This window comes from Anarhichas minor, unplaced genomic scaffold, assembly GCF_050575085.1.
Source record: "Anarhichas minor isolate MPS153535 unplaced genomic scaffold, ASM5057508v1 ptg000096l, whole genome shotgun sequence".
NCBI lineage: Eukaryota > Metazoa > Chordata > Actinopteri > Perciformes > Anarhichadidae > Anarhichas > Anarhichas minor.
Window position 1 is genome coordinate 840,725 of NW_027466542.1, and position 66,776 is coordinate 907,500.

Sequence of the window (66,776 nt, forward strand, 5' to 3'; positions counted from 1 at the left end):
AGAACCAGAGGAAAACTAAGCCTCTCATCTTCTCAGTTCAAAAGCCAGCAGACATTATTTAGCTGTGTGGCTTTTCATACAGAATGCTTGATTCCAACTTCTAAGAATATGTCTGCATGGGATATATGGGTTTCAAATATTAATATATCATTCATCTCCTTTAATGATTCTGTCTTTGTGAGAGGCATTACCTATGATCAGGGATACTTGCATCAAGTCATATACACGGCAATATGGAAACTTTTGAAACAGCTGTAAACTCTGCAATTTCAGACTAGTTCCATTGAAGTTTGTGTCCACACTAAGCCAACCTCAGAACTACAGAAAAATGCCTAAATGTCCTCTTTTTTGTAGAATTTTAAGGTCAAAGCTGTTAGGAAACAACTTAATGGTCCAATCACTGCCGTAATGTAGAACAGTCTGATGGACAGCAGAGTAAATCTGTCCAATAACACAACACAGATGTAGTCACTGACATCTATTTATGTTTCTGCCGATGACTGTAACCTGATCGTAGGTCTTAAATGCCATCCAGTAACGAAAGGAAACACTAATCCTGGGCCTTCAAAAAAAAAAAAAAAAAAGTCACAATGTAACAGAAACAGAAAAATATGTCAGCAACAGCTCCTTGAATGCGTGTGTCAGCCATGTTCCTGAAAGGTTGACACATAAATGAAATGAGTGTTTCAGACTGTCTAATTAGGGCTATTAGGGCTAAGTGTGAGTAAGAGGGCCAACAAATCAAAGGGGGAACACAGTTTGTCATAACACCGATGTGGGAGGAGGGACAACATGAGGACAAAACGATGTTTGGACATTTGGTAGTGAGTTCATCCACAGGACTGATGTTGGGACCAATGAAAGCATGTTTTAACATGACAACAGCTACATAAAGGCTGATCCTTATACAATCCTCTACAACAGGGGTCTCAAACTCATTTCCACTCTGGGCCACATCAGCATCATAGTTTCCCTCAAAGGGCCGGTTGTAACTGTAAGACTGTGTAAATGTATCTACTCCTAACTTATTGGTAAATAACTGTCTCTGCATTTGATTATTGTTTATTCAAGTGTAAAAATATTGTACATGCAGTTATATAAATGTAAAAATATATTTCAGCACATTTCTGTTATTATAACTTAAATCCTTTTAATTTAGGGTTAAGAAACCCACATTACTCTATCAAAGATCAAACTATTAAAGAAAATATCAAACACAAGTTATTACAATAACTTTGTTCAATGCTTAAAATCCTTTCAAGGGTGTGTTTGCACAATCCCACGTGAAGTATTTCATGTGTTTTAAAGCCACGTTTAAAGTAGTCTTCAATGTACTCACAATACATTTCCATGTCACATGTAGGGTAACCAGCCAAAGAGCTGCTTCTATGACTGTGTGTTTAAGTATCTCATAATTATGACTTTCTATCTCAGAATTATGACTTTCTATCATATTTATGAGTTTCTATCTCATAATTTCGACTATGGGGATATTTTTATTATCAAGTCTAACTTAAAAAAAAAATTTTTAAGTTAGACTTAAGAGTTTGAGACCCCTGCTCTACAGTAACACATTGCTCCCTGGATGAAAAAACACTGCATCTCGCTCCATTAAAAACACTGAAATCCATTCCTGACATCCAACAATACCAGCAGCACGAACACATAACCTACAATCAGCAGTTCCAGTTGATCAATCCGCTGAAAACAAGTACTGGTTTTAGTACTCTGTGATCAGAGACGAGTAAGATTAATGCAGAGCTCCTCAGCTGAAAAACACATCTCACCATTTAAATATGGATTTCAGATATGGATTTGGTATTGGCAGATACTTGAATTTTAATGACCAGGATCAGGACCACGGGCTAAAGTAGAAAAACAACATCCTTAGTCTCCATATGCAGAGTTTCAGTTGCCACATCATCTTCCCGAACACACCTACATATGACCACAGAGCAGACACAAGCCTGGGCACCTCTGGCACACAGCGCTACGCCAACATTACTCATCACAGTTGATCGCAGTAAACTCTTAAACTTCATCACAGAGCATGTGATTCTCGAGGTGAGAGAAGAGCTTGAATCACAGCACATGTTCTTACCTGTTCGAACTCTCTGAGGCTGTGCATCTGTACCGGTGGGCCTTTATCCGTCTCCTCACACGAGAAATCTGCACAGGTAGAAAAACAAGGCCGTGAATAGATCAAATCAAACAGATATTCAGAGGAACTGGGTTACTTTGGGCTTCCCATGGTCTGGATGTTTAAGAACCTTGTAAGGTTTTGGTTCTTTCTTGTGTCACTGTATTTTCCAAACTAGGACAATTCAGATATACGTCATTACAACGGCAACAGCAAAACTGTCATTTTACGTACCGTTTGGTAGGAAAGTGAAGTAAGTGATTGGACACACCTTGTAATTAAATTAGTTTTAACTCTCCATAAACAAATGTGTAAACACCAACAGAAAGTCCAGGTCCTCCTGTAAGCCAGCGCACAATCAGCACAACTGTGTTTTGCTTCACTGTGTTCATAATGATCCTCAACTTCCTCCATCATTTTTTAATCCCGTTTCATCTTTCGTCTGTGTGTTTTATCACCATTTCTGTTTGAGAACTCTAGTGTTGTATCATTTGTTTTTTTAACTGCCGACTCCTCCTGAATGGTTTCCTGTCGATAAATACTACTGAGGGCCTGGACATCTTGGATGTCCAACGAGTGATCTCCATTGTTCTTTTTTTTTAATTGGTTATCCTCGTCGATGAAGACATGCATGTAGGTTGATTTTCAGAATTTCGGCGGGGCACAGTATAGTCGCATGTTCTTATTAATAACGATAAGTGCTACAAATTAACTAAACTATTTTAGGGACTGTATCTGACCTCTGAGAACAGAAAAGCCTAATGCAACAGACTCAATATAATTATATTGAGCTTGACATTTAATTCAGCAACTGACGAACCAATCTCCCCTCAGCTTTTGATCGTATCACATGGTCTTCATTAGTGGCTTAGTTGTCCTGGAACTGTAGATATAAACTTTCCATTTTTCTGAGCACTTTTAAAACGTAGGATTGGAGCTTTACGGGTCAATCTAAACGTCTGATGAAGACCGCGTAATACGATTGAAAGTGATAGAAAAAAGCTAAAATGTGAATCCTGAGTAAAGATTGTTTTGTCAACATATTTTTCTTTAATGGAAGATGAGCATCATTTGCAGAAAAGCGCACATGTTTTGAGTTTGTCTAGTAGACATGTGTGTCATGCAAGTAAATGCATTTCATCTTTAAACTGCACCATAAATCCTGAACTATTTTAAATGAAGGTAATTCAATCCAAATAGTTCCACTGCTGCTGAGAATCATCAGTCAAACAGAGCTGACATGTAAACACCTCTGGGCACACTGAGCAGCATCTCTGAGACGTCCTGATCAACCCTCGCCTCATTATAACCCTATTAAACCTGGATATAGGGGCCGTGTCCCCCCCCCGAAACACTCACACACACACACACACACACAAACGCACGCACACACACACACACACAACCGACATGGTATAATACCGTCCAGCTGAAACACTTCCAGAGGTCTTAAGACGTCTCAAAGCCAAACTTATCATCTCTAAAAGGCCAGGAGCGTTCCCAGAAAGCCCCACACCGGAGGGATTTGTACAATAGTTTGTGTTTTATTCTTTTCAAAGCAGGGCTAATTGGTTCACAGTGGAATAGGGGCTGGGGTGGTGGAGTGCCAGACCCCGAGCGGTGTAATCAAGACGGCTTTGGCAGAGTAAAGATTTCTGACGGTTCCTTAAAATTGCAGCGAATTAAATGTTATTAAAAAGCTGCTCTGTAACATAAAAGTATAGAAGGTATGCGGGATCAAGGCCTGGAGCACAACATATTACACAACACTGATATGAATGACGCACTGGTACAACCATGCAAACGCACATAAATATGTTGTGTTACTGTACTTGTGAGGACCCTCAAACACATGATGTGTTCGCTTTGTCCAAACCCTTATTCCAAAAAAACCACACCTGCACGTCTCACCTTAAATCAAGAGTTTAACATTTTTGCAAACATGCTCATTTTGCTTTCCTTCAGAGAGTGAGAGGTTCAGATGGATATCAATCCCATGTCTGTGTGTTAAAGGGAAACTTTTTTACAACAGGCTTTTTTATCTTTGCAATGTGGGTAGGGTATGCAAATGAACGATGTACCACCTTCCTCCGTGTTAGCAGCGCCTAGAGCCCCCCCCACTCACGAGCAGGTAACAGCCCGCCAGATGACACACAATGATACGTTTCGTTCCGCGTCATCAGGCGGACCCTCGCCGTTTATGAAGCTCCGGGCGCCGGTAACACGGATGGAAGCCAAACATTGTTCACACAAACCACCCACACTCCAAGGATGCAAAGGCAGTTAAACAACAACGTTTCCATTGATGTACAAAGCTGGAGTCAGGATGTGATTAGCTTAGCTTAGCATAAAGACTGGAAGCAGGGGGAAACAGCTAGCCTGGCTCTGTCTAAAGTTTATTTTTAAATCCCTTAGGCAAACCTCCCGCATTGTATCTCGCTAGTTTCACCTGTATTCAAGGAAAATCCATCTTTTCACCACGGAAACAAAGCAAATGAGCATATTTCCTAAGATGATGAACAACTGTAATTCAAAACAAAGGCAGCACAAATCAGATATCAGCAATGTATCTGATGGAAATGACCCATATCACAATTGAAATGTCTGATCTGATCACTATCATATATATTTAAAGAAAACACACACACACACACACACACACACACACACACGTCGCACAAACTGACAAGTGTGTTTACCCCCAAGTCAAGTTAAACTGAGGAAAAAAGGTTCCTAGAAACACAATGTAGTTTCATTCATTAAAAAAATCAATCATTAAAACTTTCCAGTTTTTGTTTTTTAAGGAAAGTAATATAAACTCCAAATGACTATGAAACTGCTTTATCATATATTGGTTCTGTCTTTAGCCCACAAACAGATGTGGCCAGATGTAGCCAAAAGTAACACAACACACACTGTATTAAAAGGGCTGGTGGCTGTTACCAACACTCTGTCAGTCATAGACTCATAGTGGCAGCAGACTGTTGCTGCTACAAACAGCTGATTAGTCAACACAGGAGCTCGTATCAGGCCGAGGGTGGTTAACTGTAATGAGGTGTTTCTACTGGAAAAATAAAACAGTAAAGTCTAATAGGTGCGACGAATGAGGCCAAGAACACATTGATTAGAGGTGAGAGAATAAAAAAAAAAAAAAAACATCATCATCAAAGAGCAAAGCTATCAGAGTATTAATATATTTGGGATATGTACTTACCCATCATAGGTCCGATGCTCTTCGGCCTGGCCCGTTTCTCTGCACCACAGTGCCTGAAACAAGACACAACCATCAGCACCGTGGCATGCGATTCACCAGCAGCCACACACACACACAAAGCTCCTTATCCCTGCACTGAAACCTGTGTTTACCAAGAGTACACCCTACCTGCTGGTGTCCTGTCTGCTTCACATGCCACTAAAAATGTGGTGAATTCTCAAAAAGCACAGAGGGTCAAAAATAGTCCAGGATGAGCTGTGCTTCCCACTGACATGTCAAGAGACAGCAGGCACACTCACGCACTGGTGGTGGAAAGTGAGTCAGCGCATGCTTGAAGTCACACAGCCATCACTCAGCAGCTGAGAAACAGTAAACAAGAGACGGAGAGTGGAAGAAAACCATGAAATCCTTCCACCGACTGGTCACCACTCTATTAACAGATGAAACCATCAGGGGCTTTCAGAGAGTTTTATTACTCATGAAGTCACATTAATTGTTCAGCTAATAAAATGACTTCATTGGCTGCTAAAGTGAAGGTTTGTGTTTTTCCTTTACCTAAAAATAACGCTGTTCTTAACGTGGCTTAATGATTAAGGAGGATTTTTTTAGGATCAGAGGAACGTGGGCAGGATTTTCTCCCCATTAACACGTCCTCTGAGCCTCTAATGAATAATCTATGAGCAAGATTAAGTCAAAGCAGCGGTTAAAAAGCTTCTTTTATCAACTGAATTGAAGATCAGGCAACTGAGGAGCTTCACGTCAGGGTGGGAATGTAATGAGCCCTTACTCATAGTCTCTGAATAACACAGGAATCAAAGGCTTCTGTGAGCAGATTCACTCATTTAACAACATCTTGACCACCTGTGTGTGTGTGTGTGTGTGTGTGTGTGTGTGTGTGTGTGTGTGTGTCGATTACTACTAGACCTCCATGCTGGCCGGAACACTTGGTGATGACAGCTGGAGGAACTGTGAGTAAATGTGTGACAATAGAGGCTGAGTAGACAGTGAGTGTTGAGTGAGAACAACATTTGTGCTCTTATGTGTGGTCACTCGTCATCTGACCTCCGCAAATCAGCTCCCGGTAAACTTCTGATACAAACAACAATGTAGGCCGAGGTTTCTGATGTTTCACAACTTCTGTAGAAAGACTGCAAACTTTTGGACCCTGATTTTCCCCTTAAATGTCTCATTAAAGCCAGTTTATTACTGGTCATTCTGTAGAATGACGCATATATTCTGTCTAATCGTTCCACTACTTAATTGAAACTGTATGAAGCACATACGTGTAATACATCTACATAATGATATTGGTGGTGTGAATAGATTTTCTGGTGTCAACCATCTTCAGAAAGCACTAAAGTTCATCTCTAATTATTGTGACATATCTATTTAGGTGATTAGGAATGTAATTAGTGACGAGCTATTAAACATGTAAAAATACTGAGTGATTGTTGGTCATAGCTTCTGAAACATCAAGAGTGCCTTGATTCTATCAACTGCCTTCAGGTTCTTCCAACTGTTTGCCATAAAATAAGGAAGCAGTGTTTAGGGCCTCGATACTCTGCTTCAACAAGCCAACTTCAAAACAATAGTGCCAACAAAGAAACGATGCCGTAGAAGATGCACTTGAACGCACCACAAAGAACAAGTCTGTTGTCTGTGCTCCTCTGTGCTCCTCTGTGCTCCTCTGTGCTCCTCACCCAGAAAGAATGGTGGAACGACAAACAAGGAAACTGGCCAAACGTTTTCACACCAGCAACAATAGAATGAAACAAGTTTCAGCATTGTGCTTAAAATACAAATTGAACGTGTGCCTAATAACTTTCCACCGACGTTGTGGTGTTTTGATCGTGGAAGAAGAAAAGGCGAAGACTAAATAAAAATAAAGCATACTGAGTGGGTTAAATCAGACTGCGCTCTCTCACCGACTGCTCCGTCCTGGTGCACTAGAGACAAAGACCCTGACCTGCAGTATCCCTTTAGGTTCTAGTGGTGATCCTTTGTTTCATGCTGCTATCCTTGTTTCCTGTCATCTCTCTACTGTTGACTCTTAATTAAGGTATAAAAAGCTCAAAAGAAAGACTGAGGGCCAACTGAAGCCAAAGTGTGAGACATCAGTTTGAGCTCTGGACACTTTTTAGCTATAAGTGTAAGAAGTGTTGACATTTAGAGACTAATTGTTCAATCTTACTACAACAAAGTTGTATCAATAATGCAGACAATCAGAAGTTGAACTCCCGATTATATCCACATGTATATATTGTAATATTCATCAAATTTTATATTGTCACTATTTTTCTGCACTAGCTATTTAATACTGTACAATGACATCAAACGTAAGAAGCCATGTTTAAATGGCTGCAACTTTACATCCAAAGGAAATACACTAGATATATTTGGATATACATCGTTTTAACTTGCTGACCAGTCGCATGGATCAGTAATTACAACTTCATGCTGTTTTGACAAACTTTGCTCAAACCCACATCAGTTTAGTTTTTACTGTAGTGGAGATCCTAAAGTTTCCAAAGATAACAAAAATGTCCAAACAAATGACAAGACATCTAGAATATCTGATGGAAAGGTACAGGAGGCCAGACTTTGAATATTTCACTCAGTGTAAACATCATATAGCTTCAATGAAGAGCTCTAGCTGGATGATACACATACTGAATATCATACAGAGAGACAGTGTGTAATAAGATGCACTCTAAATGTCCTTCAGGGGGAATCGGTACAGTAAGTTAAGGAGTTAAACACATATCTCTCATATCAAACCTAATTAAAAGTTCTGACAACATTATAACTGACCAACTGTGTCTGAAAATACAGGAGTGAACGAATATAATTCAGGCGTTTGCTTTGAAGCGACTAAAACGGGCTCAGCCAATGGCTGCCCATCATCCAGGATCACCACATGTGGGAGTCCAGACCTCATTATGTAACAGTGGCACAAAGGTCCTCTTTTCATTGCAAGGTAAAGAAGACTTTTTCACTTTTTTTCTCATCTGCATGCACGGCAGATGAGAGGCTTTACTATTCACATAGAAAAACACAAACCGCACAATCACCCACACCAAACCGACCCCTATGACTCATCACAAAAGCTGTTATCATGCAAAAGCCTTACCTTCCTCTATAAAGATATCCACTCATTTGTCAACTGTGTGAAATAAAAAAAATCCAGCTGCTCCAACAGCCGCTCTCCCAGTATGTCCTCAACAGTCAGGTGAGTCAGTCCGACTGCCAGTTTATCTTCCAACCGGCGAGCAGAGCTCCAGGCTCCAGGCGGAGACGCACAGCCGTGAGCTGGTGCTGGAGAAATCTTCCAGGCCAGTAGTTTGTGACTCCTCAGACCCAGACCAGAGTGACCACAGTCAGGCTTGTTTGGCGGCGAGGCTCCCAGAGGAGCGAGCCAAGCACCCAGGCAGACATTTGACGTGGCAGAGAGCAGCAGCAGCAGCAGAGAGAGGAGGTAAACACCAGTGGGGAGCAAAGGTACACTCACTGCCTGGTTCAGCATGAAAGCCTGATCTGTTTCAGCATGCTCCAAAACAGACGCTTCACTAGGTGTGTGTGTGTGTGTGTCAGCATGTGTACAAACCACACCAACGTCTTTTCGCCATAGCTGGTCAAACAGTCAGTAAGCTGTCAATTGACTACTTGCCTCTGGTAGTTTTTGAAGGCAGGGTGGAGCACAAGGAGGGCACCCGTGTGTGTGTTTATGCGTCTCCTCCTCCCCCCGCAGGTGTGCGTGTGTGACATGTTGGAGCATGCTTCCAGCAGGTAAAACAGGGTATGAATCCAAACACCAACCTGCCCTTACATTTCTGCCTGCAGGTCACAGACACACACACACACGAGAGATCTTTCTTATAAAACCACATCAACCGAGTCTATTATCACTCTCTTAGAAATGCAGTTCAGAAGACAAACAGTGCAGCTGTATTGACTTGATTCAAACCGACAGGAAGCACATTGAGGCTGGTGGAGGGAGCTCAGGATCAAAGACAGACAGTGGCGGGCCCAGAGTCTGGATCAACGTCCATGGAAATTCCTCCTTAGTGCTTTTCCAAACAGGAGGGTGTGGCCTGCTGTGTGTACACACAGTTCTGCACAAAAAAACTTTTTGGTACGATTATTATCATAAATAATCAAATGGTGCCCTTATGGACTTTAACTGAACAGAGAAACTGTTGATCAACCTGAAGTCTCACCTGCTCCCACACACGGGTCCCAGTCGAATCTACCGCTACATTTTGTTGTTACTGCAAATTCGGTTTCAGAATGAGTTTCAAATTGAAAACAACAAGCCCTTCTAATCTCTGGAGGCCTTTTATTGTGAAATATCTACAGGAAGTGTTGAGTCTCATTAACAGACGCTTAACACTGTGACACAAAGCACAGTTGAATGGAAATTGCATGCCGTTATCTTTAATGTGGTGTCTTTCACCTAAAGGAGCTCTAAATAAATAGAAGGAAAATGATGATAGAGATCAACGGCTTCCCAGCTCACAACGGGACTGTAATGAGCCATCAGGACTTTAAATGAAGCTCATTGTGTGCCAGATAACAACTGCCCAATAGAATAGACCTGAATAGAATCTGCATGTGTGAATGAGGTGCATAACATGAGGTCTGGCACTTTAAATAACTGAAACTAGATGTTCCTGAACACCTGCAGCACATTCCGGATTCAGGGCTTTGTGGAACCTGTATAAACAGACACATGCACTGTTGGCTTGTATTCAAATTCAAGGAATCCCTCCCTTTCTTTCCTCTCTCAACCAGCAGAAGTATCCTCACATACCTGCCTCACATTCCACGCATGCAGCCGGTTCAGTCCGGAGTGCCGAGGGGCGGCGGGCCTGCGGCCCTGCTGGTCGGTCTGAGCAGGGGAGGACACAGAACATCTGAGGTTGGACTGAGAGGCTTCCCTCTGAGCCAAACATTATGCAATCAGCCAAAATAACAACCCTTCTCTCCTTGTGATTTACTGCTCAGTACACTCAGAGTCTTGGGATGTTTATCATTGCGTTTTCAACTGTCTGCCCGCGGAGCTCACAGTCTAAGACACTGGTTCAAAACCTGAGAGATAGAATCCCCCAAAAGGGGTCGCTGGTAGCCGACTATGAGATGTTTCACAAATTAGGACGGAGAACTTTGATTTTACATTCATGAAAAACTTGCTAGTTTATCTCTTCAGGAGTTTAAAAAGTAACTAAGAAAGGAACGTCACATCATAGACTTCTGTGACAATAGCTCACGAGTAGACTTTTTAAAAAGGGTCACAAGCCCAAAACACTGAACTATATAGTGCTCTAATCAAGAGTGGTCGCTTACTTACAAGAATGTGTCACACTCAGAGGAAAAAAAAGTCCCGCTCGGCTCTTCATCTTAACTTCTTTTGACTTAATGTGGACATTATTCATTTAAGAATATGCATCCTTGATATAGATTGTATCTGCATACGACACATCATTTCTACAATGTTTCTGTGCCGTTTGCTCTTGCCTGGTTCAGGTTACACTTTCAAAGTGCATGAGACAAGGCGACTCGTCTTCCTTGCTTGAGCCTTTCATAGATTAATTGTCCCTACTTCTATTTTATTACATTTGCTAAATTTTGAGCTTTTTATTACCACTATATCACGTTAATGCTTACTTTACTATAATTACTCCTCACCGATGTCAATCACGACTTCCACCTGTTGCAGAAGAATAAGATTTAGCTGTTTAGCCAGTTTTTGTCAGTGCCAAGTCACATTGTTTGACTATGTTGTATGTGAGTGTTTGCTGATGAATGTGGGGCCATGAGGTCAGAGGGCTAGATTCTCGATGAGAAAACTTGTGATCAGATTATCTTGGATGAGTTTCCGTGTTTATTTTTCAGGAGCGCTGTTGTCATCAGATCGCCTGAGAACCGGGTCAGAGTGAAACATCGAGACCGGCTCAGTTTGTTCTGGATTTAGAATCAGTCAAGCTTACTGACTGCATAACAAAGTTGACCAAGATGAGCGAGCTTGTTATTTTGGTTTGAGGTGAGGCCGTCCTCTCAGCTCCCTGACTGGGTGAAGGAGGGGGAAAGTTACAGTAAGAGAAGAAGAAAACAGACGAGACATGAGGGAGAAGAAGGGAAGTGTGTAATTATCCTGATCACACCTTTCCTCCGCTCTTCCCATGTCAACCTCCCTTACTGCAAGTTCCTCCCTCTCTAACTTGCTCTCTTTTCCTTCTCTGTTTAGGCAGCTGTCACCACAACAGCTGTGACACTCACAAAAGATCCATCACCTAAACCTCCTTTCAGACTACATCCGTTAAAGCTGCACTTAAAGTAATTCCACACACAGATACTTATTAATAACGTCACAATTATCTGGAGATGGAAAACAGTTAAACTGCAAGTGAGTGTCACCAAACAAAATACTCGTGATTTGTGGAAAGTGCCTTTGCGCTCACTGCGTCCGTAAAAATCTGCCTTCCAACTTCCACAGACCCAGAAGTCCTGAGATGAGTCTCGTGATTACCAACCCAGCTGTGGAAGCAGCAGCATGTCTTTAGACCACATCTCCATAACACACGACTGATAGGAAAACTGTATTATCTATTTCTGCTAAACATTGGTGAGCTGGTTCTGTTCCTGTACAACAGTGGTTCTCAAACTGTGGGGCGCACCCCTCTAGTGGGGCGCGGCGGTATTGCAGGTGGGGCGCAGGGGGAAATGCAGAATTTTTTTTATCTCAAGAACTTTATTCATACCTGCAAACTTGTCACTTTTCGGCGAAATTCGCCGTTTTGAATCAAAATATATCATCCACGTGAATCGTGTAGGTCCGTAGAGGGTTTTTTTTTTTTGGGGGGGGGGGGGGGGGGGTCAACTGGCCAGCCAGCGTTTCTCAGATTGGAGTGACACGAGGAGAAAAGGTGACGTCGTGATCTTCACAATAAAACATCTCTGATGTGACGTGTCGAGTCTTGGCCAATCAGCGTTCAGATGTCTACACCGTCTTTCCCTCCGTTAAAGTTTACGTTAAGTTATGTTCCGTTACCGTTCAGACTTGCTGGGTTAAGTTAACGTCCACTACATGCGGAACTTTGTCGACTGTTAACGTTCGTCATTATCACGATTTAGGAGGAAAAAACGTAACGTGATGAAACATGCCCCGTGTTCCGGTTCAGTTCACGCGGTCACTCGTTAACGTTAAACCAGAACACCGGCGCATCTGGTTGCAGGTTGTTGTTTTTTTTAACTCAAAGTAGAATGAGGATGATACTGATGAGATGATGAGGTCAAAGAGCTTCAGGGAGAGGAGGCTGTCTGTAGCGCAGCTTGACGCAGGGCTGAGATGTGAAGGAGCTGGGCCTGGATAAAGGTGGAGGTGGGCCTGGATAAAGGTGGAGCTGGGCCTGGATAAAGGTGGAGGTGGGCCTGGATAAAGGTGGAGCTGGGCCTGGATAAAGGTGGAGGTGGGCCTGGATAAAGGTGGAGCTGGGCCTGGATAAAGGTGGAGCTGGGCCTGGATAAAGGTGGAGGTCTAAACAGACGTGAGTACAGCTTCCTGCTGTCACAGTATTTTAAATACATTGATCAGGCAGGGTATGCTAAATGCAGCCTCTGCTCCAAGGAGATAAAGTACAGCAACAAGGGCTCACATGTCCTCTCATCACACTGTTCACTGTAATGACCACAGGCAGTGTACTAACAGTCCCACGTGCAGCTATTATTATCACACCTAATATTTTACTTTTAGAATGCTACATTTTAAAGCTCATATTTAAAATAAAATGCTCCTGGTATGTGTGAGCATATGGCTCACACATACCAGGAGCATTTTGTTTAGTTTTTCACAGGTTGCAGTTTATTGTTATTATCTTAGAAATATATTCAGTGCAAAACAGGTGAATTGCAGCCACAATAAGCTATTTTTTGCCAAATATTAGTTATTTTTTGCACAGATTGAACTTTATTTGCATTGTTCTAACAAAGTGATTGCACATTGTATTTGTTTTTGTCTGATGGAGCAATCTGGTTTACATGAAAGTAATTGCAATTTTCTTTATTCTATTATTTGAAAAAGCACAGATGGAGGAGTCACAATGTTGTTATTTCAATAAAAGTTCAACATGGACCATTTTGTTACAATTTTGTTGGGGTGGTGGGGCATGAACATTTTTCTTCCTCCAAAGTGGGGCGTGACAGAAAAAGTTTGAGAACCACTGGTGTACAAGAAGAACAAGAAACTCTTTGAGTGCATCTACAACAACTGACATGTAATGTAGGAAAAACCACCTGTGTTGCAGCTACATTCTGTGGTTCAGGCCGATGCCTTTTTTTTTTACATAATCTTGCCGGGACTTGTTATTCGGCATCCAACGTGAGATGTAGAGGTGTTTTCTGAATCTTCCTCCTCCAGCATCTCTAGTGAATGAGGCACAGACCTCCTCACTCCCTCCGATTCCATCCAGCGTCTGTTGGGAGGGATGTAACCGTCTAATTAACCCGGTCGTTTCTGTACAAGCCGTCGATGAGAGTCCCTCAGAATGTGCAGTGCAGGTTTAGGAAGCAAAGGGGCCCGTCAGAGAGAGCTGGAATAATCACGATACTTTGAAAAGCATCCAGGAAACATCACGCTGGTGTAGTATACTGTGGCAGAAACATGATGGTTTCAATGTGAAACATCGACATTCAAAACGCATGATGTGATTTGCAAAGCTGTGTTTGGTTCACTGAGAGCATGTGGCCATTATTATTGTACTGCAGATGTTTTTACTAAAACCTAGTCAACGGTAAACTGCATTTATTATTAATAAGCGTCAGACCAGATCCAAGGCTCATGTTACTAAACACCCCTCTTAAGAAATAATCAATAAGTCAGCGTGATGGTTTGCCTCAAATAATAACCTCTTACCAGTGGTCCTGTATTCAAACGCTTTACTGCAGTAAAAGAAGAAATAACACTGTAAAAGTAAATAAAGTATAAGACTCATTCCACACTGCAGTCCAGTGAAAACCACGAGTCTCCATCATTTTTGGTGGTATTTTTTTTTCTGTTTTTCTACATCTTAAAAACAACAACTCATTGCCGCAAAACCAGACGTTCTAAGGTCAAAAATATGTAATGGCATCAAAATATATGATACATTTATTCAAATATGTAAAGTATCAATAAAGTAAAGTTTACTTTCAGTGCCAATTGAAAAGCATGCGTCTCCAGTTTTTTTTTTTTTCGATCAGTTGAGAAAGGAAGACAAGAATGAATAGAGACGCAAGTAACAGAACCTTAATGTACTGAAGTTAATACACTTGTGATACAAAAGAGTTCTGCCTCGAACAGTAACAGGGTTAAGGTATACAAGCTGTGTTTGGTCATGCCTCAGTGCTCAAGTCAGATTCATTGCTCACATCCGATTCCTTTGCTTTGGCTGTTCACAGTATTTTTCAAAAATGTGGCCAACATCAGACTCCAGAGTGAACTGCTCTCGGCCCTGAACCGACCCGCATGCGCAAAAGAACAATCACAAAGACGTCATGTGCTGATGTAGGACCACATATGAAAGTGGTCCAAAACGGATCCCATGTGATTTGTGATGTTCACACAAAAGAGTCCAAATGTCTCTGTGTACAGCACAGAGATGATTGGGCTCCACATAATAAACTGGACTGACGAGGTTTATATTAAATAAACATCCTGCACAGGCTTTTTCTACAGTCCATTTCAAGGGATGTATTAATCAGTGGCCGACGATCACCTCAGGGGAAATACGTAATTATCATGTGAAAATAAGAAGAAAAATTAAGCCAGTTTAGCCAAAAAGCTTACGGGTCGTCTGGTAAAAAAGTGAAACCTGTCTAAACTTTTGCTGGAACACAATGTAATCCGGCAAAACGCTTCAGTGGCCAGTCAAAGAAGTGCAAGCGCACACTCCTTTTAGATTATACTCCGCGTTTTACTGTAACAAACCCCCTGCAGTGTTTTGCATCTGATCAGCCCTCAAATTGACAGATATGTTACTCAAACTGGACTCCCTGAAATGCAAAAACAATAGGAAACAGCTTCTTCTTCTTCTTCATGCAACACAACCCCAACAGGGCTAAAACAAGTCAAAATCCGCAATGGAGAGCATTTTTGAACAGCTTAGTTTTTGTGTGTGAAAAACACCGGCCCAGTGGACGACGGGCTAAATCAAGAGAAGAAAAAGCTCATGGACAAAGTCTGAGACCCCATTGTGTCATCATCCATCTCCTGCATCTGATGATCTGTGAATGCTTTGTGATTCACAGCTGTGCCTCTTAAGAATAACCAACATGCCTTATTCTAACACTTTAAATATATATCAATGTATCGACCAGCAGTGGTTTTCTTCCCTTATTGCCTTTTTACCGCCAATATGTCTCAAAGCAAATCTGTGAATGAGTTTTGCTGTGCCTAGCTGCTGGCCTCCATTCATTCACTACAGTCTGAAAATCAGCTTTAAGAGACTTGAAACGTGCTGTGATAGCGAATCAATCCAAACATATGTCACACACACACACACACACACACACACACACACACACACACACGATCCTGGTTTAAAATCAAACTACAACACAATACAGTGAGCCTGCAGGGCGAGTAAATGCTGGGACTATAACCGGTGTAAATCTGCAGCAATTAATGCAACACATCGCTCACATATAAATATAAAAAGCAATGCTGTTGTCACACTCGTGTGATACCAGTAAAACCAGTTATATCACGCTATTGCAGCACTCCGTGCATTACCTCTCAGTCCCTGACTAGTGGTGTGTGTGTGGCGGTGACAGCAGCAGCAGTCCCCTCTCCATCTTCTCCTAATCACGTCGACGGGATCCTCCGCGCACATCCCCGGATCACCGGTGTCCTTAGATTAACCATCCGTCACCCGGCTATACCCCCTCCGAACAGAAGCCGGATCCATCCGCCAGCATCCCCCCCGATTATCACCTCAATCTGGAGTCAGAGAGATGCTGTGCTGCTCAGACGCCACCGCCGGTGCTCCCGTTTCAGCTCATTGGTCGGTAGCCTCCACGCGTCAGATGCACCCCCCCCCCCCCCCCCCCCCACAGCGGTGCGGCGTACCCAAACATCAAAAGAAAAAGCCTCGTGACGCGGTTGGGGAGGCCCGTGCACTCGTTTCGGGCGCACAATCATGTGAGCGATCAATCGGTGGAATAAAAGGTGTTTACAGGAGGGACAGGAGGTGATGCCCGGAAGGTGTGTGTGTGTGGGGGGGGGGGGACACTCTGTCCAAATGTAAACAGATGGAGAGCCGTCATGATCAGGTAACTCACACAGTAACGAGCAATAAAGTTATCTCGGAGGACATGTCCTCCGTGTGTTTGTGGGAACGTGGTGAGTTTAACGATTACGCAAAGATGAACATGTCGGTGGGTGTCTTTAAAAAAAAAAGGTGAATAAGGGGATACAAGGTAGCAAAATGTTGCCGAAGTTGTCATTGTGACAAGACAAAGAAATATATGAAATATCGCGGAATTAAATAAATGTGATATGCAAACATGAATCCTGACCTTAGTCAGTTCACATTCTGTATGTGGCCCCTGAGATACCTCTCAGGAAGAAACAAAACTGGAAAACTTGCAACATGTGATAAAGGAAAAAAATGAAGAGGAAGCACGGTACTAAAGTGTAGTGCTTACAGAGGTTATTGTAGGCTTCTTGACTATTCTACACCACGTTTTATAGAAAACCTCCAGTGGCTTTGTTTTAGGTCTGCTGGCCCTGTTCCCTCCTACAGACATAATGATGTGCTCATAATGATCCATCACTGTAAGTTCCTCTTGTTTTTGTCCCACATCAACTCATCATTTCTGCCTTCATTTATTTCTTTCATATATTTTTAGGTTTCGTTTCATGCTCTGCTAAATTCTCCCACACAGCAGATCTACTTCCTCCAAGGAAGCCTGTGCCAACAATTGCTTTTATGTCACCTGGTGGACAAATGCTGAACTACGCCATTTTTGTTGCGTCTGCTCCGCCGTCACTTCTGTCGTGCAAAGTGACGTGTGCGTATGCAGACTTGAATTACTCAAATAGTTGTGGATATGCGAGATGACCAGTCCGGATACATGTGGACTCTGTGCGAGTCGCTCTGCAGATTGCAGATTTTACACACACACACACACACACACACAAAATAAGGGAAAAAAAATGTAAACCTACTTTAAATTAACTAGCCTACATTAATTATGAACACAAAGGGCTATTTGTAGCATATTCAACCTTATTATTTTCTACTTAAAACAGACTGAGAGCAGACCAGCACACACCTGCCCATATTCATATGATTTCTGAAAGATCAAGCCACCTATAAACTGTGGTCAGTTTAGCTTAGCATAACAGCTGGAAGCAGGGGCAAACAGCTAGCCTTGTTTTGTCCAAATGTAAAATTACACCAACACCTCTGAAGCTCACCAGTTAACGCAAGCATATATTTGTCATTAAACGGAAAAGGTAAAAGTACAATTTGTGAATTTAGGGGGAGCCATGTGTTGGAACTATTTCTTGGGGAATGATCATCACTGAGCTGCAATTAAGTGAACAGGCAGCTACAGGCACCATAAACAGGAGTTTCATAATGTTGAATCTATTAACTTAAGCTCTATAAGAGGCAGTCGAAGGGTATATGAGAGTAGCCTACTGTCCCCCATGAATCAAATGCTGTGTGTGCCGACTGTGGGTGTGTAGACGTGTCGGTGAGTGACGTTGCGTTTATGAATATCTGCGCTGCTTACATTGTTGTAGAAATACTGAGCCGCCCTCTCTTCAGTTTACTGCTGTGTTTGTTTGAATTTGTCATAATCGTGCGTGACGTGCAGGCCGAAGTGAGGACATTTCAGCTGACTGTTAATATTAGCCCCTTCCTGCAGCCAGAGCTGATGTGGAGATCAAAAACCCTCATCACTGAAGGATACGCAACGCCCGGCTGCGGCCTGGCACCGAGGGCCATGGCGATGGAGGTTCAGTGATGGCGAATCAGAAAGTACACAAAGTTACCCTCAAAATAAAAGGCCTCTCAAAACGAACGTGTGACTCAAACTATTTCCAAAGTAACAAAGCCTCTACGTTCAGTTCACAGATGAAAACTATTACTCTCTTCCACCTGGAACAATTGGTTGATCCTTTTCTCCTGAAGGCAAACAGGAATTGCTGGAATGCCGTGGCAGAGTTGCGACACTGACTATCTCACAGAGGACACGAGGAAAGTGCCAGGTGAAAATAGTTTGGGGCTTAATGAGGGATTAAGGAACAGGTGTGGCTCAATCAGGGAGCGACGGGCCTGGAGGACCTCAGGAGCCAGGAGGCTCAGAAGGCATCTGGCGGAGAGATGTTGTAACACAGCGTCTCCAAAGAACTCAGGGATTAGAGGGAGGAAGACATGGAGGTCAGGTGTCACATGACAAAGCCATCAGTGCAAGTTGGAAGAAAATATCAGGATCAGCAGTAATTCCTGAACATTCAAACAAGTTGGAGAAAAAACTACAGAAGTAGGAAGTGGAAAAAGAGGTGCAAAAACAGCAGCAACGTTACTATCATGAGCAGTTTGTTGGATATAAAACCTTAAAGGGGACATATGCTCATTTTCAGGTCATACTTGTTTAGTGTACAAATATGTTTACATGCTTTAATGTTCATAAAACCCATTATTTTTCTCATACTGTCTGTCTAAATATATACCTGTATTTGCCCTCTGTTGGAAACGCTCCGTTTTAGCGCCCGTCTCTTTAAGCCCCCCTCCCGGAAAAAGCCCGGCTCTGATTGCCTTGTGAGAGAAAACGTGGTGCCTCTTTGCAAAGGCGGTATTCACTTTCGTTAATATTGGGAGATAGTGCATTTGGCCATGGCGGAGGTCTGTGCTCCCCGAGTGTCCTTCTGATTTTGTATTTACTGTGTTAACAAACCACGACAAGTGTGCACCATGACGAAAGAATGTTACTTAAACCGACAAATTATAACTTGATTTCCTGTTCATATGGTGCGACTACAAGGCTTCCCATTCGTCCAACATGAATGCAGCATCGGCTCTACATTCTCAACAATGGTCCGTAAATGCTCAGTGTTACATTCAAAGTGTGTTGCCAAACTTTAACTCAATGTCACTATGCTAAAAGCTAGCACACAGTATGAGCATCGAGTAGTTGTTAATATGCTAACAGTAGGGGTGTTACCAAGTTTTTTTTTTTTTTACTTGTGATGAAGTCTAGTAGCCAATGTGCTTCCAGTTTTTGTCCAAATTCACGCTCCATCCATAACCACTTCTTTGTGACTGGATGATAGAGATCTCATCATCCGACTCTGGGCTGGACAGGAATTACACTCATACCCTAAAAAGCTTGTGAGCAGTATTCGTGGGTAGTAGTCTAAATATTGTTGTTTGCTGGAAATTTGTAGCTCGGTGGCAGAAATAGCGTCGTCACCTTTTGCAGGTCATAATGTAAGAAACTGGTTTCTGCAGGATGAATATGAACTTGAGTTAACTGCCATGAGCTAAGACACATTTCTAAAATAGACTGAAGGCCTATGTAGTAGGCCAGAGTTGGGTTTAGAAGAAACACTCTGTTTTTCTCTGATCTTTGCTCTGCCTTTCGTCTCCACCTCATTTTCTCCCACTCCCATCATTCCTGCTGTCTCTGTAGATGTGACATGTGTGCAGGGCAGGCTGCCTGTCTGGCCTGGAAGAAAAAGATCCTCCACCGCACAATAGTCCAACAACACGCATAATGAGCAGAGAGGGGAAATAAAGATGAAGAAGAGTTGCTGCTCAGGGGAAGTGAGGCGTCAGCGATATTTCATGAGGCCCATTGAGGCTGATGATGAGTCAGAAGAAAAACAGAATTCCTCAAATATAATTAAAAAAAAAAACAGCAGAGCTGAAGAGTCCGACTAAAAACACTTGGACGACGTTTAACGATAAGCCGCTGGACGTAGCGTGTTATCGTTTCAATTCAGATTCGTCTCCCCGCTCCACCGAGTTGGTCTCCGTCATGGAAACTTGTAGTTACAGCCGATCAGAACAGACACATTCTGGAAAGTGCAGACTCAGGGCTTTTTATGGCTGCTTGGCTGAACTCGAGGCTCGGTTCGGTTCATCATGCTGTATGTGTGCTGGAATCGTCTGTGCTTTCCTGTGCTCGTGCAGCAGAGCGTGAACAGAGTCTGGATCACACGAAGGACCCGCTCTCAAAGTCCAGATTGTCGGTTCAGGAACTACAGGGTTTAAGTGAGGTTTGTTTTTTGTGAAACTTAACATAACAACTGATGTTGTTCGTCCTATAGGAGGACAGTCTCAAGAGAACAATAGTCTAGTTCATTCAGGTCAACAAGTCAGACAATGGATCAGAGTGATGGAGTGAAGACAATTGGCCAAATTTAAAATTCGGTAATATTATTAAAGATTGAATTTGAAAGTTGTTCCTACAGTACCTTTGAATGCTAGTTTTTATTTTGGATAAGAAGTGACAGCCTTAGTGAGGAGAGGTCTGTGAAGCAGCTTTCACACTTTCATGTTGGGATATAAAAGTTGAAGGAAAAATAATCAATTGTTATGAAAACAAATAAACATCAACCTGATCTCACAGGAAGGGGTATAAGTAGCACATTTCCGACATTCTTTTGTGTCTTTAAAATACATTTTAGTTTTTTTTCGAGTCATAAAACGCCGCGTCATCACCTTAAAACGGTCGCTGTTATGTTTAGGCAACAAAACCCATGGTGACCGCCACAGTTAGCTTCAGGCAACAAAACCTCTTTGTTAGGTTTAGGAAAAGTGTCATCGGCTTTAACTAAGTATGTAAACTAAGTAAAATGTGTTCAGAAACAAAGTAACATGAAAACACGTCACAAATATCACTAACACAACAGGTCCTGTGTTTGACTCCTCCACATCCCCAACAGGTTACCATGCTGCCCTGCATGGTAACATAATTACCAAACAACAATAAATAAAACATCTGAGATCAGTTTTGTTTTGTACGTTACTCACACTCCATTGATTCTACCACACTGACCATGTCCACACACACATGACTCAACATTCCAACTTCGATCTCAATCTATAGTGCGTACGGACCAATCCAGCCACGGCTCACAGCTCAGAAGTTATGAATACAGATGCTAAAGTTGTGTTTGGGGAACAAAAAAACCCCTCTGCTAGCTAATTAAAGTAAAAAAGCAAAAAAAGCAGTCTCGGTGGGTCTGGAGAGGTTGTGATGGTTGGAGGCGATTACTGGAACTAGAAAAACAAAGCAACAGAGCAGCGTCGCAGCCAGCTGTCTCACAAATTCTATTTCTCAGCAGTGACTCGCTCTCGCTAACCAGGTATTAGTTTAAACGCCATTGTTAAATGAGGACAATACAAACATTTCCTCTCGGCGTGGAGCCCATCAGGCGCCTGCCACTTACACTAAATGGATAATTGAGAAAAAAATAAACTGTGGGGTCCACTTGCTGCGGGCCAACTGGATCTGCAAGTTAATGTGTGTGTGGGGGGGGGGGAGCAAGGGCTCGGCGTTTGGTTTGTTCAGTGTGTGTGTGAAAAACAGTTGGAGGGGCGAGCGCGTGCACAGCCACCAGTGGAGGAAAATTGAAGGCAGATTTTCCAGCGGCAGGCGTTGGCTCCAAATTGCTCGTTTTGGACGGGGGATTTGCTCTGGCACGAGATGTGACAATGATATTCATTTCAGAGCTCACCCCCATTTATACTGAGCTGAACACACACACACACACACACACACACACACACACACACACACACACACACACACACAAACACAGGCCCCAGCTGAACCAAAACTATTACAGAAAACTCAAACTGCCTTCAAAGGAGAAAAAGAAACATTCCTCATAGCCTCAAGTTTAAGGCACTGATCAAAAGGCACATAAACTGTATCCCTCTCTCATGCTCTCATACATACACACACACACACACACACACACATTTATGTAAACTGTGTTCGGACGTCCACATGCCCAGGCCTGTAACATGTGCCCACATTGGGCTGATTTGATCCAAGCCCAGTGTTGTGTTTCTCCAAATAATCATGTCCAACTGGTCGGCATGGAGCCCATTACAGAAAACTCCACAGATGGAGTTTGTAGTTTCCTCCTCTCGGCCTCAGTCAGCAGCTCAGAGGAACATGGGAGGAAAATAAAGAGAGTGAGACACTCATGCATCATTTCATCACAGAATAGCAACAGTTTCTCGCTCAGACTCCAAATTAGTATGCAATATAATATTTGACCTTTTTATTGTTCTTTTTTTTGTTTAGTGTCCTTGGCAACCGCCATTTATCTTTCAATTGAAACTCGCCTGTTGTCTGTAAAACAACAAATAGATACATTTTAGACTGTAAGTTTGAGAAGTTTAGCTTTTTCCCTTGAAGTAAAAAGGACTTTTGTCGAAAAGAATCATGTTCATATTCCTCAAAGTCAGGCAGGGAAAGGTAAAAGTATTGTTTTGATGTTAGTTTAGAAACTGGAGGATTGAATCAGCACTAATATTGAACAGATCGTCTTCTTACCAAGCCCATTTTTGTCTGTAATCCAGTAATGTACTGCAGTGAGAGGTATTCAATTAGTTTCACTTTAATCAACTTGTCTATTCAACTGGGAGGCTCCATCAGCTGAGGAAGGCTGCGTGTTCTGATCTTCTGCTACTGAATTTTTGTCAACTTGTTCAACATATCTTCTAAGATCTAGTTCCTGATCGCAGTGCGGCTCTACCTTCCTTATATTTTCATCTTTCAAGATGCATCTGTAGACGGTATTTTAGGTTGATTTCTATTTAAATATTGAAATTGACAGAAACTACTTGACAAGATTAGTTTGTCAGCTAAAGAACACTTGATCAGTTTAATGACTCTTTCCTCGTCCTCGTGGTCAGCAGCTTCTCCTGACCTGCAGCTGCGTGGACCGTCAGTGTCCAGCAGAGGGAGTAAGACATCTGATAATCTGAGGAAATGTCGCTGTAAAGGTTACACATGGACAGACGCTGCCATCACCTTCACCGTCCCAGGTGAGCAAAAGTCACAGTTGTCTCTCAGCAACAAAAATCTGATGTTGGTCGAATTGTTTTTTTTTTTAAATTTAACAAAACTGTTTCCTGTTGTTATTTTTAGCCTGCCAGTTGGAGTTGGAGCTGTTGGAGGTGGATGGATCTGCAGCTCTGACCCTCACGTCATGACTTCAGAGTGAGCCGAAGGAGCCAGAGGTTTGGACTGTGTATCGCACGCATAGCACCAGCTGACAGGTGCACACGATTGTGGGCACTCAACAGGCTCTGTTTATAATCTGATAACGTTACCCGTCTTTTGAAGAGACGGTTTTAAAAGCAACAAAACCCAAGCGGACTGTAAGGCCCGTGGAAGGAATAATGTAATATTCCCCGTGTGCAGTACACATTCTTACATATTTCATACACGTGGTGTTCTGCTGCGAGAGGCTGGACTTCCTGTAAGAGATGGAGAAAAGTCCTCCAAACACTGAAAATAGTTCATGTGCCATGAGGGAATATGAACTCTGGCGATGATTATATATATAGTGACGATTTCTCGGAGCTCACGTCATGTCACTCACCATAATTGTTGTTTTGGTTGTTGCCCTGCCGGACCTCAGCAGGGCCGAGAGAATTAAAATGCTAATTCACCCAGGACCAAGAACGCTCACAGCAGCCATTTGAGTCGAGCCAGAAGCTTTTTGTCACACCATAATTAAGTTACTAAAAACTATCTTTGTCACTGTGTTACATGAAGCATGGGAAAGACGCAGCATGTGACATTTAGGTTTGTACCGACATCCTGTGCTTTTGAATCTGAAAAGTTCTGTCATGTGGAGAGTAATTCAGAAACAGGCGCCCTCACTTTTGGTTTTTACCTCCACATGGAGTGATGTGTCTAATCTCTGTAAACTGTGGGCTTGTTTAGAACCTGTCTGATCATCTGACTGCTCGCCTCTTGACCCGTCCGACTTCCTTACATTTATTTCATCGTGTTCCCAGATCTCAGAAGTTAACGCGGTGACAAAAATGTTCCCATTTTTCATAAATGATGGCCTAAACTACCAAAACAAGACCCAAGTTGTAATAAACCAAGCAGTCTCAGTTAGCTAAACTTCTTTTGCAACCATATCCATATTAGAGATACTATAACTATACTATAACATTACCATGCAGTGCCAAGATTTTAAAAGTGAATTATAACAATACAAGCACATGGCAGCTAAGTGATGGTTAAGAAAACATTTTTTGTTAAGCAAAAGCACGCAAAATCCACCCTCTTACATAACTCAGTGCACGCATCCACCGCCCTTAACGGGTCAGCACGCCTGAAAACAAACTAATTCGTATGACTATATTGTCCAAACGCATCTAAAGTCAAGTGTTTCTATGGTTCTGGATGTCCTCGCTGGAGGGCGGGGTCAAAATAGCCTGCCATCGTTGATCTCTCCCCAACAACTCTGTGTCTTTGTAGATTCAGCGCCATGGATCGTACAAATGGGAAAAATCCGTTGCTCTCTGTCTTTTCCCGCGAATAGTGGCAGAAATAGTCCGATTGAAGAATGGAAAAAGGAGCTTGAGAGAGAGAAAGTTCAAACCTACTCTCACCTCACTCACCTGGACGACGACTGAGGTGAGGTGGGGGTGACTGTCTGTTTTGGAAAGTGACAAAAATGGTCGTACAGAGGTCCATAAAGTCTGACAGGGGACAATGGGACCAGCGCTTTGCTTAAAGCATACATGAGGCCTCTACTTTCTGCCCAGCCACATCAAGCGCACACTATTCCTGCATTGGCACTGAGCACTGTCACTGGAGGGGAATTGTGCTGTGTATCTACAAAAATAAGCCCAAAGTTGTAATACACCAGAGTTCTCCTTTAAAGTTTATATGGTCTCCAGTTTCTAAGAGAATTTAATGACCCTTGAGCCCATTAAACCGTTGTGAAATGTATACTTTTAAAAATTGTATGTTAATCAGAAAAAAAGGTAAGCATGTTTTTTTTATGGGAAAAAGCAGCCAGATTTTCTCACTTCCTGAGCAAAAGAACCGAGCAGTCGTTGGTGATGGGAGTACAGTACACATGGTCATCAGCGTCAACCTTCAGATGGCAGTTTGAAGTTAATTATGTTTCCTTTACAATCCAACAGAGGGTGTATTCGAGCCCGCATCTGTGTTTAGGAAAAGTGCGTAATAATAGTGACTTAATCACACAAACAGTGCAACCTCTCAGTCAACTTGACTTTGCGTGGAAACTCCACATCTCGGGAAATTCTTTGGGTTGTTCACCCAAACCACACACTGTTAACAGCTGTGCAGTATTTCACTCGAGCTGCTCAGAGATTTTCTCTCTCTTTTTTTTTTTTTTTCTTGTGCTCTTTTGCAAAACCACTCACTAATGCAGTATTTTTGATCATGTGGCACTGATAGCGGGACCAAGATCCCTGCATGCAGAGAGGGAGAAAACCAAAAGTTAAGAGGAAAAGAAACAAAGAGAATAAAAGAGGAAAAAAAAGAAAGGTGGATGTTTTAAAGGAGAAGGGTCAAGAAACGCTCTCGTTCCCGCTCTCCTGCGCACACACACACACACACACACACTCACTCTGCACGCAGACTCCCCGCCCCTCCCTCGCTCTCACTGTCTCCTCTGTAATGAGCTCCAGATGTGTTGCTGAGGATGGGGGTGGGTGGGTGAGGGCGAGGGAGGAGGAGGAGAAGGAGCGCTGGTGTGTGTGTGGGAGGGGGGGGGGGGCTGCCTTGCATGTCATGTGCTCAGGCGAAGAGAGACGCTGTCCGAGGGGACGCTGTCAGCCCTGATGGAGTGGCTGGCCAGGGCCTGGGGGCGAATATGGGGGTGGGAGGAGGAGGAGGGTGAGGGGTGGGGGGGGGGTGGGGGGTCAAAAAGATCCCCACATCTGGAATCACTTCAGGTCAGCCCAGGCCCTGGCCGTGAAAGGTGAGACCGGGCGCCTGGCAGGGGAGAGGGGGACAGGGGTCTGACACTGGACATACCACAGTCAGGGATCAGTGATCAGGAAAACAACCAACAGCAGAAAAGAAAACGGCTGAATAGAAAACAGAAATCTCCCTTTTTTTAAATGTGGCATAAGAGGCCGATGAAGCGCCTCTTTTTTACGACCAACCCTCACTCTGCTAAAACACGCAACACGTGGAAGAAGTCCTTCAATCCTTTACTTAATTGAAAATGGAGAAAATGCTCCATTACAGGTAAAAGTCTTACGATGGAAATAGATGGCAGGAAAACCTCCCACACTGGAGATAATGAAATGTTGTTGCTCCCCAAATTTTCCTGCTTTCATGGGGATTTTCCTGCTTTCAAATCAGATGGATCATGAGGATTACACGCCAAAGTCGTAAAAATCCTCAGACCTCATTCCCTCTTTTTACAAAAAGACAACGAGGCTGTTTCTAAGAGTTTACAAAAGATCTTTACTCGTGATGAATGTGAAATCTGGATCTGTAAAGTAGAAATTACAATAAAAAGAAAAAGGAAACACTCCAGCATCTCAAAGCTGTACTGAAGAAAGACGAAGATGCCAAAGAACAGCATTCAGGAAGCACAAAACAGCGCTGGAACAGAACACTTTATAAGATTGAAGTTTCCTGAAATAACTGATATTTAACAGGTTTAGTTTCATGCCGAATTTAATAACAGAAAGCTATAAGAATTTAAAATATGCTGAAGGCAAAGTCTCGCAATGTGTATAATGCTTGCCCGCGACAAATCAAAATTACTTTTTTTGAAGGGAGTTTAGTTTGTGACAAAAAGAAGAAAATCAGCGTTGCGCTTTTCTTGGGTAATTATGAGTTGTAAACAATAAACATCTCCAAAAAATCATTTCTACAGACTGTGTGCTCATGTGACCACACCTATATAGCACGTTCCCCTCAAAAATCAAGACTCCACCACATCAGCTGCAGCTTCATTCGACCCCACTTTTATGGCCCGTGTGCGCCGTACGAGGACGAGTGTCGACATGTGTTTGTTGACGGCAAAGGTTATGAGGGGCCAAGGAGAAGAAACACCTTGTATGACAGCCGCGGGAGTCAAACGAGGCCCAGGGGCCCTCCATATTGAGGAGAGGATTTCCCTGCTCATGAATATCCTGTTTTTAAGATGGAAAATTCAGGTTGCGGCAATCAGGGAAAAAGAAAACACACAAAGCGGGAGCAGCTTGAGGTTTTTCTGTCGAGGAGAAACTGTTCTCGAGTTGTAAATCTCCCTTTTATGGGGCATGCACGAGGTCCTGGATCATATTGCTTTCCTACTGGTCTCAACTACCATTATACTTATTTCTTACATAATTTAAGTCAGTCTGCATTGAGATTTTTCACTCAGAGAAATCCAAAAAGTTTTTGAAAAAGTGGAAAATTTATCCCTCTTTTGTGAGATCTGTTGAACTGGACACTGTGGCATTGCATTGCTTGAAATGCATTTTTATTAATATACAAGGTTTTTTATTCTGTTACAAATAAAGGATATCATAGGAAGTTAAGAGATGGTTTTGGATTCAGAAATACATTAGCCTCTCCTTTATATTGGACTATTACATGAAAATCAAAATGCGTTGAAAATGTTTGCTCGTCAGTGGTATAGCATGGAAAGAAATGTGGAGAAAGAAAACTCTCTCTTTTTAAAAGAATTGCATAAATGTCAGAGGAAGTCCTTGTTGCTTTGTTGTTGCTTTTCAAAGAGTGTTGATCCCAAATTTGGTGTGTCATTTTATCCAACACCACAGCCGAAGGCACGAAGGGAATTCCACGTAGTCCGTACATGGGTCTCCGTTGAGAACAAGTTCTCTGATTGTTGAAAAAACTCGCCCTCCACATCACAAATGTAAAACTATGCAGATATGCGACTATAGCATCCAGTCTAGGTGTCTTTGTGTACAAACGAGAGTTCGGTGATGCTCAGGAGGATTTTAAAAAGGCGGTTAAGGGGAAATCCTGCCATCACTCGGTGTCCAACAATTTGCATATAGGTGTAGTATCGCCACCGAGGCTGATCCAATAAAGGACGGGAGGCTTCATGATCCAGGGTATGTAAGATGATGCTCAACCCAGAGACGGTGTCCGTCCGCGGGGCTCCAGCGGTAGGGGGGTTCCCCTCCCCTCCTGCGCCAGTCCCCGTCCGCTCCTCCTCTCAGTTCACCGTGGGCACCTGGTTCAAGCTGTACTCCTTGGCTTTGAGCCGCAGGTTGGCGATGCTGTTGGCCATGTTCATACCCTGGGACGTGTTGGTGTTGGAGCAGGTGGGCGGGTAGTTGGCCATGGTGCTGAGAGACAAGAGGAGGGGGGGGGGAAAAGGTTACATCACCTGTGGCTGACAGCGAGCTGAAGCTCAGCATGAGCCGCAGCTGTGGAAATATGAAAAGGAACAAAAACAGGTATCACTGATCACGAGAAGAGATTTAGAGAAAATGTGACGTTAAAAAGCACCCATAACCCAAAAAAAGCACCAAAAGGAGCTGAAGCAGTGTTCTTGCACATTTGTACTGAACCATTACATTTCTCAGAGTAAGGTTTGTTAAGTGTGCAGCCTTTTTGTGTAAAACTTCATAAAGTAACTGATTTGATTTGGAATTTAAATATTCAGCCTTTTTAATTTCAGGTATTAACTGGCAAACAATTTAGAAGAAGATATCGGCTTCATCTTGTTTCCCCAAATGTCAATATTAACACTTTTTTTTCCTCCCACACTACATTTAAAGGGGGACAAATCATACAGATTATAGTTCAGGTTTTTTTTTACATTTTAAACACTTTTATGAACATGGTTTGACTTTGTCCGTCAATATTCTCTTCATGGAGAACGGTATCAAAGTTTCTATTCCGGTTTCTCAATCTGTTCTGCTTTTGAATCACAGTTCCTCATTAAGTCTCTCCATCACTTAGACAACGTTGTACTCATCTGATGTGGTAAAGTGTCCCACTCTGTCTCTGGCTCACAGTTTAAGTATTGATGCCTGATGTTGCTTGATTAATAAAGTCAAACAAATGGCAGAATGACAAATACTGATAATTAGCACCAAATCCTCTAATTGGAAATTTCCCAGAGCTCTCTGCCACATCTCATGGCCTTCATCATCAACGGATGGAGTTTGATGAAGGTCCCGAGATGTGGAGGAAAGCTTTGGGAAATTTACAGTTTGAAGATTAATTAGATTTTACGATAAGGAATTAGGAATTCTTATTTGCTTGTCTAATTTGTGCCTTTTTCCTTTTTTCCTTATCCTTTTCCTTTTTTGTGTTAGTACTGAAGGGTCTTTCTTCACCTCCTTAGGACTTAGGAAAGTATTTTATTTTTCTCAGGATTTATGGACTTTTTTAACCAAAATGTCGAAAATGTGTCCAGCTTTTGTTTTCAGTTTAAAATGCTAAAAATATGCTTTATTTTGGTGATGATCTTGTCTATTTTGTGTTATTGATGTGATGTTGTCCTGTCTGTTCCTATACATCGGACTCTGTGTTTAAGGGCCTTTTCCCTTTCTGCCTCAACACTGTCTCATGACTTCCACTAAGTTAGTTTGTCTTTTTCTAATCATCATGAGGCGCACACATTATAAAATACTAAAATTATTTGCAGGATGCTGGCTAACAATTATCTGCACAAAAAGCCAAAATTGTATTTAAAAAAATTGTTTTTTCATTTTCTTCTTTCTTCTTTTTGTTAGAATTTAATGTAAAAATAATAAACTTTAAGTTGTGCTTTGTTTTTTTTCTCGTTGCTGTAAAACACTTCGATCAACTGTGTTTAAATCATTCTCTACTATACGGTTTATATGTGATTATTCAGCTGTGAGAGGGATTTAAAACGTCTGCGCTACATTACCACACAACGGTTACATGACTTTAACAAAAATAAAAGCAGACATGATGCTCACTGATGATTCTCCATCTAAAGAGTGTTTAAAGAAGCTGTATCTACTGATTTAACTGTGTAGAAAGAGATTGCTGCGAGGAAAGGAACATTTTTTAAGTATTTTTGAAAATGGGTTGAAATGTGCAAAAACACTGTAATGATCCTTTAACCCCCCCCCCCACACACACACACATTTTAAGTAAAAGTGTAAAATTGACAAAACATTCAAAAGGCAAATTCAAATTAAAACAAATACATTCAGAAATCAACTTATACATTCTTTCTAATGTCTAAACAGTAAATGTATGTGAAACGGCAGTATTCTTCTTTAAAGTAGAATACAGCGAGTTTTCTTTAAAAAGAACTGAATGTAGTAAAGTGAAAGCGTACTTGTTCTCTGAGGGCAGCATTTTCTGTGGCACTCGCACTGGCCCCCCCTCCGGCATCGGATACCAGCTTTAGGATAATACACAGTGAAGTGTTAGCACCACATTAGCGTGTTCCACGTAGCATTATTCCTGCTTCACAAAAGATTTCCCCCGCTGCTCTGCGTCCGGCCAAAAAGCTCTCAGTGTGTTTTGAGCCGCGGCCGCAGGGTTTGACATTTTACACCGAGTTTCATAACGGAGGATTACTGTAAATCATGACCAATGTAACCAGAGTCACAAAAAATGTTGCCCAGTAGAGCTCTGTCTCTCGGCGTAGCGTTCATTATCTGGTGTAGTGTAGCAGAGAAAGGTCACAGGGGTCAACAGTGGATTTAATACGGTTTGTTTTCACATTATCACCTCGTCAGGAGGGTCACAGGATCTGGTCCCGCCCTGCTCATGCTGACAGAGGGGAGCGACGGGACTGAGGGCGAGGAAAAGGGTGTTTTTATTCCACACAATTAGTTTGGAGTGAGATACTGTATGTGCAAGACAGGACTGTGATATATTCAGTGTAGGAAAATGGCTGCAGGAAGGACGAGGCAAAAGGCCACAGCAGAGTGAAGAGACAGAGAGGGAAAAGAGTATCGGTTTACTGAAGTGTTACAGGATTTTAGGATTACGTTGGCTCAATTTTCACAGCAAGAGTCTAATGTAAAAAAGAGAATATGCTGAAATGTTGCTGAACATAAATAGTTTATTCCTAATATTTTGGTGTAACATCTCATAGAGCACGAAAGAAATATCAATATAGGTCATTTTTGCATTTCATGATAAAATAATGATTTTAAACAATCCTCATCAGGACAGACTTTGCTGACATAACAGGAACTTGCAACTTATACAGAAGCCTGCATCTTATACATTAAATACTATAATACTTTAAATCAGAGGTCTTCAACAGGGGGTCCGCGGACCCCAGGGGGTCCACGGAGGTACTGCAGGGGGTCCGCGAAATTTTTGGTTGATTAGAAAAAAAAAAAAAAAAAAAGAATTCTCTAAAAATGAATCTGTCCATTATTTTAATAGTTCAGTATTGTATGAAAGATAACAGGTATGTTTATGCATGGTAGTGGCACTAATAGGCATCAATTTGAATAGCTTGTATGCGTGATTATCATGCAATTGACAGACAATGTTGATATTGGCATTGGTATCAGCTGACAAGGTATGTTTCTAAATGGCAGTGGCACGGCCTCCCTACTCACTGTACCTTGCACATGTTTAAAATAAAAACATGAATATATGAACCTGTGTATTATTTGAATAGCTTAGTATTGAATACACAATAAAGAGGTATACACGGTACTAGGCCCATTTAATATAAAACACAATTTTATAAAATATATATAGTCGGGGGTCCCTGCTCCATCTCTCTATCAGTTTGGGGGTCCTTGGCCTGAAAAACGTTGAAGACCCCTGCTTTAAATTATATATTGTATAAAAAATAATATAATATACTTTACTTTTAAATATGTCTGTTTTTATTTAAGACATTAGATATTTTGATGACTTAAAAGTTGAAATAATCATTTAACTTGTAAGCCAATGCTGTAATACTACTAATGCTGGAAAGCATAAACCAGTACATTTTAATTTAAACACAGGACCGAGGATGTGATTTAGTGTTTTGCATGTCAGCGCAGCAGTTTATGAAACATTGAACATAGCAGTTGAGAGTTTTGTTGTTGTAAAAGCAACCACAAAATACTGCAATATCACAGCGGAATAAATACAAATAGAAGTTCTGCTTTTTAATTTTTACTTAAAGAGACAGTCCCCCCCCAAAAAATCAAAAATATTTTTTGTCCCACTTCCTTCGCTTTGGTGCTATTTAATCATCTAGTTTGTTTTGCTGTGAGTTCCCTAGTTTTGGAGATATGAGCCGTAGATCTCTCCAATCCAATGGGACTATCTGGCACTCGGCTTGTGGCGCTCAAAGAGCCAAAAACTACATTTGAAAGAAAACTCTGCAGAAATGTCTCTTCCCATAAATCATGACATGGTTACTCAAGATGATCCATAGAGCTTGTTGTGAGCAGTTAATGCAGGAACTATGAATATTAGATTGACAAATAGTTCTACAGGTAAGAGGAAGAATATGTAGTTTTTGATGTTGGGGTGAACCGTCCCTTTAAGTAAAATGGTTACAGGGAACCAGCTACAGTTAATTTGCATTTACTGAATACATTTTGAGGGAAATGTAATGCTGATTTTTAAATCAACATATTAACAAAATATTCACTGCCGGCACTTTTCATTTGTTTTTCTTGGAATATTCGCTCATGAGTGCTCTGGTATGATAAAGGTGTTTGAAGTTCACACTCAACAAAAAGAATAAGAGAAACAGTCTGCCGCGAGTGCTAACTACAGTATTTTAAATGTGGATGAATACGCTGCGGAAAGTAGTCGCCAACAAATGCACTATTTCCTCCTGTTTGTTTGATAAAAACTACAGTAACCAGCTGTTTTAGGAAATTACAGAGCCTCTAAAAAAAGAAGAAAACTCCTGTTTTTAAAGATTTACATCTTTAGTGGGAACCAGTGGGCTCGGAGCTGAGAGTCACAGCCAGGAAGGCAGACGGTATCGAGAGACGGACTAAAACCGTTGAGTCTGAACATCGGATTTGATGACTGTACGAATAATATTGAATATAACCAGACTCATCCTTTAACCGTGTATGAATAAAGGTTGACTGAATAAAACAACAAACATTAAAGGGTCTGCTGACCTGCAGCTCTTCAGTTTGAGTCAAGGTGGATCAGAGGAGATAAGGATGGTCAGAGGAACTATGAGAAGCATGTGCAGGTAGAAGAGGAGGAGGAAATGAAACAACAACAGACAGCAGTGTGTGTGTGTGCGTGTGTGTGTGTGTGTGTGTGTGTGTGTGTGTGTGTGTGTGTGTGTGTGACGGTGGTGTTAACATGTGGTTATTGTGGTATCAGCTGTGCTTTTTCATCTGGAGACACTTGTGTGATTGATGTTCTGCAGCAGAGAGCAGAGGATAAGTTAGTACTGAAGTACAGTTTGTGCAGTATACTTGACTTGACTATTTTGGAGATTTTACATTATTTCATAAATCTTTCTTTCCTTTCTGCTGCTCTTCACACTTTCCTTTTTCCTTTTCTCTTTTTCTTCTTTCTGTACTTTGTTTCATTCCTCCTTCCTATCTTAAGTCAGTCCCTTCTTTCCTTGTTTCCTTCGATGTGTAGTTTCTTTATTTTTTATTCCTGTTTCCTTTTCTTTTCTTCTTCCCTTTCGTCCGTCTTTAACCAAAGTAAAAGCACAAAAATCGCAAAACTGGACATATGAGACTTTCACTCAACAGCGAAACTAAACTCTAAACGTCTTCCACCATTGCTTATTTTGAAAACTTTACAAACAAATTAATAATTAAGGGTTTTATGATTAATTCAAGGTGAAGCATGACGCTTTTATTTGCAAATGACATCGTCATTTTACTGTTGAAACCTTTTAATTTTGACCTCTTGAGGGCACGACTCTCTTCGCTGTGGTTCTACTCAAGTAGTTTGAGTTCTTCTTCCGCTCTGTGCTGCAGATCAGCGGTGTTAACAGTCAGTGCAGAAGCAGCGCAGAGTGTAAACAGGGTGTGTTGTTGTAACTTGAATGTGAGGTTAAGGGGTGGTGTCAGGTGAGAGAGCAGAGTGGACTCTACCTGTAGGGGGCAGCGTTGCCCCAGGACAGGTAGTCGTTTGGGCGTGGTGCAGGGCGCGGTACGATTGGCTGCTCCACCGCCGTCACGTCTCCTGAGTACGATTTGAGGAGCGAGGCGTTTTTGCTGGCCAGCATGGCGCGCTCGTTCCTGCGGAATTTAGCTCTCCTGTTCTGAAACCAAACCTGGAATCAAAGAAGACAACGGGATGAAGCAATTTAAAGTCTCTTTCTTATTATCTTATCATCCTATCTTCCTCTGTGGATGCTACAATCATTACAAACTCTTTGCAGAAGCATTCAAAGTTTCAAAGATGCCAAATAATTAGGTTGAACCTGGGTGGATTGGATCTGAAAATGACACACAAGACATCGAGAACGTTTCTATGTTGTGTAATGGTGCAGCCATAGAAACAATAACAGGAACCAAACCAAAACATTACTATTTGTATTACATGCAGGGGAATCAGAAACAATGTGCCTAGAATCAGACACTTTAAAGGGTAAAACAATGTGATCCTGAACAGACTGAAGTGAAGTTCAAAATGTTGCTCTGCTCCTCAGTCTGCTCTTACATTGTGTGACACTATGATCTCAACTCAAAGCTCCACCATTTGGCTTTTTCTTGGGAGCTCTCTACCACACCTCATATCTCCATCAGTGGGTTAAACAACGTAAGGTTCTTGGTTGTATTCTGGCCTGAACATAAAACGTCTCTCACGTGTGTTGACTGTGTTTCTCTGCACCATGAAATCAAATTAAGGAACAGAGGCCACGAAAATCTAAAATCCAAATTTAAAAGAACCAGAAGTGTTTTTTTTCCTGGATAATTCTCTGGCCTTAAACTCTTTTCTCAGTTACAAACTTGATATTCTCACATCCCCACTCGCTTCAACAAACATCCTTCATCTCCAATTCACCATCCACCCCTCATCAGCCTCCCCTCCCCCTCCTCTTCTTATGAACATACCCCCTTCCCCTTACCAAACACACGATGATGTGACTCGGGGGTTTGCGAGTGTTGTTCCTCGCTGTGAAATCAAATCCATTATTAGATGCCGTGGGCGCTCGCAGGGGCTCTCCGTCTGCTGACGCACAGCCTCAGGAATGAGCCCAAAGTCTCTTCTATCAAAGCGTTTCTGCATCGCTCTCTGCTACACATTATCCACAGATGTGCCGCTTCTCTCCCTCCGACATCGCCATTTCCTCTTTCCCTCTCTCTCTCTGCTCACTGAACAAATACTCACTGGTGCATTTCGGAAAAACAGGCAATTCAAAGACACAAAAACAAACAATGGTACAAACAATAGTTACATATTAATGCGCAGTGAATGCATTGGATAAACAATTGCATAAGGCAAGTGTGCATTTCTCTTCTAGTTGCATGTGCTTATCTTGAGCTGCTTATGAGTAGAACAAATGTACTTTCATTTCAAAGCTAATCCAGGACAACCAAGAGCGTCATTTCCAATTAGGGACACAGGGGGACATGTCCCCCCCTCAGTTATCAGGATCCCAGTTTTGTTTGTCTGGCTTTTACAGTTGCAGTTTGAGTGACTCAGGAAAATCACCGAAGACAGAGTCCTCTCTTTAGCTGATATATTCAAGATGAAAGAAAATCTGATTACATAAATGCAGATACACAATCTCACAGCTTCATGAGCAACAGCAAGTATTCATGAACTTGCCCTAGTTTTTTTTTCTGTCCGGCCAAAAATAGGTTTTGGAGCAACTCGATTGGTAGAGCCCGATGGGGCTGCAGGGATGTTCTGATCACACAAGTCAGAACTAGAAATGTACACTCGTGTTTTTAGAAAAAAAATAAATCAATGCATTTAGATTTACATGTGTAATGTTTACAGTTTTTCTCAAAATGGTGAATTCACATTCAGTGGTTTTGTCACTTGAGCGCTTTGTTGGCCGGTAGAGTAGCAACAACACACTCCCACATTCATTTCATTCTTTCACGGTATTTATTTCTTTATTTTGTGGTTAAATATGTTAAAACAGCCTTATCTCAGTCTCACTTCTCTTTCAGTGGAACTAAAGGTTGTTTTCAGTTGCCTTCATAAAGAGACACTAACGCAGCATTTCTAATTATTTTCTTAGACTTATGGAAGTGTGATCAGTTACATTATGATGGAAACATAACTGCATGTAAAGACAGAAAGTATAGCATTCACTTTTCTCGACGGCTGTGGAAATATTGAATCCATGTTCTTGGGTTGTTTCATTGACGACATTCGGAAGAGCGATCTCACTCATTTGGCCGAAATGCCGCATCATATTTAGCTCCTGTTCTGCTACAGCCCTCATGTGTTGCACATTTTATCGCTGATCTGTAAACCGCTGAGGAAATTAGACAATCAGTTCATCCACTTTTCTGATCACAGCCGGTCCCTCTGGGGAGTCTGCAAGCTGCTCAAAGGCTCAGCGATTATTCAAGAGATGGCGCGAGTATGATAGAGGCTGTTTGTGAGGTGCTGGCGAGTTCTTATCAGTTCCTCTAAAACCTCATAATGGAAGGACTAAACATGTTAATGGGCCCTGATAACTGCTAGCCTCTAAGTAGGATTATTAACTGCGTCTATAAGTGTGTTTATTTTTGTGTGCCTCCTGTGAAAGTGGTTGAAAGGGGGAAATGACTACAGGCCTCCTTCTTCTACGTGACTACTTTGAAATCTGGTGAGTTTTATGGCTCTTCTTCTGCTTTGATCAAAGGTTAAACCCATCTGATGAATTACTGCTCCTGAAGGAAAGCCTTCAAACTTCAAGGAATCAGGCTTTTATTTTGTAAGGGAGGAGGATGTGTCAAAAATAGAAGTCTCTGAATGACTCTGGAGGTCACATGAGATTAACAGGTTTACCCCCGTGCGTACCTGGACTCTGGCCTCGGTGAGGTTGACCCGGCGGGCCAGGTCCTCTCTGACGAAGGCGTCGGGGTAGTGTGTCCTCTCAAACACTCTCTCCAGAGCCTGGAGCTGGCTGCTGTTGAAGGTGGTCCTGTTCCTGCGCTGCTTCCTCTTCTTCTTCTCCTCCGTGTTCATCTGTTCATCTGCAGGGAGAAGAAGGAGGCGATGTAACCTCAATAAGACTCGATGGGAACACAGCGCTCCCATTGGTGCTTGTAGTTTGTAGCTACGGACGCTTTGCCCGAGGAGATGCAGAAATAACCCCAAAAAACCGAAAGCCTCGTGTCGAACCACGTTACATTTTAATAATAAATACAGCTCCCTGCATTCATGCAACAACTGCTGCTGGATGCCGTTCTGAGAAGATGCTGCCTTCTCAGACCTCAATCAGAAATGAATACAATAACAGAGCCTTTAAGTATGCGACAATGACGAGGACCATAATGAAGAATTTGAATGTCCCATGGTAAATTGTTAGTATATTAATATTCAAAAATCTGCAGATGTGACAAGTATCAACGTGCTTTTTATTAAATAGGTAACTGTAAATTAGCATTAAAATACTGCTTACGCATTAGTATATCAATAACTCTTGATGTATTGATGGCAGTTCTTCAAAATAAGCATAGCATAGCATTGGGAGCAGCTTTAGGGTTCAGGTCCCGATCAAGAACTTCACCCTTCGATTAATACGATCCAACCTGCTCTACACCCGACCTACAGCTGCTACCGCGTACTGTGAGTACAGGTAATACTTTTACTGTTCAACACAGAACTTTTGTTTAACAGGACGTGTTTACATTATAACTGTTTCTACTTACGGGAAAGATCTGAATTCTGAACACTGTTGACTGATAATCTGATAACTAAAGAGAGCAGATAACTAAAGAGAGCGTACCTCTGCCAAGACTGCTCAATCCTCACAATCAATACGTGAAACTGTGTGGCGTCTGGGACTGGTGTCATGTAAACTACAACGATCTCATTTTGCATCCCCCCCCTCCCATGCCCAAAACATTGTCTTTAAAAAAAATGAAATGCACAAAATGACAGAGAAAATAAAATGATCCTACCTCGATGTGTTGACCCAAATAAATAAATAGATAAAAAGATATATGTGTGTGGAGCTTATTACAATAATTCAACAGTAAGGGACGGTGTTCTCTGTGGGTTATCCTTATCCATGCAGACTATGATATGAGCAGCACTAACTAAACTCCACTGTATTGGTGTGGAGGCAGAAATGTCAGAGACCATCTAAAAACATGGAGAGATAACACTAACATTAGGTGACGTGATTATTTAAAAGATCCTTTAAAAACAAATCCTCGATCTGCACCGACAACAGCAGACTTGATCCTCGATCCAACAGCCTGACTAACCAACAAACAGACACACGTCCAGGCAAACAAACAGCATAAATCCAGAAAGCGTTCTGGAGCCCGAGCACCTTCCAGCTGCATGTGAACATGTTGGGTCTGAACGCTCCTGTAGGCTGGAATCAGTGCTGGTGCCTTGTGGCTGCACAACAAGACCACAAAATAACACTTTCACATCGAAGAAAGAAAAAACGAGACCGTGATCGTCCATGTTCCTGCCTAATTACACACTCACTAAACAATCTGTAGCTACACACACACACACACACACACACACAGAGGTGGGAAGTTACTCTGTACATGTACTCATGTTCTCTAATGCAGTACAGTTAAGGACTTCATAAACCTCATTTGAGTATTTTGATGTTGAGAGACTTCAGGGGGAAATCTATTTTTCTCTGCATTATGTTTATCTGACAGCTAGAGCGATGACTTACTTTGCAGATTCAGATTTGACATTCGTCATAAATAAAAATGCCTTTTAGTCAGGGATAAAAACTTTTAGAATTCATGCAAGACAGAAAATAGAATTGAAATGCTGCCAGTTTTAAATGCCAACAATCTAAAGTTATAAATTTATTATTGTAGTCTGAAGATTTACTTTTTTTCTTATCTAAGAGTTTGACAAAGGGGTTATTTCTGTGGATTATATGAAGTAAGTGGTGGAGGACAGACGTCTAAATCAGCCTAACATCAGTAGTTTGTTACAACCTGGTGAAACGTCTTTTATGATCATTGTTTTGATAAATGTGACTTTTATTAGCGGTTTGGCTGAAAAGAATCAGATTCATGAAATGGGTTTAACAAAGTTAATAACATGCAGATGATCAGTGTGAATATTCTGTCAATTTGCTGATTAGACAAATGAAATCTCCCAGCATTAACTTTCAGCTGAAGCAAAATAGTTGCGTATGAATGCAATTCTTCGAGAGAATCGTCTGATTCCTTGTTTACCGTTTTACTTCAGTGTACATTTTGAAAGCCACGGCGGTTTTGATACTTTTTCTTAAAAGATTTGAATCCTCCCTCCATCACTCAGCGATGTCATGTAAAAGTCTTCTACCTCCAAAATGTCAACTCACTGACCAGACGACCTTTAAATATAATCCAAAGATGAAAAAGTTCAGTCTTTACCTTATAAACTTGTAATATAACAACAACAACTAAATCAGAACTTCTGACTGCATCTCATGGTCTTCCTCAGCAGATGGGGATGGCTCAGTGAATCTGAAATATCTAAAGTTTCAGATCAGTTTCTCAGCCTGTTTTTTAGAGGTACAAGGTTTTAAGCCGATTTTTATATCCATAACAATTTTACTTAATTCATGTTTTAACTTTTTAGGAACATTTTAACTTCAATACTCACTTAAAGTGTAAGTGCATATATTGCCTTTATTAAAAAATGTACAGGAGACTTGCACCAATCGTCCTCGGCTGGACTCGAACTGGGGAAGCTGTGAGTACACGTTCAGAGCTAAATCCTGATGCAGAACTTGTAATAGACTGCTTTTACTTCTTCCACACACACACGCACACACACACACGGCTCGGTGTCACACACACACACACACACACACACACACACACGGCTCGGTGTCACACACACACACAGATGCTGCAGTGTGTCAACACTGAGCCTGTTTGCTTTGTTGTCTAATGAGGGAAAAGCTCCCCCCCTGCAGTCTCAGCCCATCAGGACACACTAGATGTAAACTCTTACATCTGCTGGTTTTAAATGACAGAAGAGACAATAAAGAAATAACTACTCGTGACCCCAAAGAATAGTCTGGGTTTAAATACAGTTTGGTTGTTGAAAGGTTTGAAAGGATTGAAGGATCTTTACGGCCTGCATGGTTTAGGCATTCAGTATTTCACCAGAAAAAAAGAGCAAAAATCAGAGAAAATAATTTTGAGAGAAAGAAAAAACTATTCTTGCTCTTTGATGAATTTAATTTGATCATCCTGTGACCTCTCATGTTGATCCCTCTGAGGATCCAGATCCAGAATGTATTCGCCTTCTACAGCTGATGTGAATCTTAAAGATGCAAATTAACAGCAGAACAATGGAGGAAACCAGAGTTTCACTAATATCAATTTACTAAAAATACTGTTTTAATATCGTTGATGGTAACATGTAGTCTACTTTTAACATGTAAAAAAATGCTCATTTTCATTTCTTGAGACTGAGAAATGATTGATGCGCTGCAGGTTTTATCAGGTGCAGCCCCTGTTGTTGTGTTGTGGAGACGTTTTAAAAAGCTGCTGCACAATCCCTTCGGCCTTTCAACGGTTTTTAAAATGAAACTGCACCCACTCATCGCTCTGTGAGCGGTTTACCTGAGAAGTTAAACACACTGACTCTTAGTGAGAAGTTCATCTGTTTTTCTGATATTCCTTCTTTTTGTTAAGAAATTCTCCTCATTTCTATTCCTTTGTGGAGATGGTGTTGAGAGGGGTGTCTTTTTGTTTTTGTGCTGTTTTGCTCTTTAAAAGAAAAATTATATATATATATACAGTATATTCAGACTTTAAGATTAAGAATACAATCAGAAAAATAAACTGCATTTTGTGAAGCTGTTTTTTTTCCTTCTTCTTCCTAATCCTGTTAATCCTTCCGTGACCTTTCACACTTTATCTGGCCTGCCCTCTGTGGGGGTCCTGACCCCGCAGTTAACCATCTATAGATTAAAAACATTAAAACACTAAATAATTGATGAATTCATTATGTCTTGACAAAGTAAAACTCGAGATGTCAGATAAGTGAGAGTTTTTAATATTGCATTTTTTGGCATTTTATTATTATTATTATTATTATTATTATCACCATTGTTATTGGTTTAATATTATTTCCATATTTTCCAAAAATATGTACCTGCAATGAAATCTGCCATATGAAAAGAATTTCTAAAAATAACAAAAATTTCCTTTTTAAATAGAAAATAATGTACCAGAAACTATATTGTGTGCTAATATGATATATTTGAGGTATTGTTTAATAAATGTAATTCCCGCAGTTGTGAATATATTTGTGGTTTATGAGGAAACAGCTCGACCAGCTGAGATCAGAGATCCCTCCTGTGACTCGGACTTGTTCTCCATCAGTGCAGCAGCTCTGGATCAGTTGGTAAATCACAGGCTGGAGGATTCTTGAGGAGTCGGACAGTAAAGTGCGGCTGTAAATGCCGATGGCAGCCGCACATGGCTAACCAGCGACCGCGCATAGCTTCCTTCTAAAAAAAAAAAAAAAAAACAGCCGTTTTACAGGCTCGAGGTTCAAATGAAAATCATGACGCACTTAATTAGTCCGTGTGGTGACGTTGCAAGCGGAGAAAAGTGCGACAACAAGATGAGGTCTGTCAGACGGAAGAGTGAGATAATAAAAAAAAAATACATATTAAAACGACAGAAAGTCGGTTAAAGATGATTGTGACTTGGCCGTTCAATATTTCATCTACGGAAATTACTATTTTCAAAGCAACTGTAGAGCATTTAAATCGTTAGACGCGTTTACAAATGGTTAATTGAATCGCATGACAAAATAAAAAAATAATGAATCTATCTTTTCTGTATGAATGCAATATTTTTACTTTACTTTTCATTTAGCACAGTGAAAAATCGGCGGGGACGAAAACAATTGTATCCAAAATATGTAAATAAAAACGTATATTTTTTCTAATAAATTCAAATGAGATTATATTCTGTCAGCTTCAAATGAACAAAATATGAAAGATAAAGTCTGAATACCCCTAAAAGGGATCTCTGTGTTTATTTTCAATAGTCGCGCGGCGGTTTGGCCTCGGAAAGCCTTTAATCAAGGTGACATTTAAACTAGAAAATCAAAGCTATTCCCGTCATCATTATGATCATCATCATCCTGCAGCTGCCATTGTGACCAACACGTGTCAGTAGACTACTGATCTCATTAGCAGCCATCAGTGGAAGTCGATTAGTCCTCCTGCCAAAGCTCATTGGCGAGAGGAGAGGTTATTGATTCCTAAAATAATAAAACAAATATACATTTATTTTTTGCAATTTTACTTTGAAATGTTTTATTTTGGATGTGTGATCATGGTCTATTTGGCTACTATTAATGGCAATTTGTGAAATTGATTAAAAATGCCAAAAGTCATACTGTTGCTTTCACGTTCCTGTCAATAAATCGGAAAGAAATGTATATGAATTAGGCTCTATGATTAGACACATGTCATTATATCTGAATCTTGTGTAAATCTTAAAATGTTTCCTGAACCCCACTGATTCATTCTAAAATCACCTCTCAACGGCATAGAGTTCCGATGAGATGCTGTTATTTGATTCCTTAATTGTTGGCGCGAGGACACGCGCGGTAATTATGACAAATGATTTAGGCTCCGATATTCTGAGTGTTTGACAGGCCGAAAATAACCGGGAATTAACGACGTGACCCGGCCACTTCCTCCCGCATATTTCTCACACGATTTTTAGCCTTTTAAAAAACTAACAATAACACTCATTAAAGCCCATAACGTTCCTGTCAGCCGCAGCAAATGGCCCTTTGAGCAGAGGAAGAGGAGGAGGCAGGAGGGAGCGTTTATTTACTCTCTCAGAGGTGGGAGAGGGCCAGTGGCGGGTTTTTGTGGGTTTATCCCTGTTTTTGTCAACTTCCACGCATGCAACGGCGCATTTAACACAAAAAGTTGGAAATAATAACTCCGATTGTGAGGTTGGGGCTTGAGCGGGAGCTCAGCGAGCGCTACCCGCCTCTTAGCTCACCAAACACGGCATAGATTGGCCACATGTTTTACGCACGCGCGGAGGAATGTGTTGGTTGAGGGAAAAAATGGCACATCATTATTTAGTGATAAATGAACACATATATTTAGAATTAAACTATCATACACGTGACGCTATCGTCACGTGACTCACTGTAAATATTTTCAAAATGTATGCATTTTTACTCGATTTGATTTCTCTTTCGTAAAAAAAGATCAAAACGTGCTCGATCAAGAAACGTGGCCTCGTTTAGGTCATGAAGGGAGAGATGCGTTACCCCCGAGTTTGACTCGCAAGGTTCCTTCACTGACCATGTCCACCAACATCACCATACCCAACTGACATCAAAGTGTTAATGGTGAATTAATGGCCGTTTTGAGGGGGAGGCCGTCAGGGATGATGCATTACCAACACTCACTAAAGGATTCCTTCCGTGCGCGCAGCATTCTGCAGAGCTCCATTCATGCGCTCTGCACGCGGACACACGCCAGATCGTAATGAAAACAAATGACTTTATTTTCAGCTGCTCATTAGAACTGCATTTGTGTGAGATCTGCGGTGGGTTTTTTTCCGGGTGTCGAGCCTGATAACTCGAGGTTTTTCACACCGAGGCTACAATAATACACAGCGAAGGAAATGTAACATTTCGGTCACAAGATTTAAAAGTTGGTTTTGATCTCCTCTGCTCAGTCCCAGCCTGTGAGGCTCTCGAACGGGCTGCTTTTCACTTACTCTCCTGCTGGGTCGTGTCGCTCCCGCTCGTCAGCCCCGGGGACTCCAGCATACTCCTCCCCGCCTCCCCGACGCTCTCGTCCGCCTGGGTGCCGACCATTTCCCCGGCCTCTTCCAGATCCAACAGGTGGCTGACCGAGAAGTTCTTTTTGGCTTGCAGGTTGTCCAGGTTCGACGTGATCGGACTCTCCAGGCGGTTCGATAGCGAGGCTTGCCTGTCCATTACATGTGCATAGCTAGAAGTCATGACGCAAGTGGGGGAACAGTGTTAAAAGAATAAAAAAACGGAGCGCTGATGAAAGAGAGGAGTCAACAAGCAGCCGAAAAGATCCGTTCGTGCAGAGCGCACGAGCTCCAGAAACCAGCCCGAGAGATACTCGGTTCTTCCGAGGCGGAACGCGGATCTGTTCACATCCAGATCAGCCGCGCAGGGCTCGAACAAACTCCTCGCCTGTTTTTTATCCCGACCGATCAAACCCTCACAGACAATCCATCCAGCGGCGCGCGTCAACGGCAAACGAGGAAAAATATCAGCCTGTCCTGCTGCCTGAGAGGGAAAAGTCTCAAAGACGCGTTTCGCAGAAGTCCTCTGAGGAGAAGGAGCTCTCTTCCCACTCTGGCTGAGTCACATCTGAGCAGGAAGAGCTGCTGCTGCTGCTGATGATGATGATGACGACCAGATGCGCGAAGCTCCGTGTGTGCGCAAAAACTTGCTCAGCGGCAGCTAGGCGCGGGGAGGCAGGACGTTACTGCCGCTCCTCCAGGCTATAGACCCCGTAGTCTCTCTCTCTCTCGCTCTCTCTCTCTCTAATGAAAGAGAGCCCCGTAATTACGTGGCAATGCCTTTATGTTGTGTCTGACGTTTCACAGGCCCTCACCAAGAGCTGCCCCCTCCTCCTCCTCCTCCTCACCCCCCTTACAGGCAGAAACATCACCATCAGCACCATCAACACCCTGGTTTGGCCTGTTTTTGTTCCCCTGGCTGGCAAACCTCACCGCCTAATGAGTGTGATCGGGTGGGGGGATCCAGGGAGCCAGCAGTCTGCAGGGAGACACTGGTGTTATCACTGTCTGTGTGTTGATAAACCCTCTCCGACCGTCCTGCGGTCTGCCACCGATTAAATCAACTATCGCTAGTTCCCGTCACCCTATCCACAGATCCATGCTCATGAGGCTGAGCTGTCAGGGCAGCAGGGAACACAAATATAAAGAAGTACAACTGGATCCATGTCTTCAGAAAGAGAAAATGGAGTTGGGAAAAATAAATCTAAGCAAGCAGCTGTTTGGGGCCACCAGGGGCCCCCAAATGTGCAACAGTAAAATATGACAATTAAAGCTGAACTAATTGACATTTTTGATAAATACAATGGATTGCATGACTAACGCCACATATATAACATATATATATATAACAAACCCCCAGAGATTTGTCACCAACTCTATGGAGCTTTTTAGCCTCTTTTAGCTACAGTTTTGGTTGTTTCCATCAAACAAGGCCTGATGAATCCAATGTGCATTACCTGCCCAGCACCAGTGGTGGAAAGTAACTAAGTACATTTACTCAAGTACAGTAGCCTAGTTAATGTTACTGTGAGGAACTTTAACTGGTTATGGAATGGTCTCAGATAATACTGATTCCTCTATATGACCTACATGTAAGTAAACAAGACCATCAGCGAGAATATTGTCTATTTCTATATAGTTATTGTTATTGCTTGTCATCGGTGGCACCGGGTCTGATTCCACGTAAAATCTGATGAAATCATGCAGGTAAACTAAAACTCCTTCAGCGGGGCCTTCTAAATCTGGCTTCGCTGCAGCCTTCAATCTGCAGTCTGATCTACGGCGGCGTAGAGCTCCTCCTCTGGCAAGAGGCAGAGTTTTGCCCCGCTACACCGACACCTGGAGGCCCAGGCCGTATTGTTGGACTCGCTGGAGGGAAGGGAGACACGGGAAAGCAGAACCAGAACCTCATTTTACTTCAGCAGGTCAGACCCTGCTGTAGTAAAATGAGAGGTTTTCTGAAGGGACACTGGCGCTTGGAAACACTACCGCTTTTGTCCACAGGGACCGCCAAAATCAACAAGAAATTAAAGTTCCACGTAGTAGCTTTAAGTTCAATTTTGAGGTAATTTACTTGGGTATTTGATGATGATGATGATGATAATACTTTGTCAGATTTTTTCTGTCATCCCTGCAGCTCCATTTGTAACATCAACAAAGACAGAAAAAAGTAAGATAAGAAACTATATGCATTTAACATACAATCACCAATCAAGTTGTGGAACCTTGTATGTCTAATTTGATGGCAAAAACTTGTATTCACTGTTTAGGACCTCCTTTAGGAGTTGGCCAGCCTTGATATGTTATTATGGTAAGCTGGTGTTTCTCAAGGGGTTGACCTTTGAGCATATTTTCATTTGGTGGAGCAGTTTTGACTCCAAAGTGGTGGACAGACACTTTAATACCATGAAGTATTACAATACCGTAGAGTACTGATAGTCACAAAAGTAAAGAACAAAAGAAGAATTTCTCAACTCGCCCCCAAAAAACCTAAGGCGATGGAGAAAATAGATTCTTTGATTTGTGTTGTTTGCAGACAGACTCAATGTGGTCTTTCCAAGATAGCAGAGGGTCTATCATAACACAAAGTATGTACTGTATATGATGTATGTATTCTGAAGTATGTATTCTTTATGGATAACAACAATAACTTTATGAGAGTCATGTGACCCGCACAATTTCTTTCCTTTTTTGTGTTAATCTCAAGAGCATTATTTAAACTTTATATTGTGCTCCAATGCATTTCAAAGGGAAATATTGTACTCTACACTTAAATAGTAACTTTATTTACTTTGCAGATTTGGATTCTTCTAGAATGATGCATTTATGCACTCATACATATGCAGTAATAAATGCAGATTCAGAAGAAAACAATACAAAACCACTACTGCTACTATTACTTACATCAAATATTTCAGCAGCAAACAGCTGACAGATACTATCTGGTGACCAGAGTGGAGAGTTTCGCAGCTAAAGAGACAGGACGTTTTCTCAGGAGTTGGTGGAGACCAAACTAGAGCGAAAAGGAGAATGAATATCGAACTTGCATTCGTTAGACTGAAACATAACTGAAATGTCTCTGCTGGTATTTGGTTATTCATATAAAGCTGCTGCTCTGAGGTTTGTCTCATTGCCTTGTCATTTGCGCGCTGGACTTCATCATCAAGCAGCAGCTGCAGACTAGCAGATTAATCAGCCACTTGACTGCTCACAGGTGTACAATTCTCAGGTGGTTTACAGAGGCTCAGCTCAGCCAATCAGAGGTGGAAGAGAGTCTGGACCGTTCACTCAACTGAGCTCTGAGTTGATGGCATTCCCCCAAAATGTCTATCTCATCCCGTCTCTTCTAATTTGAACTGAGCAGGAATGTTCATGCTCTCAGATCAGTTGAAGAAGGAAGAAAAGGAGATAGAGAGAGTTGCTCAACCCGGGGGCCGGGACTCGTCAAGGAGTCCCAAGAACATTTAAAGGGGTCGCCCTCAAGGTAATGTAGATTTGTGGGTACTTTTACCTCTTCGGGCCCTTAAAAATGCTTCAAAAGGAACAAATCTGAGAGGGAAAAGTCACTGTGTGGTTGAACTGCTCACCAATATAACAAGCCATAACTTGGTCACGTCATTAAAAAACTTCCAAACTCCTCGGATTCCGGTTAAAAATGCTTCGCGCTTGTACCTTTTCTCTCTGCAAAGTAAGCAGTAACTCCAGCCATCAGATAAACCTGGTGGAGTAAAAGTCTCTCAGTGAACTGTAGGTTAGTCGGGTTGGAGAGGTGGTTGGGGTGAAGGGATGAAGGAATGGAGGGAGCAGGGTGGTGGTGATGCGGGGGGGGGGGGGGGGGGGGGGGGTCATGTGTTCAGTTCAGATGGCAGGAGTCGACTCTGGGCTCCAAGCTGCCATAGACATCCCGTAGCTTGCAGCCCCCTGATCTGGGAAAAGAACACTTGATGCCATCAAAGGGACGCCGATTGAATCCAGATGTGCCTCTCTCGTTCTTTCCATGTATTTAATGAAGGCACAGGGATAGAGTAGACTTTTTCATCATTAGTTTTCCCCCCAGATTCTCTTTTCCTGCCTACAAGTCTATTCCGGTGCCAGCTAGGGCAGAGAGAAAAAAAAGGCCTCCCCATGTCTCAGACTCACAGTCTTCTCCTCCAGGGGCCCTATTCTTTGTTCAGAGCTCGATGTGAAAGTGGCCTGTTTGCTCCGACTGCTACAGTTTGTCTGCGGCGAATGGAAAAGTCCAAACATCTCTGAAAGGAAGACGCCATCCTGCAGAGCTGGCGTTGGCAGGAAGAGTCTGCGAAAGAGGCTTAAATGGGCTTTGGTGCAAAACAACAAGAACAACAATCTGCATCCAGATGAATACGTTTGTGCTCCGGTTCATTTAGAACGTTTTTTATTTATTTTAATTGCTTTTAGAAGTCCTTCTGTGTTGATTTTATTTGACCAAATAGAATCAGGAGGAACAGCTTTCATAGCAAACAGCTAATAGGTCATTAAAATATTTGCTACAACCAATTGAGCTTCATTTAATTGGATATCTACCCATCATTTATTAACAACTAACAAGTGTATTTATAGAGCACATTTAAAAACAGCAAGATGTTCATCAAAATGTTATACAGAGAGACTACAAGCACATAAATACACAAACTTAATAAAGTGTAAAAATCAGTAATAGCATGATTTAATAATGGGCCGATAACAACAGCAGAGCACATTAAACACAGCGTGCATATTTAAAGGTAATTTCAGAGGTTAACGGTTAAGTGTGAGCAGTCATGGTTCTTCTCAGTCGTCCTCAACAACTGCTGAACACTTTAACTAAATTATCAAGTCAATTCAGATCAACAGCCCAACACCACAGGTTTGTATCAGAGGCATTAGAGACCCTGAATATGAATTAGGAAATAATCTGTGGGGGGCGTCCTGATGCACCAGTTGTTTAAGATGCATACCACGTAATCATAATGTCCCGAGTTTGAATCCGGCCTACAACACCTGTGTGCCTCTTCATCATAGTGATCTGATTAACGGCTAAAGTGGCAAAAAAGACAAGCTTTTAATCTCGAATCCATCTAATAGATCCTCCACAAGTCTTAATAAACAATCAGCGCTTCATGATTGATTCTGTTTAAAATCTTCTGTGTAAAACTTGCAGCTTGTTGAATCTCTTGCATTCTTAAAAGGAACTAAAATACAGTACATTTAAGTGGTACTTTACTACAGTATCTGCATTTCATGATACTTCATACTTCAGCCACATTTCAGACATATTGTGTTGTACTTTTCATAGCAGCTGCAGTTATTTTTCAGATCAATATTTTATACATTAAATGAATCACAAGATAAAATGTGAATTCTTATAGATTAAATTACCCAACAGAAAAAAATAGCTCCGTCTTAACAACATAAAATGTTGCTTACAAGTTAATTGATCAGTTATATTCCGTCTGTGATAAATATAATAAACACTCTGAATGAATGTGCCTTTTTTGCTAAATTAGTAACTTTACTTTCTTTATTTTATGTACGGGGTTTGCTATACGTACATGTTTTTACTCACGTAAGATTTTGAATTTACCTGTAACTGAGTATTATACTTTCAGTGCTGGGATGTTGTGACTTTCAGTAGTAAGTAAATAAATCTCTTCCACTACTACTAATTTGGTTCTCTCCTCATTATCAACAGAGAGCCTTCAAAATGTCACAGTGTATATTTACACCTGTCTGCATCATTTAAGTCCTTGCAGTTATAAAAAATTAAAACATGTTACAGCTGCCTCACACACAGACATTAACCTTATGTTCCCAGGATCAAGAATGAACCTATATATATTCCTACTGTGTATCTGGCATATTCTGATCTGCAACACAAAGCATTTGACAGTTGAATTAAGGCTCCGAGTGTTTGATGCGATACAGTCGCCTGTCTGCGTCTGACAGGCAGGTGCTGGGCTCAGATTTCACTTCGACAAAGTGCTTCACATAAACCCCAAACACTGACCTCTTTCACTCGGATACAGTACGAAACTGCACACGCCAGAAACACGGATGACCATAAATTAATGCTGGGCTTCACTAAATTGGTTTTGTGAGTCTGAAATGGAACTTGATCACAGAGTCGTGAAACTCCACACTTTAACTCATGCTAGGACTGGAAGCCCGGACAGGGATAATTAGGGCATGTACCGGTTTGTAGTCTGGTCCGGCTCGGGGAGACTGTGGGTGGTAACTGAACGGTGGAACCCACAAAAACCTGCTGACCCTCTGAGACCAGCGTAAATCCTAATGAGGTGACTTCAGCATGGCAGGTGAGAGTGTGTGATCTCACACAGAAAACACAACGTTTCTGTCTTTGTACAGTGAGGTTTTTCACCATAATGATGACCAGAAACCTTTACTGCCTTTTAGTTTGTATCAAAGGACAAAGCTAGAAGGACTGAAAGCAACTAATACTCTACATTACATTTCTGAAGCACATAGTGCACCTTTAATCATTTCTCTGACAGATGAAGTTACTTTTAGATTCAAACTTACAGGAGGTCAGACTCATCATCAAATATCACTGTATTCATGTACAAACCTGTTTTGGTGTAAATATCTTGATTTGTATAATCTATACCAGAGCACAATTTGTCTTCCTATTGTGAGTACTTCTATTATCTACACTACTCAGAGGGACATTGTACTTTTTACTCCCTTTATCTGACTCCAGTACTCCATAAAGTATACGCATTAAAATGCTGCTTACATAATAACTAATAACCTCAGTATTGAAAGTCCTGTAATAATATTTAAATGCAGTATTTTCCCGTGTAAAGTACCATTTGTACACTGTAGTATTGCAAGTAGTAAACCTACCAGACCTGTCAATCAAAACGAACGCATTGGAATAAAAGAGTCTTAACGCGCTTCCTTTCTCTGCTGGCTCTGTGTCCCTCCGTGCCGTCCTGGCCCCGGGCAGAGGATGATGATGATGATGATCCCACCGCCGCTGTCCAGTGACCCCTGGTGCTGATTGGAGTAGCGCTTTGGCCCCCTGTCCTGTTTTATTTCCCTAAGTGGGAGTAAATGGCCTCCTTGTTACATCCTGCGCAAGGAACCACATGTTGCAGACGCGCTCCCTCTGCGCTGCGCCTGATTGCAGCGGCTGCACCGGGATTTCTGCAGCGCACCGGCTGCTGCTGAGCGGCGAATCCCTCTCACACGGACTGATTAGAGCTTTCAGAGGAGGCTGTCAGAGGCTGAGGAGTCAGGCCTGGCGCTGCATGTTTCACAACGCTACACAGCCTTCACGTGTCAGCAGCACTGATCACCTGCATGGCTAGGTTGCGTTAAACATGCAGGAAGTACTCATCCTTTACTTTTCACATTAAAATCTCTTACACTAAAGATGTGTTATGCACCAATACAAGGCAGAAGATGACATGCTGGTGGGAGGAAAGTACATTTACACAATACTGTAATGTACAATTGTGACGTATTCTGCACTATTTATATTTTGTGCTACTTTGTACTTGTATTTCATCCCATTTTAGAGGAACACTTTGCTCTGTTTACTGCATTACAGCTGTTCTTACTTTGCACATTTTTACATGCATGTTTTTAGTTTGTATATTTTGCTGATTTTCTAACTTTACTTAAGGATTTTGAGTACAGGACATTTACTTTTAAAGGGTGATTTTTATATTACTTATTGCAATGTTTACTGAATACTTCCCCTGCCACTGCTGCTATGACATTTTGATGTGGAATATCAGGAAGAAACTGCACAATATGGTTTAAGGCCTACTGGCTATAGCTTTGTCCCTTTTAAGTATTATTTGTCTTGCATGTTTTATATATATATATATATATATATATATATATATATATATATATATATATATATATATATATATACTATGTCCCTTTGTTTGCTTTGCTGTTGTAATGCTAAATGTCTCTCCTCAATAAACTCTTATCTTATCTTATCTTGAATATATTGAAGAAATTCGTATGTCTGATACTTTGCTAATAAAGCTGAATCTTTTATTCCTTAAAATTAAAAATAAATTACATTAAAGGTAAAAGATTTCAATAAAAATAAATGTAATGAAAATAATTAGGCCTAATATTCAAATGTAATTAGTGAATTGTTAAAATGTTAATGTATCAATAAATCCCCAACTTTTTGAAATCAAATAAAGTAATTAGGAGCTATGAGGTTTTTTTCCCCACCCGTAGAAAAACCTCGTATCTATTCTCGCTCATCCAATTAAATTGGAGGGTCACGTGTTGTTCTGGGTTGGTGGAAATACAACTCTACATGACGCCTGAGATATGCTTTTGTCATCGAGCTGAAATGAGCCTGAAAAAAACCTGTTTTGGAGAAAACAGCGATGTTTTATGATATGATCTGCAAATGAACTCCAGCTGTCAGATAAATGCGGTGTATAAAACATAAATACTACACTGCCAGTAATTGTATTTAATCGTGAGTAACTGCAGACTACTTATATGAACTATCTGTGTCCCCTCTTCATATGTTTTACGACTCGTTTTGTTCTGCTGTCTCTATTATTGCACGCAGCTCACGCGCCGCTCTGTTAACTGTAAACGGTCTGTGGTGTTCCGACATAAAACAGCCAATCTGCTCCTGATTAAAGCAACACGGAGACTTTACAGAGCGAGAGGCCGTGTGGAATTAATTCAGCCGCACTGATTCTCTTTATTACAAACCCCCAAAAAAGCCCGCTCCGAAAAGGCCGCCTATAGCACCGCAGACACATCGAAGTGATGATCAGAGGACAGAAGTAAACACATCAGTCAGGCTTATTAGCGGTTTTCTTCTTTTGGCTTTTGGTTCACTTGTTTGTCAGCTTACGGTTTGGTTCATTTATATTTAAAGCTATAGGGTGGATCATTTTACAAACAAGTCAAACTCGTTTTATTTTTAATATGTATTATTTATTTTTTTCCATCATGAACATCGACCAATTTTCGGTCGAACTCAATTCGTTTCCCATCAAATGCTTTAACAGCCGTGACATGAAACCGACCTCGATTAACGTTTCGTTACATTTGTCGTCGAAAGAGTCTAATTTTCTATTTGTCGTGCAGATGTATCTATTTCGAGTCCACCGGCGGGTTCTTAGGATAATAACATGAATTCGGCTACAACGGTGAAGCGTTAAATCAACAGCTAAAGTGACATTGGGTTAATTATCCAGCAGCTAAATGAATCAGAACCAGATTTTGTTAATTGCCAAAGCAAATAAGACCTCGATAAAAAGACGATGAGCGCTGTTCCAGTATAATAAACCAATGCAGCATTTATCATCACTGCACAAAAACAGTTCAAACATGTCTGTGACTCCATCTATTTTATATTTTCTGTCGCCTCACAGTTGTACCGACAGTGAGTTCAAAGTTCAGTTGATATGGAGGTGAAACTCGTCCAGATGGCAGAGATTTTTCTCAGGAGAACTTGATTGGGGTTTCTTCTTTTCTCCCTCCCTCTCTTACCTCTCGCGGACTTCTCGGGTTTCACGGCCTCTCTCGGCCTGTCGAAGGACGCCAGCGCCACATAAATCACACTTTACTTTATAAACCCTCAGCTCTCTGAAGTCCAGTCCGGCCCAACGCGCGCGCGCGCGCGCACACACACACACACACACACACACACACACACACACACACACACACAATTTCTAATGTAAACCTTAATCTCCACTGCCTGCATCTTCTCATCTTTCTTTGTCATAATCCAGAGTACATTTCTTTTCACAGGGACCCCCCCCCCCCCCCCCCTCAGGAGTTCCTACAAGTATCATTATTCCCCTTTCTTTAAATGAAGCAGTGAGGTGGATCATGTGAAAACGAGTTCAGTTTGCACTGTTCTTTGCTGCTTTACAGATTTCATTCAAAAGATGAGTAGGCCTACTACGATATCAATAAATAAAGAAATACCATAAGTATTTTACTTAACATTACAGAAATGCACTTAAAGTATCAAAAGCAAAAGAAGCCATGATGCAAAATGGCCCTTTTTCTATTGTTGTATATCTTACATGCTAGATTTGTATCATTATTGATGCATTAACATGTAGGCAGTATTTTAGTGTTGTGGTTGGTCGAGGTGGAACCCAATCGTAAAGATAAATTTCATAACTCCTAAAATTGTATTTTGTCAAAAGTGGAAAAAAAATTTAATAAAAAGGTTTCAGACAGAATAATGCAGGTTGCTGCACAGAAATTATGAAAAATAAAAATGTGTTTCAGAAAAAACTTAGTGTGGAATATATTTACAGCACTGGCAGATTCTCACTTTTTAGAACTACACAGACTATGCGGTCTAAGTAATACAATGAGAACACTAAAGGAAAGTACTTCACAGTTATTCCACCGGTGGATGTTGTGGAACTGACATAATTCAGTCCTTTTCAATCCAACGTCTTGATGAATTGGTCAAATCTGAGCTGAAGTCTGCTCGGAGGGACTTCAAACGCTGACCTTGGAGGTTGTGCGTGGACAGACAGGACGGTGGTCACTCTCCCACTCAGAGCTTCTACCTACCGACTAATTAAGAGAGCCGCGTTTTACGGCCTCTCCTTCAGACGGCCAGATGTGACCGGAGCGCTGTAAAATCTCAAAGTGGTTTACAGAAACACTTACTGCACTTTTAAAACGACTCGCAAAAGCGATGAGAGTCCCAAAGTGCTCCCCGGGTAAATTCCTTCCAGGACCACAAGCTCCAGTCCTGCAGATAACTCATTATTTAAACGCTAAAATGACATAATGCACGAGCGGAAAATACACTTTTTTAAAGAGTTTATTTTAGTAAAATATCAAACTGTAGTGTATATCTACACATCACCTCTTTAAATATTTACCCAATTTAAATAACTATTTATATTCATGTAGTTTGCTTCACATACAAGCAGGCACACATACATACAGGTCACCGTCACACATTATTGTCGACACATTGTGCAGCCGGAGAAAGTAAACTGTGCAGAATGGCATGCAGCCCAAAGCATCCGTACACACATTAGCAGGTATCGTCTTACCATTCAGGAGGCCCGCTGCTCCTCGGCTGCACTGACAAGACGAGAACTAGCTTTGAGAAACACGAGCCCCGCGTGTTGGTCTACAACACACAAGACAGGAGGGTTCATGTTTGGAACACAAACGGATCCGGGCCTCCTTCCAGGAAGTAAGCGGGGCCCATCTTTCATTGCTGCCCACGAAGAGACAACAATCGAAAACAGTCATCTTCTGAATGCAACCTTTTCGCTCGGGAGAGATAATTCACATGTTTATCCGCATGTGTGGAAGTTTTGGAAGCGCACAAATAAAAAAAGCGACCGATTGAGGATAACGGGTGCGAGACACTCTGATTCACTCTGCAGATGATTGTGATCGGGTCTGATCCTGCAGGCACGCTGGGTGTTGATCGCAATCTATCGATACCAGTGTCGATATTGTTTCACCAAAATAAATAGCTTTCCCGCCCCCCCGACACCTTTCTACATTCAACTAAAGAAGCTTAAGTTCTCAAAGCCTTATAAAAAGTTCGTCTATATAAAGTAAGTCTAAAACTGGCAAAGTTTTGATTTCAATCAAATCACAAAATCAGTACAATCTGAACCAGATAGTTGTCAGCTTTGGATACTTGACAGTTCAGTAAAAAAATATTTTATAAACTACTAATAAGCAACAGCAAATACCCTGTGAAGGACATGCAATACCGCCCAGATTATCATTTTTATAAACAAAATAAATAAATGTTTGTAATCTACGAATTTGCAACGTCACAAAAAGAGAAGCGCTGATACAACCGTTCTCCCCCGATCCCCGAACTCGATATCTGTGACACCAACAAGCCCTTTGTTAAGTTCACGTGTCGTGTTGGTTGAAAATTGAAAGAGTCACAAAGAACACAGGACGTGCTTACTCTTCTCAATACTCGGTAACCAAAACCACAATCTTTCCCAACCCTGAAATGTTCATGATCTGACTCATTTTGGCAGATACCAAAAAAGAATTGACGTTGGACACCCGGCCCTGGACGTTACAGTGTGGAGCCTCACGTCCTCTGGCTGAGAGGATTATTGGAAAACATTAGCATTACTGCATTACTTGAATCCCTACAGTGTGATCATGTTATCTGAGCATCAGGAGGCTGCAACTCCGCTCTGAACAGAGTTTTGTAGTGTTTGACAGTCGTGTTCGGTCTTTGGGGGTTCAGTTATCGGGGGGTGCTCTTGCCGGACGTCCCCTCCGTTCTCCTGCATCACCGTCTCTTCCTCTGCGGGTCTACAGTCTTTGGTTGATTGCACCGTTCCCTCCTGATCCGCCACCGAACCGTTGCCCTGTTTCCCGGCTCTCTGCGTCTCCACGCAGCTTTCTATCTTCTTCTTCTCCTCCTCCTCCTGCCTCTCCAGCTCCTCCACAGTGGTCCGAAGCTGCAGCTGCTGCATCAGCTCCTCCAGCTTGTGGGCTTTGCGCAGCTCGTTCTGCTGGATGATGGCGCAGAGGTGCTCCGTCAGCTGCTCCTTCGCCTCCGTCTTCTTGTGCAGGTCCAGCTTGGCCGTCACGTACTCCACCTCCGCCTTCTCATAACGCTTTCTGAGAAAATACGTGAGGGAAATGTGAGAGAAAACATCAACAGAAACTCAATCACAGGGCTGCACAATTTTCTCATTTATACTCTGAATAATTTCTCACTTTGACTTACGATTAATAACCTTCATTCTGTGACAGTAGGGTGTGTCCTTTCACTTACAACATGCAACATATTCCTCTTTTAACTTAAAATAATCCAGCAAATGTATTCAAGATCAGAGAAAAGATGTCTGACTGATATTAAATACAAAACACTGGTGAGAATATTGGATAAGTCCACTGAGGAGCACGGTTAGTTGTAGTGCAATGAACTGATTAGTTTCATTGTTAATCGATCATCATGTCATTGTTTCAATCGTTCACCGAGCGTTTCCAGCTTCTAAAAGTTTCTGTTTTCTTTATCCATTTTAATTTGAATGTATTTAAGGTTTAATTTCTACCTTAGACAAACGGACAATGTGAAGATGTTACTGTTGAGATCTTTCATCAGTATTTTCAATAAATTTGCAAAAATGATCAGATTGATTGATTGATTATGTCTCAATCGCCCCGGTTGGGTTTTTAACATTGAACTTGTTTGGTACAAACTGAAATACGAGTATCATAAACTACAGAGAATTGACAGAATCAGAATCTTGTTTACATGTAATTTAGCATGTTAGAGCTTTGGCTTCTTTTGATAAATGTAAAAAAATGTTTTTTGGGGGAGAAAAACATCTTTATATTTCTCAAAAAAACCAAGTATCGTTTTGGTTCCGTTTTAAAACTAAGGTATTATAATGCCCCCCCCCCACACACACACACAATGTCTGAATGCAGAAACTTTGTTGTAATGTGAAGAACAGAACATCACATGCTGTTTAGAAACATTGCGGTGACTAAACAGATGATGTCACCTCGGGGGGGTTTTTACGTTGTACCTATAAGCAAAACCTCAACAATTGATTATATCAACATAATCATAACAGAATCATAACGTAATGAGTGTGTGGAGGTCCGGTCCTCTTCCTGTTATACAAACATCTGTAATGAACAGTGTTCATGACATGGAGCTCATCTCGCTACGCAAGCTACAAGGTCAAACACAGCTCTCTGGATCAATGTTGGCAGAACAAAAAAAACACATTATAAAACTATTCACAGTCTTACTGTGGAAGTTTAACGCTGCTGATTAACAAGTGAGGAAAAATAAACGATTCAAGATGTTGCTAATTATAGATATCATTTAAATTTTATATTCAGCCTTTAGTTGTAATCCTGCTTCGTTCTTCTCTGTATGCTGAAGCAAAGTGAAAGACTCCTCAGGACATCTGAGCAGGGCTTTGTCTGCTGAAAGTGGTTCAAAGTGTTTCAGAACACATGTGGATCACAGGTTTACGTGAGTACCGGTAACAAGCTGCAGGGGGCAGCATTTACAGTGGATGTTCACTTCATTACCTGGTCACTTTGTTTCGTTACAAATTAAGTGTCGACAGTGCTGTTTAATCACGTTTTAGTTATTCAAATCAGACCGACTGGTTTGTCTTTCAAACAGGAATATGATTTAATAACATCCTGAAAGCTTAGTGGCCGTTCATTTACATAATGTCTTATTGTTGCTGATGTCCCAGCAATCACCAAACTCATTGGTCCACATGTTGAAGTGTCTTTGAGCAACACAGTCTGCCCCAAAACCTCAGGTATTTCAACATGTATTGATTTGAACTCAATTAGTGGAGCTGTTGCTTCCTCCATCAAAGTTTGTGAGTTCAATCCCGACTGTGGCAGGTTGTTGACTCTTTTACTTCCAGCTATGTTAAGGGCCCCTGTTCACTGTGGGATTCTGGTCTGATCCTGAGGAGAGTTCACAATTGTGAGAGAAACGTGGTGAAATATCTGGCGGTCAATTGAAATTGGCTGCACAAATCAGTTTATGAGCAGCTGTGCACACTTCGATGAATGTAAAATGCCCCCCCTACAGCTACGCCCTTGAAATAACTTAAATTTCCCTCCTTTTCCAACTGCAGTCAGGTTGCTCCCGTGGTGCAACCTTGTTGTCACCGTTCTGCATGTTTTGCCATGTGCAAGACCATAGCTTGATTGTGGCGCCGCTGCCTCATTGATTGTAGTTTTAAATCGTAAGATAAGAACATGCACTTTGTGTATATGTGTATAGTCTCATGTTCTCGCATTGTCTCTCTACCTGGCTGCGGAGAAGTCCCAGCTGGCTTGTTCGATCTTTACTCGCAGGATGCCGATGTCATTGGACACCATGTCATCGAGGGCCTGGAGCTCCTTCTGGATCCTCTTCAGCTTCACAGCCTCTGCCTGAGTCTGTTTGGACCTGTGGACAATAACAAACTCTTGAGGCAAAATTTTATCTTTTGGCCCCAATTTTGGTTTTACTTTCATGATAACATTTTAATCACTACAGTACCAAGACAGCCATGCTTACTTCTCGGCGATGGTTTTTGTCAGCAGAGCCTTCTTGAGCTTATTCTTCTGTTCGATTATCTTTTGCTCCTGCTGCAGTTGCTCCAGACGCGTCTTTTCCCGTCTGTGATCAAACACGGAGAGAGTTTATCACACAAAAATGCTTTGCAAATTAAAAAAAATCAAACAAAAAACGAAATACACACTATGAAAGGAGTTTTGGGTTTGATGCCAAAGACGCACCAAAACAAATATGTACATTAAAAGGCGGTTTGACTAAAATGACAATAACTCATAACATTCACCGTATGAAGGCAAAATGTAACATAAACCTCGAATTGCGTGGAAATGGTTTAATCTGTGGTGCAACACATGCGTATTTCATAATAAACGTTACATAAAAGATTCAAGCATCAGTAGCATCTCAGTAATATCCGTATATGTCCACATTTAAGAATATCGCAACACTTTGAGTTGAGTGACTAATAGTGACCTAGATTTAAATAAATCTACTTTAGTGGTGGCCTCTCACTCATCTGTCACCTTCATTTGGTCACAGATGAAAGAGAAAGATGCTGACTTTTTCTCCTCGTGGTTGCACAGGTATCAATATGAACCTGAATCACGTAATGACGTATTGCCTGCAACGATCCTCAATGGGTCAAAGCCTGAACATTAAAGCATCACAATGACAGGGAGAAGAACAGCTGGAATAAAGACACACCATAAGTTACTAGCCTTAACAATAGGAAACAACAGTGGTAACAACGCAGACCAGACTTTTTTTTTTACAGCCAATGAAATCACAAAAGTGAGTACGATATAAAAAAGATGTACTAACAGTGCCACCTCTTGTGTCTCCAGCTCTTTGACGGCCGGGGTCTCCTCCTCTGGAGGCGGCTTCATCTCGGGGGGTTTGTGCTGCACCCCCTGTTTGACGGCCGGAGCTCCTGTTGGAGGGGCTGCGGGCTGAGGCTCAGGGTCTTCTTTCGGCGGCGGTTTGGTGAGCTGTTGCTCCGGCGGGAGGCAAAGAGACGCGGCTCCAGCGGTTTTTTGAACGGCTTCTTGAAGGGCCCTCTCCCGCTGTAACTGCTGCCGACTCCGGTTGGCTGGAACCGGTTTCCGCCCGCGGGTTCCCGCTGCGGGCATCGCTGAGTCTGTTAATGCATGCGGTACAAAGGTTTTTACAGAAAATTATTCAGAATTAATGTTAAGTGTGTTAAAAAGAAGCCAATAACGGGGGCAGAGTAAGATGCTAACTTGTCCGGCTAACATTAGCAGTAAGAAATGTTACCTTGCTGCTGCATCTTCCGAAGCTCCACGTCAGAAAAACCGGCCCAGCCGCTCATTTTACAGCGTCACACCTACAATGCCTCAAAAACACAGCAGCAAGTATGCATATAGAACATATGGGTCTTATTGACTTAACATAATCATTCTAAACTACTAAACATAAAGACAAACTCTATGAAGCTCTAACCATGACCGCCATCTTTGTTTACCGATGCCACGTCAAGGACCCAGACCGGTGACGTTGATGTTCCAGATATTGCCTGAATGAAAAAAAACACTTAACGCAAACGTGAAATATAAATGAATGAATACACACTTTATCTCTCACAATTCAGGATAGTTTTATACATTTTAGAATTTATGTTAGTTTATTATGCATCTTATTTGCACATACTTGTTACTTTGTAGGTGACAATGCAGAAGGCATTTTTGTGGTGTGCCTCATACTAGCGCCACAAAACTCTTTTAAAAGTTTCTGTGAAATTATTTATTTGGTATTTATATGCCAACTGTCTATGTACACGGCTTCTGATATTCCAAATCATGCAGGGTGTTGATTTAAGTTTCCATCCAATTTCTGCTAAATGTTTCATTCAGTGCCTCGCCCAGCTCTTTTCTTAATAGATGGACTGCAAGGCCCAATCTGAGGCCCAATCCCAATGCCCCCCCTAAAGCCTCAAACCCTGAACCCTCAGGGATTTACTGACATCACCTGTTACATGGTTGATTGGTTGTACAATTGAGGGTATTTATTTTATTCTACTTGCTAATTTGAACATCTTCCAGGCTCTTTCCTCACAAAATGAGAGGTAATTTCAAATAATCTATTTACACGTTTTTGTCAAAACATCTTCAATGACAAAATTAAATGTTTGATAAATAAATCTGTGTAACATAATCTCTGCTTGCATTCCTCTAATTTCATGTGCTTTTATGTTCCATCTTTAATCCTTAATGTTTCTGAGTAAATGTAATTTGCCAGGCTGAACACACAGGTGCCATCCTCTTTATTTACCTTTTTTACGTCTCCATGCTTCCACTGATAACCCCATGTTTAACATCATGTTGCTATGAATTGTGGGTATTTCCCTTGGGCAAAGTCTGCAGACATGCAGATTTACGGAAAGGGTTCACAAAGGGCTCAAAATGTCTGCAAGAGAGCCCTCAAACTCTAGTTGATTTGACAGTGCGACATCCGTAAACCCTCACAGACTTTGCGGGAAAATCCATGAGTCCGTGAGTGTGGAGATTAGGATTGGGCCCAAGTGCGTTAGAGGGGTCAAAGGTTAATTAAAGAACTGTTATATGTGAAAGCAGCATGACATTTAAGTGGTTGTACTGCAAAGTGTGGCCTATTTAATGTGCTCCCTATTTGTGAACTAGGTTTTTTATTATAATACAGATATTTAAATCAAATATAGTTAATAATCTGTTAATCTATCTATTTATCCATTCATTGACATTTGCTGTCCCATTTTTAAAGTTAATTGTTAAATCCTAAATTTCTAGCAAGACTGCAAAATCAGTGCATTAAATAGCTTTTTATTTCACATTTCACATTTAGCATGTTGTTCCTCGCTGTGCAATTTTCAACATACGCACTTAAGCTTTGACCAAGTGCACTCGGATTTACCTCAGTGCACTTGACACCAAACTGTCTCATGATTTAATTAAAAAGAAACGTTTACCTGGGGCACAGTTTATAACAGAGGACGACGATTAACAAGTGTTTCGCTGACTTTAATGTGACTAATTGCTGTCTCATCAAAAAAAATAGAATCAGGCACTATACTCTAAATCAGCAGAGCAGGAAGAGGATAGGAAAACACAATTTGCCTAGAATGTGTTTACTGTTGGAGTGTATGTTAAGAACAGCATCGTCTTGAACAAGGGCTGGCGATGGTGTTACTTCAGGTACAGCAGTGAAGATGAAATACGATCAAGGAAGGCTGCATGGTTTGAGGATTAGATCCATTAGCTTGAAGTCTGATCAGAAGCCAGTTTCCAGCTTACAGTGTAATTTTACAGATTGATTTTACAGCTCTTACTCATCTTCCATCTCCATGATAATCAGGTAAACAGTAGAGCTACACAGTTCACGTTACAAAGTAATTTATCATTAAATGTGTGATTGCATGTATTTAAATGGTTAAAGCACTTTTTTTTCCTAAATACCCTGTATGTTTTTGATATAGCCTCTGCACAATGTTGTACCAATAGAGGTATGAGGTATTATGCTTGGTGAGTCCCTTTGTGGAGGTGGAGTCTATGAACAGGAAACAGGACAGAAGGTATTTCTGAGTCCATATGATTTGATTTTATTGCTTCCTTTACCACTGTCATTCAGCGCACACCATCACACACTGCCTTCATTCAGCTCTATATTCCATCGTTGGGTCATTTTATAATTTACTTTGTATGGACTCCTCGTTTCTTTCAGTAATTGGTCAAGGTACAGACATAAAGTGTGTCTTTTTAACCTTGACAGCACCGAGGAGTCAGAGCGATGCAACAACAATGACCTCTGCTTGGCAACTAATAAAAACTGGCCCACACATCGTTTTATTTATTTTTTGCATCTGGGGGCCAATTATGTGCAAGTTAAAAGGGGAAACACCTCAGGACGGCATAAATCGCCGGCAGAGTTGAGACAGGGCCTGGCATGGAGGCCAGATGGACAATGAGACAACCACTTTGGGTTCAGAGCGTGTTTCTGCTGCCGCGGCGTCGGGCCGAGGATGGGGCGGCCTTGAATCCCTGATTAGTGAGTGCCAGAGGGGACCACATGGCTCATTACTGGGGTGACCTGCGGAGGCACATCAGGGCGAGAGGTGGGGTTAGAAGAAGTGTATGAATCCCCCCCTGTAGGAAAGAGTGGAACTGATAGGAGAGAAGGAGGTTACCGTGATGACTGCGCACACAGTTCAGAAGTTCAGCGTGTCAGATCTGTCGTCCACCTGTGTTGAGACGAGTCTTCTAAGAACCAGAGAAAGTTCATCCTCTCTGTCATACAGGAAGTGGACATCAATTAAAGTTTATGTGCAATTCGAATCCAATGCAGAATACGTAAATCGACAAACGTTTGGTCCTATTCTGTGTAAGGAATGGGAATTTAGGAGATATATCTCTCTGAGGATTGACTGCTCGTGGCGGTGATGTAAGCAAGCAGTAAGCGTGCACATCACCTTTGTTCCCCCCAATGCGCTCAGTGAAGCCCTAAAGCCCGGGGTGCTCAATCAAACAGGAAGTGCTGCGAAAAATAAACAGCCAATCTGAGGAGACACGCATCAGAGAGTCAGAGCCCGAACCAAATTGAGGATGATTAGGGGTCAGGCCGTCGCCGTGGCTCTGAGCTGGAAGCTGGAGGAAGTTCTAATTGGCGTTTAAAAAAAAAAAGTCTGTTTGCCGGGGTCCACACTGACCCCCACCCCAGTCAGAGCACCTCCTCTCCCCCTCAGCTGCTGCTCCGAATTTGTTCTTTAATTTCCATCCCTGACCTCTCGTCCCGCCATCTGCAGCCAGTTTGCAGCGCCAAGCGGTGGCCTGACATCATGCACGCTGTTTCCCTTTATCTCTAACTCTCTTCGCCCTCAGCATCTGTCCCTCAAGTGTCCTGTGTATTTCACCACCCTCCCTGTTTACTCTACAAGAGAAAGAGCTGCTTTGTCATCTCTGTTTTTTCTTCTATTGATGGTATTAAGCTCTCAGACTTTGATTTTTCCCATTTTAATCTTATTTCATTCTGAGAGAGCGCAACACTTATCGGCGTTATCTTGGATCTATATATCCCTTTAAGTTGCTCTTTTCACTCTGTTTGACAATGTCACATTTGTCCCATGTGACAAATGTCCCCTGACAACCTTATTCTTGTCAGCGTTGAGGAATTGTGTTCTACCAAAAAAGTAATAATACATTTCCTGAATGAAAGGGCAACCTAGGAAAATTTGGATAAACATAATTTCAGAATCAGAATCAGAATCAGAACCGTTTATTGCCGTGGTATGTTGAACATACAAGGAATTTGACATGATGGGAGGTGCATAACATTTAACAACAATCAACAACAATCAACAGTGCAAAGTAGAAACATATTAAAATTTACAGTAAAATATAAAATAAAGTGCACAAACAAACAGATAACAGGACTATAAACAAGTGAGATGTAAGTGTAGTGTAAAAGTGTCGAGTGTAATAGAAGGGATGTGCAGGGGAGTGACCTGCACATCCCTTAATATTAATCTTAATTAATATTAAGATTAATAATAATATGCCAATCTGTTTTTTTTAATCAAACCTAATTGTTGGCCAGAAATCCTGATAATCTGAGGAAACTGATTATTACTCGGTTGTGGTAATCTTAAAATCACAGGAAAACCTTCAACTCAAACTGGAACAATCTTTGGTGTTTATGAGGTTAAAATGTTCACAAAACTACAGATATCATCACTTAATTCTGCTAAAGCCAAAGGCTATCACACCTCAGAATAAGGGCCTCTCTTGACCTGCTCTTCCATCGTCACCGTTTCCTCCAGACTTGGCTCTCAGTCCGTGTCGTGCCAACCTCACGCCGAGCCCTCTTAATGTTCTTGGAGAGTGTCCCTGATCCATCTGAACAGAGGTCTGTACTGCAGACTCTGAGGAGTCTCACCTGTAAGGGGGAGAAAACAGGACAAAACATTGCCTCTCTGTGTCACCTGCCTCCACTCCTCTATTTCCCCTGGCAGCCCGTTCAATGTGCGGGCCCTTTTGTACGTGCCGGTGAGCTCTTTGGACAGTGTTCATGCTTTCAACGCTTTTCAACGGGCCCTTCAACAGTCTGACGTCCAGACGTTCGTACTCGTCCCGGGAGCCGAGCCCCAGATGGCAGGGCGGACGGGTGGAAGTCAGTCTGGAGTCGGGCTGTCAGTTTGGGTTGAGATGGAAAATACAAGCAGTTAGATAAGACAGACACTCAGACACAGAAAGAAGAGGGCAGGAGTAGAACGAAAGGACACAAGGGAAGTGGGAAAAAAGGAGCCCGGAGGCATAAAGACGCCTCCATCCATCACAGGGATCTCAAATAAACTGCAAATGTGAACTCTCTTAGGGATCGTTGGTTTCTTACCGAGAGTCAGATGAGAAGATGGACACAAGTAATCTCTGTGGTTCCTGTAAAGAGATCAATCCCAGCATAGCCTGGAAACTGCCTGACTTGATCAAAGTGTGTCTCATCAACTCCTAGTTGCATCTTGTAAAATAACTTGGCTGCCTGGTCTCACCCAAAAAAATGTTCCAATACCGAAGGCAAACTATGTTTCTATCAAGCAGCCTCTTGTAGTCGTACAAATTATGACTGCTGTCACTGAGAAGAAAAGTCAACGAAGCAAACAAGATGCAACTTACAATAACATTTTTGAGTTTGAGTTGGTATAGGTATACTTTTCAGAGGCTAGCAGTCTCCTGCTGCCAGCGTTTGTGCCAAGTTAGGATCAACATATGGGACTACTATTTCTTGCCAGGTTTGGTATCAGTGTGCCTGTAAAAACACAAACCTGTGCTCAACAGTATCTTTATATAGCTGGAGATGCTGCACAGAAGTACGATTGTTGGACAAAATAGTGCCAAAAGTCAAACAAACAAGAGATAGCTTGTGAATAAGTCAGTTTTAGATGTTGGAATGTGTACTGTTTTATCTTAAGACAGAGCCAAGCAAGCTGTTTTCCCTTGGATCCAGTCTTTATGCTAAACTAGGCTAACCATGTCCTGACTCCAGCTCTTCGCTGAACACACAGACATGAGATTGACATTGATCTCACTCTCAGAAGTAAAGCCAATATGCATACCACAAAAAGCAATATTACTCTATTTGTGATCCTGTATTTAATTCTTGCGGTGCCTTTTACATATCAAGCCCCCAAAACACACCCGAGATCTGTGATTAATGAAAATGACAGGGAGCTGGAGACACTTGTTGATAAAGGCAGGTTATTGGCCGAAGAGTGGGAGTGTTTTGACTTTGCATTGACCCCGGCTGTACCTGACTAAACCGAGTCAGAAAGTTTGGGACTTTTTAAACAGCCAATCACACGTGATGACAACTGATTCATTAGGCCTCGAGCTGTGCCCAGAAAGTCCCCATAAAAAGAGCTCGATCGAAGTCTCGTTGAAGCTCGTTAGGAGGGTAAATGTGGTCTCGCACACCAGAGCTCAAATAAAGACACAGCTGTCTCCAGCATGGCCTCGAACAATTTGGCCGCCGAATCAGGTTCTTAAT

The 66,776-nt window shown here is 41.8% G+C and overlaps 2 protein-coding genes across 2 annotated transcripts; both read right to left on the reverse strand.

The window, feature by feature from the left end:
• Nucleotides 1-28,548: 28,548 nt before the first annotated feature.
• prrx1b (paired related homeobox 1b) lies at nucleotides 28,549-44,390 on the reverse strand. The gene is made up of 4 exons (XM_076082616.1): nucleotides 44,144-44,390; nucleotides 37,248-37,423; nucleotides 34,373-34,554; nucleotides 28,549-28,681 (listed from the first exon to the last, which is right to left on the reverse strand). The coding sequence occupies exons 1-4, from the start codon at nucleotides 44,388-44,390 to the stop codon at nucleotides 28,549-28,551; spliced, it is 738 nt and encodes a 245-aa protein (XP_075938731.1).
• Nucleotides 44,391-55,004: 10,614 nt separating this feature from the next.
• gorab (golgin, rab6-interacting) lies at nucleotides 55,005-60,727 on the reverse strand. The gene is made up of 5 exons (XM_076082612.1): nucleotides 60,525-60,727; nucleotides 60,072-60,387; nucleotides 59,253-59,354; nucleotides 59,001-59,141; nucleotides 55,005-56,821 (listed from the first exon to the last, which is right to left on the reverse strand). The coding sequence occupies exons 1-5, from the start codon at nucleotides 60,577-60,579 to the stop codon at nucleotides 56,368-56,370; spliced, it is 1,068 nt and encodes a 355-aa protein (XP_075938727.1). The 5' UTR covers nucleotides 60,580-60,727; the 3' UTR covers nucleotides 55,005-56,367.
• Between the last annotated feature and the right edge of the window lie 6,049 nt (nucleotides 60,728-66,776).

What these genes read in the sequence shown, in the direction of transcription:
- gorab (XM_076082612.1), bottom strand. Translation starts at nt 60,579, where the DNA reads ATGAGCGGCTGGGCCGGTTTTTCTGACGTGGAGCTTCGGAAGATGCAG. An exon ending in GAGACACAAGAGGTGGCACT is followed by an intron (nt 59,355 to 60,071) that starts GTTAGTACATCT and finishes GTTTGATCACAG; the next exon opens with ACGGGAAAAGACGCGTCTGG. An exon ending in ACAAAAACCATCGCCGAGAA is followed by an intron (nt 59,142 to 59,252) that starts GTAAGCATGGCT and finishes TATTGTCCACAG; the next exon opens with GTCCAAACAGACTCAGGCAG.
- prrx1b (XM_076082616.1), bottom strand. Translation starts at nt 44,390, where the DNA reads ATGACTTCTAGCTATGCACATGTAATGGACAGGCAAGCCTCGCTATCG. An exon ending in CGACACGACCCAGCAGGAGA is followed by an intron (nt 37,424 to 44,143) that starts GTAAGTGAAAAG and finishes TTCTCCCTGCAG; the next exon opens with ATGAACAGATGAACACGGAG. An exon ending in TCACCGAGGCCAGAGTCCAG is followed by an intron (nt 34,555 to 37,247) that starts GTACGCACGGGG and finishes CTTTGATTCCAG; the next exon opens with GTTTGGTTTCAGAACAGGAG.